The sequence below is a fragment of the Neoarius graeffei genome, chromosome 17 (assembly GCF_027579695.1).
Source record: "Neoarius graeffei isolate fNeoGra1 chromosome 17, fNeoGra1.pri, whole genome shotgun sequence".
In the NCBI taxonomy this organism is placed as follows: Eukaryota; Metazoa; Chordata; class Actinopteri; order Siluriformes; family Ariidae; genus Neoarius; species Neoarius graeffei.
In genome coordinates, this window is record NC_083585.1 from 10,851,367 (window position 1) to 10,923,455 (window position 72,089).

Below are 72,089 nucleotides of genomic sequence, written 5' to 3' on the forward strand. Positions count from 1 at the left end.
GCCGGCTTTACAACTAATTAATGATTTCTCTAAAGCTTCAGGTTTACATCTCAATATTAACAAATCTTGTGTCTTTGTGATACAGATCGTGCAAACATATGTAACATCCAAGTTAAAAAAACAGTGAAATACTTAGGCATAGATATCACTATTATGTCCTCTAGACAACAACTTAATTTCCTCCCCAGGCTTAAAAAAACCACAAAATATCATGAATATGTGGCTTCAACGTGACCTATCTATTTTTGGCAGAATTCTCTTATCTAAAGCGGAAGGTATCTCAAGACTGGTATATCCTGCTCTATCATTATTTGTTGAGGATTCAACGTCCAAAGAAATTAATAAAATACTTAGCAATTTTACCTGGAAAAATAAGAAACACCATCTGAAGAATGAAATTCTCTCAGCATCCAGGAAACAAGGAGGCTTTGAATTATTAAATTTCAATGATTTAAATAACACTTTCAAAATAAAATGGATTAAGGAATGTCTCAAATTCCCAAACTCAATTTGGATTTTTATTCCAAATAATATTTTTAAGAAATTAGGTGGTCTACATTTTTTACTCACCTGTAATTTCAATGTTACCAAATTACCTTTGAAATTATCAAAATTTTACCAACAGGCACTCTTAGCGTGGAAATTGTGCTATTCCCACAACTTTTCCCCTCACAAAGCCTTAATATGGAATAATGAAGATATTACTGTCAGGAAAAAATCCATATTTAAACGGAAGTGGATTGATAAGAACATTTATTTTCGTATGTGACCTTTTTGATTGTCATGATATAATGCTTAGTTATGAATGTTTTCTTCGTCTTAAATCCTTCCCCGTTACAAGTAAAGAATTTAATTATGTAACTAAAGCAATCCCTAATGGCCTTTCTCTCCTGATGAGAAGCCATTATCAGTATCAAGAAACACTAAGAGCGTGAGATCGACAGGTGGATTGGTGCGGCCTCCGCAGTGATGCGGTCGCTTTACTGGTCCGTCGTGGTGAAGAAGGAGCTGAGCTAAAAGGCGAAGCTCTCAATTTACCGGTTGATCTACGTTCTGACTCTCACCTATGGTCATGAGGTTTGGGTAATGACTGAAAGAACAAGATTGCGGATACAAGCGGCCGAAATGAGTTTCCTTCGCAGGGTGGCTGGGCGCTCCCTTAGAGAGCACAGTGAGAAGCACAGTCACTTGGGAGAAGCTCGGAGTAGAGCCGCTGCTCCTCCACATCGAGAGGAATCAGCTGAGGTGGCTCGGGCATCTCTTTCGGATGCCTCCTGGATGCCTCCCTGGGGAGGTGTTCCAGGCATGTCCCCCCAGGAGGAGGCCCTGGGGAAGACCCAGGACATGCTGGAGGGACTACGTCTCTTGGCTGGCCTGGGAATGCCTCGGTGTTCTTCCCGAGGAGCTGGCTGAGGTGTTTGGGGAAAGGGAAGTTTGGACTTCCATGCTCAGACTGCTGCCTCCACGACCCGGCCCCGGATAAGCGGAAGAAGACGAGACGAAACGAAGAAACACTAAGAATAAAACCCCTTCTAATGATAAATGGACTTGATGTAATGGATTCAAAGTGCAACAACAAACATATACGTAATACTTTTTATGAAAAGAGGAAAATAACTCCACGAGAGAAAGCATTTTGGGATAACATCTTTATGGACACTGACTGGAAGAAGGCCTGGACATTGCCTTATAAGTATTGTATTTCCAATAAAATAAAAGAGGTTCACATCAAAATTTTACATGCTATATATCCAACAAATTTATATTTCTCTAAATTTTTAAACATTGAAAACAAATGCAGTTTTTGCAATATGGAACCAGAAACCTTAACTCATTTATTCTACCACTGTGCCCACTCTATCAATTTCTGGTCTCAACTTGCACAATATATAGGGTGTAAAATCAAGATAAACATCTTAATTGACTGTAGAAGTGTGATAATGCATTCTGTCCATGGAGAAAATGACATCACCTTTATTACAAACCTATTCATTTTGTATGGCAAATTTCACATACACAAATGCAAATACTCCAAAACTCCACCCAACTTTAAACGTTTCTTGCATGAGTTTAAAGAGTACATGAAATCCCTTACACTAATTGACACTAAACAAAGCACCACATCCACAGATATATACAAGAGGTTTTTCAAAGAAGATTAATGTATTTACTTTGTTTCCTTTTGTTGTTGTTGTTTTTTTGTTTTTCCCCCTTTCTTATCATTTTATTTATTCATTTATTTATTATCCTCCCTACTAATAACATCCTTAGTGTACTGTGTTTTATTTATTATTATTATTTTTTTGATGATACATGAATATTGGAGCACCTGTCTGCTGTTCTATGTACATTTGTTTGTATGTACAACCTTTTTCAATAAAGCTCTTTAAAAAAAATAGCTTCATGAGGTAGTCACCTGGAATGCTTTTCAATTAACAGGTGTGCCTCGTCAAAAGGTAATTAGTGGAGCTTCTTGCCTAATTAATGCATATGAGATCAAACAGTAAATAATAAAAATACATTAAATACCTCTATTCGAGGGCGGCACGGTGGTGTAGTGGTTAGCGCTGTCGCCTCACAGCAAGAAGGTCCTGGGTTCGAGCCCCGGGGCTGGCGAGGGCCTTTCTGTGCGGAGTTTGCATGTTCTCCCTGTGTCCATGTGGGGGTGCTCCGGTTTCCCCCACAGTCCAAAGACATGCAGGTTAGGTTAACTGGTGACTCTAAATTGACCGTAGGTGTGAATGTGAGTGTGAATGGTTGTCTGTGTCAGCCCTGTGATGACCTGGCGACTTGTCCAGGGTGTACCCCGCCTTTCGCCCATATTCAGCTGGGATAGGCTCCAGCTTGCCTGCGACCCTGTAGAAGGATAAAGCGGCTAGAGGAGATGAGATGAGACCTCTATTCGACAACTGTAATAATCCATATTACATCAAGAACTGCTCAATTAAGTAAAGAGAAATGGTAGTCCATCATTACTTTAAGACATGAACTGTCTTTTTTAATTAATAAAAAATAAATAAATAAAAAACCCCACTGAATTAGAAGTTGTGGTACTATATATACACACACACACATACACACACTGAGCACTTGATTAGGAACACCTATACACCTTGTAATGTTCATATCAACCATCGGAATGGGTAAACGTAATTTCACTTATTCTGACTGTGGCATGATTGTTGGTGCCAGATGGGCTGGTTTGAGTATTTCTATAACTGCTGATTTCCTGGGATTTTCACACACAACAGTCTGTAGAGTTTGTTCAGAATGGTGCAAGAAAGAAAAAAACACCCATTTTTTTTCTGGATTTTTTCAGGAGGTTCTGCTAACTTGTTGATGAGCAAGTTCAATGGAGAATTACCAGACTGGTTCAAGCTGACAGAAAGGCAACAGTAACTCAAATAACCACTCTGACCAATTGTGGTGAGCAGAAAAGCATTTCAGAATGCATAACGTCAAACCTTGAGGCAAATAGGCTGCAATAGCAGAAGACCATGTTGGGTTTCACTTCTGTCAGCCAAGAACAGAAAGCTGAGGCGGCAGTGGGCACAAGCTCACCAAACAGTTGAAGACTGTATAACCATAGCCTGGTCAGATTAATCTCGAGTTCTACTGAGGCACACAGATTGTAGGGTCCAATTTGGCATTGACAACATGAATCCATTAATCCAACCTACCTTGTGTCAATAGTCCGGGTGAGTGAAGATGGTGTAATGGCTACCTCTAGCATGATAATGCACTATGTCATAAAGTTGTCTCAAACTGGTTTCATGAATGTGACAATGAGTTCAATATTTTTCACTGGCTTTCCCAGTGACCAGATTTGAATTCAATAGAACACCTTTAGGATGTGGTAAAACAGGAGATTAGCAGCATGACAGTGCACTTGCAAAATCTGTAGGAATTGTCAAGTCAAGTATATTTGTATAGTGCTTTTAACAATAAACACTGTCGCAAAGCAGCTTTACAGAATTTGAATGACATAAAATATGAGCTAATTTTATCCCTAATCTATCCCCAATGAGCACGCCTGTGGCGATGGTGGCAAGGAAAAACTCCCTCAGACGACATGAGGAAGAAACCTCGAGAGGAACCAGACTCAAAAGGGAACCCATCCCCATCCGGGCAACAACAGACAACATGACTATAACATTAATGGTCCTAACATAAAGTCAGCTTTGTTGAGGCTATAAACCCCCCACCGACGGAAACCCGAGCGCAAAACTGTTCACGACAACCGTAGTCCTAAAGTCAGCAAGTCAACTGCAGTCCCCAGCCACAAAAGCACCACTGCAAGAGTCCAGAGCATCCTCCAGGTGTGACCCCCAACTGTCCACATGGGGCCGCCCTCCACAGGAGTGATGCGATGGGACTCCAACCAGACACAGGGCACCAGGATGGATCAGACAGGTCCGAGGAGCAGAAGAGGTCAGCATCTCGATCCCAGGATCGACATGTAACTCAGAGGGACAGATTTGGGGGGAGGGAAGAGAGAGAAAACACAGGTTGTTAGGTATGCCCAATGTCACCTGAATAAGTAGGAACAGTATACATATTGCACTGAGTACAAGCAGGGACTCCGGCAACTAACTATGACAGCATAACTAAAAGGGGAGAGCCAGAAGGTAACAGAGGCATGAGGGAGCCCTGAGACATCTTGCTGAATTGTGTAATGCAATCATGTCAAAATGGACCAGAAATACAAAGGAATGTTTTCTACATCTTACTGAATCCATGCCACAAATAATTGAGGTTGTTTTGAGAACAAAGTGATGCCCAAGCTAGTATCAGTAGTCTTGCTAATAAAGTGCACATACATACATACTGTACATACATACATAAGTGTATATACACACACAAACAAAACAAAATATATAACACATAATGAACTGGCATATTGATATATACTGGTATAGGTATATTGGGTATACAGGATTGGGGTCATCAGGTTTTGCTGGCAAATGAAAGATGATACAATGGTGCTTGAAAGTTTGTGAACCCTTTAGAATTTCCTATATTTCTGCATAAATATGACCTAAAACATCATCAGATTTTCACACAAATCCTAACAGTAGATAAAGAGAACCCAGTTAAACAAATGAGACAAAAATATTATACTTGGTCATTTATTTATTGAGGAAAATGATCCAATATTACATATCTGTGAGTGTCAGCAACACCTTGCAGAAAAGTTGGGACAGGGGCATGTTTACTACTGTGTTGCATCACCTCTACTTTTAACAACACTCTGTAAATGTTTGGAAACTGAGGAAACCAATTGCTGTAGTTTTAAAAGAGAAATGTTGTCCCATTCTTGCCTGAGATACAATTTCAGTTGCTCAACAGTTCAGGGTCTCCTTTGTTGTATTTTGTGCTTCATAATGCACCAAATGTTTTAAATGGGAGATATGTCTGGACTGCAGGCAGGGCAGTTTAGCACCCAGACTCTTTTACTACAGAGCCATGCAGTTTTAATATGTGCAGAAAGTGGTTTGTCTTACTGAAAGAAGGAAGGCCTTCCCTGAAAAAGATTTTGTCTGGATGGCAGCATATCGCTCTGAAACATGTATATATCATTCATCATTTATGATGCCTTCCCAGATGTACAAGCTACTCATGTCATGTGCACTAATGCACCCTCATACCATCGCAAATGCTGGCTTTTGAACTGTGCACCGATAACAAGCTGGATAATCACTCTCCTCTTTAGCCTGGAGATCATGGTGTCCATGATTTCTAAAAAGAATTCCTAATTTTGATTCGTCAGACCTCGGGACAATTTTCCACTTCACCTCAGTCCATCATAAAAGAGCTCAGGCCCAGAGAAGGTGGCAGTGTTTCTGGATATTGTTTATATCTGGTTTTAACTTGCATTTGTGGATGCAATAATGAACTGTTTTCACAGACAATGGTTTTCTGAAGTGTTCCTGAGCCCATACAATAATTTCCTCTGCTTTTAATGCAGTCTCGCCTGAGGGTCTGAAGATCACAGGCATCCAATGTCAGTTTTCAGCCTTGTCTCTTGCATACAGAAATTTCCCCAGATTCTCTGAATCTTTTAATATTATGTACCACAGATGATGTGATCCCCAAAATATGATCCCCAAATTCTTTGCAATTTTACATTGAGGAATGTTATTCTTAAATTGTTACACTGTTTACCCATGCAGTCTTTCATGGAGCAGTGAACCCCTCCCCATCTTTACTTCTGAGAGACTCAGCCTCTCTGACATACTCTTTTTATACCCAATCATGTTACTGACCTGTTGCCAATGAAGCAAATTAGGGGTTTTGTTTGTTTGTTTGTTTGTTTGTTTGTTTTAGCATTACACAACTTTTTTTTGTATGTCTAAAATGTTTGTTTTTTTGTTTGGTATGTTTTCTTCTTCTGTGAGTCTAAAAGATGCACCAATCAGCCATAGAATTAAAAACATTGAAAAGTAAAGTGAATTACATTGAATATGTTGTTATAATGGCACCTGTCAAGGGATGGGATACATTAGGCAGCAAGAGAACAGTCAATTCTCAAAGTCAATGTGTTGGAAGCAGGAAAACTGGGCAAGCATAAGGATCTGAGCAACTTCAACAAGGGTCAAATTGTGATGACTAGATGACTAGGTCTGAGCATTTTCAAAATGGCACATCTTGTGGGGTGTTCCTGGTATGCAGTGGTTAGTACCTACCAAAAGTGGTCCAAGGAAGGACAACGGGTGAACTGGTGACAGGGTCATGGGTGGCCAAGACTCATTGATTCACATTGGTCGCAAGGCTATGTGGTCCAGTCCCCAAAGAAGAGCTACTGTAGCACAAACTGCTGAAAAAGTTAATGATGACCCCTTTCTGTTTTAGTGAGCATTAACTTTTTTTCTGCAGTTTGTGCTACAGTAGCTCTTCTGTGGGATTGGATCATATGGGCTAGCCTTCATGCCCCATGTAAATCAATGAGCCTTCGACACCTATGACTCTGTCACTGGCTCACCGGTTGTACTGCTTGGACCACTTTTGGTTAACATTTAGCAAGAGAACTAACTGTTCTCTTGCTCCCTTATACAGTGGTGCTTGAAAGTTTGTGAACCCTTTAGAATTTTCTATATTTCTGCATAAATATGACCTAAAACATCATCAGATTTTCACACAAGTCCTAAAAGTAGATAAAGAGAACCCAGTTAAACAAATGAGACAAAAATATTATACTTGGTCATTTATTTATTGGGGAAAATGATCCAATATTACATATCTGTGAGTGGCAAAAGTATGTGAACCTTTGCTTTCAGTATCTGGTGTGACCCCCTTCTGCAGCAATAACTGCAACTAAATGTTTCCAGTAACTGTTGATCAGTCCTGCACACTGGCTTGGAGGAATTTTAGCCCATTCCTCCATACGGAACAGCTTCAACTCTGGGATGTTGGTGGGTTTCCTCACATGAACTGCTCGCTTCAGGTCCTTCCACAACATTTCAATTGGATTAAGGTCAGGACATTGACTGGGTCATTCCAAAACATTAACTTTATTCTTCTTTAACCATTCTTTGGTAGAACGACTTGCATGCTTAGGGTCACTGTCTTGCTGCATGACCCATCTTCTCTTGAGATTCAGTTCATGGACAGACATCCTGACATTTTCCTTTAGAATTCGCTGGTATAATTCAGAATTCTAATGAAACGGCGATAGAAATTTGCGAAATCTAGCAAGCATTGGGGCTCCTTGACTGAAGTGGGCACCAACCAGGAAGTCACCACAGAGATCTTGGAGGGGTCCATACTGACCCCCTCTGCACTGAGGTACCCCAGAAAGGAGATCTGATGTGTGGGGAACTCACACTTCTCGGCTTTGACAAAGGTGGTTCTCTAACAGGCAGTTGAGCACTGATTGGACATGTTGGAGATGGCTCTCTTCCTCTGGGGAGTAGGTCAGGATATCACTGATATACACCACCACATATCTCCCTAACATGTTCTGAAGTACATCATTGATGAGACACTGGAACACGCTTGGTGCCGAAGAGAGGCCATATGGCATCACCCGGTACTCAAAATGGCTGGCATTGGTGCTGAAGGCCATCTTCCCCTCATCTCCTTTTCAGATACAGACCAGGTTGTAGGCACTGTGTAGGTCTAGCTTAGAAAACACCTTGGCGCTGTGGAGCTGTTCTAAAGCCAAGGGCACCAAAAGAAGAGGATATGGGTACTTCACTGAGATCTGATTGAGTCCTCGAAAGTCTATACATGGGCAGAGGCCGCCCCCTTTCTTCTCCATGAAGAAGAATCCCACTGATGCAGGTGATATAGACGGGTGTATGTACCTCTGCTTGGCATCTTGTATGTACTCCTCCATTGCTGCTTGTTCCATTTGGGACAGAGGGTAGATGTGACTGCGTGGTGGTGAAGTGCCCAGTAGGAGGTCAATGGCACAATCATAGGGGCGGTGTGGTGGTAGGCCGCACGCCTTACCCTTACTGAAGACCTCCCTTAGGTCCAGGTAACACTCTGGGACCCCTTCTAGGGAGTCAGGCTGGGGACTCTACAGACGTGGAAGAGAGACTTAGCTGAGGACAGGTCTGGAACCATTGGAGAATATCCTTATTCTGCCAGGAGATGAGCGGGTCCTGCAGCTGCAGCCAAGGATAACCCAAAATGATATCATGACATATGGTAGTGGTAACTAGGAGTGAAATTAGCTCTGAATGGAGGACTCCCACCTGAATGTGCACAGGAGCGGTCCAGATGGTGATGAGGCCATCCCCTATTGGGCCTTTGTCGATTGTCCTGATGCTGAGTGGGCTCTGCAGAGGGTTTGTGGGCATATTGAACTTCTGGATGACTGAACTGTCAATGAAGTTCCTCCGCCCCTGAGTCAACAAATGCAGAAAGCATGTGGGTCAAGGAAGGCAGTTTCAGCAATACCTTGAAAAACTGGGCTCTAAATTATCTCACTGGACTCACTGGGTCAGCCTCAGTCTCCAAAGAGTTGGTGCATGGTGGGCGGACTGGACACTGAATAATCAGATGGTTGGCACTCCCACAGTAGAAACACTCCTCCAATCTTGTTCAGAGCATTTCAGACAAGTTTGTGAGACCTCCATGGGTGTGGGAGCATCAGTGGTTGAAGTGGGCATGGCCTCCTCCTTGAGTGATGGGTGACTGGATAGTAGATGGTCCAGCTGAATTGCAATATCAATCAGGGCATCTAAGGTGAGATGTTCATCACGGCACACCAGCTCACTCCATACAGCAGGGTGGAGCCCCTGGTGGAAAACAGCTTCTAGAGCCAGCTCATTCCATCTGCTAGCTGCTGTGAGAATTCAGAAATCTAGGGCATAGTTGGCGATTCTCCTAGAGCCCTGTGCGATGGTCAATAGGCTCTCGCTGACCACAATTATCTCAGGTGCATGATCAAACACATGCTTGAATAGTGTGAGGAAATGATCATACTAGGTTGTGTGCTCCCCTCTACTCCTCCACACCATGCTGGCCCACTGCATCACCTTGCTGGTCAAGAATGAAAGAAACCTTGCGATCTTACGTTCGTCGGAGATGTGTTGGATCATAGAGAAGTAAATGGAGCACTGAAGCAAAAATCCCTTACAGCTGCGCGCATCCCTGGTGTATTTCTTCGGGCGCGGAAGCGAAAGCGCTGAACTTGGGAGGATTTTGGGGTACGTTAGGAGGGCCACTGCAGCTAGCTGAGCCATCTTGGTGTTGGGATCGACGAGCATCTGCTGATGTTCCCCCAAGAGGTGCCCCTGAACGCTCAGAGCAGTTTGCCTCGCCTCCCCTGCTGTATCCATTGCAGCAAAGTATCCTGTCAGGGTGCAGGCACTTGCGGATGTATGTGCAGCAGAGAGCAGGGAAAGCAAACTGGAAACAAAGCCAAAACACGAGACTAGAATCAAGGTCGTGGGACAGGCGAGGGTCAATTGATAGGGGGACGGGGCAATGTGGACAGGGCTAGAGAATAACTAGAAAGATAGGAGAGCAAGGGTCAAGAACACAATTTATTGCTTTAGCAGGCAGTAGAATAAAGGCTCGGTATGACAGGAATGAACACTGAACAATACTTCGCATCGAGTGAGAGTGGGAGAGGTGCTTATATACAGTAGTAGGGGCTGATGAACCAGGAAATGAGTGACAGGTGTATTTAATAAACAGGTGATAGAGGGTGCTGTGGTTCGTGGGTGTTGTAGTTCTGAGCGGCCATGTTTGTAGTAGGGTTTGGACTGTCACTCTCAACAGCATTACTGACATTCTCAAATTTTTTTTTGTAGCCACGAACCCCTGTAAAATACCCCTGGATCCACTCAGGACAGATTTATATAATGAACACAAATGAAATATTTTTTCTATGAATTAGAGCGATCAACATTTTTTATTCTAGAGCCTTTCACTTCCAAAGCACATCAGGTCTACATTGTCATTATTTATGTCTACCTGTTTTTGAGTTCAAGGTTTGCAAGAGGAACAATGCGGTTTTCGTCCTGGTCGCGGAACACTGGACCAGCTCTATACCCTTCATAGGGTGCTTGAGGGTTCATGGGAGTTTGCCCAACCAGTCCACATGTGCTTTGTGGATCTGGAGAAGGCATTCGACCGTGTCCCCCGTGGTATTCTGTGGGGGGTGCTTCGGGAGTATGGGGTTCGGGGCTCTTTGCTAAGGGCTGTCCGGTCCCTGTACGAACGGAGCAGGAGTCTGGTTCGCATTGCCGGCAGTAAGTTAGACCTGTTCCCAGTGCATGTTGGACTCCGGCAGGGCTGCCCTTTGTCACCGGTTCTGTTCATAATTTTTATGGACAGAATTTCTAGGCGCAGCCAGGGGCCAGAAGGAATCCTGTTTGGGAACCACAGGATTTCATCTCTGCTTTTTGCGGATGATGTTGTCCTGTTGGCTTCTTCAAACCAGGACCTTCAGCATGCACTGGGGCAGTTTGCAGTCGAGTGTGAAGCGGCTGGGATGAGAATCAGCACCTCCAAGTCCGAGGCCATGGTTCTCGACCGGAAAAAGGTGGCTTGCCCTCTCCAGGTTGGTGGAGAAGTCCTGCCTCAAGTGGAGGAGTTTAAGTATCTCAGGATCTTGTTCACGAGTGAGGGAAGGATGGAGCGTGAGATCGACAGGCGGATCGGTGCAGCCTCCGCAGTGATGCGGTCGCTTTACCGGTCCGTCATGGTGAAGAAGGAGCTGAGCCAAAAGGCGAAGCTCTCAATTTACCGGTCGATCTACGTTCCGACTCTCACCTATGGTCATGAGCTTTGGGTAATGACAGAAAGAACAAGATCGCGGATACAAGCGGCCGAAATGAGTTTCCTTCGCAGGGTGGCTGGGCGCTCCCTTAGAGATAGGGTGAGAAGTACAGTCACTCGGGAGGAGCTCGGAGTAGAGCCGCTGCTCCTCCACATCGAGAGGAATCAGCTGAGGTGGCTCGGGCATCTTTTTTGGATGCCTCCTGGACGCCTCCCTGGGGAGGTGTTCCAGGCATGTCCCCCCGGGAGGAGGCCCCGGGGAAGACCCAGGACATGCTGGAGGGACTATGTCTCTCGGCTGGCCTGGGAATGCCTCGGTGTTCTTCCCGAGGAGCTGGCTGAGGTATCTGGGGAAAGGGAAGTTTGGGCTTCCATGCTTAGACTGCTGCCTCCGCGACCCGGTCCCGGATAAGCGGAAGAAGACGAGATGAGACGAGACGAGAGGTTTGCATTAAACCCATTCAAATAAGGAGACCAGTTAAATAAGATAATTAATATAAAATTTTGATAACGGTGGGTTGTGATTTCCACAGTTGTAACTAACTAAAAAAATCACTGGCTATGCTTCATGAACCCCTGGGGGAAAGGAAGACAAATTAAAAAAAAAAGAAAAAAGTACATGCAGTAGCTTAAGAAGAGGATTCTTAGTTAGAATTGCACTGATTTTTCCTGCAGAATAAAATTTGTGCCATTATATGTTCTGAAAATTTAAGCTGTGTTATTTTGCTGATAGTCTGGCCTGTTTTCCTCTGCTAACATTTCATCATTTATTTCTGCCTCCCAAATTCCATTCCATTGCACAAGCCTGTTGCCCACAGTGTACATTACATAAATTCTTCAAGAGCAGATCCAAGTCACTGAGTCTGTCAAAGATGCTTATTTTCCACTTTATTATAGCTTTAGTTGTGGGAACTGGAAGAATGATTTGCATCAGACCCTGCAAATAAGTATTACTGCAAAGTTTAACATGCTTAACAGTAACTGTTCAGCTAAAATTCATCTTATATGCCATAGGATTAGTCAGATATTCTGGACCCTATAATCTGATACTAGCTTCTAGGAACAAAGTGTCACGATCTATTGAGAAGAGCTACTGTCAGGAAAGCCGTTTTCAAATTGGTCTTGGAGGGTTTTTAAAACACTTAGCAAACAAAGCATATTTCTATCAGTTTTCAACATTCTACACAACATTTAAACTATTGATATTGTATAATATAACAATCACATTATTTCATTTCTTGCTTTTTCTAAAGCAAATTTCAAATGAGGCATAATTCAGTTCAAGGTCGACTGAACAGTGGGTGGTTAAGCATCTGGCTTGAGAGCATTATGACACTGTAGCAGTTCGATAGGGGTGAGTGGAGCACAGAGGACAGCAGGACAGAGAGCAGGTGTGCCAAGGGCTTTATTGCCACACTTTCCAGTGAACAACTTTTCGAATGCACAGACACACATCAACACAACCAGCATCTAGTTCGGGTCCGGCCCGGGTCCGGCCCGCAGCCAACTCCCCCACCTTGACGGGAGAGGAAGTCCGCCACGACCATCTGCGCCCTCGGCCTGTGGACCACCTTAAAGTTGAAGGGTTGGAGTGCCAGATACCAACGGGTGATCCGCACATTGGCATCTTTCATGCGGTGGAGCCACTGGAGGGACGCGTGGTCTGAACAGAGGGTGAACGGGCGCCCCAGCAGGTAGTAACGGAGGGCGAGGACTGCCCACTTGATTGCCAGACACTCCTTTTCAATGGTGCTGTAGCGCCCCTCACGCACTGACAGCTTCCTACTGATGTAGAGGATGGGGCGGTCCTCCCCCTCCACCTCCTGGGACAAAACTGCCCCCAGCCCTCTGTCCGACGCATCGGTCTGCAACACAAAGGGGAGAGAAAAGTCAGGGGAGTGTAGAAGTGGCCCCCCACACAGTGCAGCCTTTACCTCTGAAAAAGCCCACTGGCATTGCTCCGTCCATTGGACCGGATCTGGGGCCCCCTTTTTAGTGAGATCAGTCAGCGGGCTGGTGACGTCCAAATAATTAGGTATAAACCTATGGTAATAGCCAGACAGCCCCAGGAACTGTCTCACCCCCTTTTTGGTCTTGGGCCTCGGGCAGGCCGCAATCGCTGCCGCCTTATTAATTTGGGGACGCACCTGCCCGTTGCCCAAGTGGAAGCCCAGATACCGTACTTCCACCCGCCCAATCGCACACTTCTTTGGGTTGGCTGTGAGCCCCGCTCATCTCAGCGACCTAAGGACGGCCCTCAGATGTTCAAGGTGCCTCGGCCAGTCATTACTATAGATGATGATATCATCTAGATACGCGGCCGCATACGTGGCGTGGGGGCGGAGGACTCTATCCATCAGCCGCTGAAACGTAGCGGGTGCCCCAAACAGCCCAAACGGAAGGGTGACGAATTGGTGTAAACCAAATGGTGTGGAAAAGGCCATTTTTTCTCGGGATAGTGGAGTCAAGGGGATCTGCCAATATCCCTTCGTCAAATCCAGTGTCGAATAAAAGTGAGCAGTGCCAAGTCGATCGAGCAACTCATCAATACAAGGCATTGGGTATGCATCGAATTTAGACACCGCGTTTTACTTTTCTGTAGTCCACACAGAACCGGACCGACCCGTCGGCCTTGGGTACCAAGACCACCGGGCTGCTCCAGTCACTGTGGGACTCCTCGACGATGCCCATTTCGAGCATGGTCTCAAGTTCTTCCCGAACCACCTTTTTTTTGTGTTCGGGTAGTCTGGAAAAGGGCGGCTATGCACTACTACCCCCGGGGGCATCTCTATGTGGTGCTCTATGAGGTTAGTGCGACCGGGCAGGGGCGAGAACACATCCGAAAACTCGGTCTGCAACTGGGCGACCTCTGTGAGTTGGGTCGGGGAGAGGTGGTCTCCACAGGGGACCGGAGAGGTACGTGATGTCAATGCCCCTTTTTGAACCTCCGGCCATAGCTCCACCTTCTCCGGAACCACCGACACCAACGCCACGGGGAGCTCCTCATTCCAGAGTTTAAGCAGATTGAGGTAGTAAATCTGTAGCGCCCCACCCCTGTCCGTTCGCCTTACCTCATAGTCGACGTCCCCGACTCGCCGTGTGACCTCAAAGGGTCCTTGCCACTTGGCGATCAATTTGGAGCTCGACGTGGGCAACAGTACGAGTACCTTATCTCCCGGTGTGAACTCTCTAAGGCATGTACCCTTGTTGTACAGGCGGGCTTGCCGTTCTTGGGCCTGCCGCAAATTATCCTGGGTTAGGTGGGTGAGCGTGTGGAGTTTTGTGCGCAGGTCCATAACGTATTGAATTTCGTTCTTACTTTGTGAAGGTCCCTCCTCCCAATTTTCCCGCAGCATGTCTAGAATGCCGCGCGGCTTACGCCCGTATAATAATTCGAACGGGGAGAACCCCGTGGAGGCTTGGGGAACCTCTCACACTGAAAACAACAAGGGCTCGAGCCACTTATCCCAATTACGTGCGTCCTCACTTATTAATTTTTTAATGATATTTTTGAGGGTGCTGTTGAACTGTTCCACTAAACTGTCCATTTGTGGGTGGTACATGCTGGTGCGGATCAGTTTAATCCCCAATAACCCATACAGTTCGTGCAGTGTCCATGACATAAATGTGGTGCCTTGATCAGTTAGAATCTCTTTTGGGATTCCAACTCGGGAGATAACGCGGAAGAGCGCCTCTGCAATACTGTGTGCTGAGATATTGCGCAGAGGCACTGCTTCCGGGTATCACGTTGCATAGTCCACCAGAACTAATATAAAGCGGTACCCTCATGCTGACCGATCTAATGGCCCGACGAGATCCATCCCAATTCTTTCAAACGGGGTCTCGATTAATGGTAGAGGGCGCAAAGGCACTTTTGGAATGGCCACTGGATTTACTAACTGGCATTCGCGGCACGCCGTACACCACCTACGAACATCGCCGCGAATCCCCGGCCAATAGAATCGGGCCATTATTCGGGCTAGTGTCTTATCCTGCCCTAAGTGTCCAGCCATGGGATTAAAGTGAGCCGCCTGGAATACCAATTCCCCACGGCTCTTTGGAATTAAAAGTTGCGTGACTCGCTCTTTAGTTTGAGTGTCCTGCGTCACTCGGTATAACCTATCCTTCATAATCGCGAAGTAGGGGAAGGACGGGGTGGCGTTCAGCTGGAGCGTTTGACCATCGATTACTCTCACTTGGTCAAACGCATGTCGCAGAGTCTCGTCTCGCGATTGTTCTAATGGGAAATCCGCGAGGGATTCCCCAATAGAGAGAGGAGGAGCCGGCGGCTCCTCACTCTGACGCGGAGATGCCGTGGACGGCTCTGTGACAGCTGCTCCCGCCAAAGCGACACCGGGACCTCCCCCTGTCAAATGGCAGGACCCACTCTTTACTAAGTGTGCCATTAAATCCCCAAATCCCGGCCAATCAGTCCCCAAAATTACAGAGTGGGTAAGGCGAGGATTAACCGCCGCCTTCACTATAAATTTTTCCCCTCGGAAAAAAATGTGGACCGACACCAAAGGGTAGCTGTGAATGTCCCTGTGCACACACAACACCTTCACCCCCTGTGCAACCCCCAATGCCTCGTCTTGCACCAGGCTTTGGTGAATTGAGGTCTGGTTACAACCAGAATCCACCAACGCCTGATATGTATCCCCTTGGATACTCACCGGTATGCGATATGCTCCGGCCCGATCGAGGGTGGCCTCTGGCGCGTCGGGGATCCGAACCACCGCGCCCGCCTCCATCGCCGTCCACTGCTGTTGAAGGTGGCCTGGCTCCCCGCAGCGCCAGCAAACCGGCCCGGGCTTTCCCTCTGCACCGGTGTTCTGGGGCTCACTCACCTGAGGTGGGGGAGAGACAGACACAGAAGGGAGAAACGGGAGGGCACCGCGGGTGCGGCGGGCCGGCTGGGGAGGTGCCAGCCCCCGCCTCCGCGGTGGGGGAATAGGGCGAGGATGGGACACAGGAGGAGGGGGAGAGAGAGAGAGAAGAGGAGAGAAGAGAAGATGCCATCTGCTGTCCTGCCACCGGGACAGCCGCCAAATGGTCCTCCGCCAGCTCGACTGCCTGATCCAGCGACGCCGGGCGGTGGCACTGGACCCACTCTGCGGTTCCTGCTGGCAAGCGAGCGATGAACTGTTCCAGCACCACCTGGTCGATGATTCCCTCGGCGTCGTGGTTGTCGGCCCTCAACCACCGTCAGCAGGTGTCCCGGAGCTGCTGGCCAAACGCGAACAGCCGGCCGACTTCCTCCAAGCGCAACGCATGGAAGCGCTGGCGCTGCTGTTCTGGGGTGCGCCCCACGCGCTGGAGGACAGCCCGGCGGAGGTCCGCGTAGGCCAGCTGGCGGTCGGCGGGGAGCTGTAGCGCGGCCAGCTGTGCCTCTCCCGTTAGCAGGGGGAGGAGGTGCGCTGCTCCATCGGCCACCCCGAGGCTTCGGCGACTTGCTCGAACAGCATGATGAACATCTCGGGGTCGTCCTGCGGGCCCATCTTGGTGATGGTGAGGGGAGACGGGCCCGCGGTAGGAGCGCTGGTGGACCCCGCCGACGCGAGGAGGTGCCGGAATGCCTCTCGATCTTCTTGTTGGGCCAGCACCAGGGCCTTGAAGCGTCGCTCTTGCTCCTTCCGGAGGGTGACGAGTGCCTGGTGCTGGCTTTGCTGGGCCGTGGCAGGGGCATGGACCAGGTCGGCGAACGGGGAGGACTCCATGGGGCTGCTCGGCTGGTGCTCCACTTTTTCCCGGGTTTCGGCACCACTGTAGCAGTTTGATGGGGTGAGTGGAGCACAGAGGATGGCAGGACAGAGAGCAGGTGTGCCAAGGGCTTTATTGCCACACTTTCCAGTGAACAACTTTTCGAATGCACAGACACACATCAACACAACCAGCATCTAGTTCGCGGATCAGCTCCTCTGCTCTCGCTCTCCCTCCTTAAATAGGGCGCGGTCACTGGGAAGACACAGACAAACACAGGTTAATTGCCATCAGGTGTAGTGATTCTGCCACTTACCTGCCCTGACTCCGCCCTCCTGTCACAGACCGGCGCTTGACCATGCCCCCGCTGCCACAGACACAATTCCTGTTTGCATGGTGAAACATAAATGTATTGGTTTTCCATTTCAACATCATGCAAGATATCAGGAATCCTATTACAAGTCAATTGGCTAAAACAATGTAGATTTCAGTTTTGTTCATCTTGGGGCACCAAGATGAACACCTACCAATTTTGACATGGAGAGGTGAAACTATATAATGTACAGAAGTCTCAATGACATGTGGAAGTGCTATGGAGTCCCTGGACTAACAACACAGATGTCTTGTACAAGAAGGGCCATGCGTGCACCCAGGTGATGAATCTGCTAAGAAAATGTTTGGGTACATAGAGAAGACCCTGTAGGAGATGTATGGAACAGGCTTGAGGCTATGACTTCCTGATTTCCTTGACCAGTTCCCAGGTGATGGATCGTACGAAACACTGTGGTGGGAGAATAGGATGAGAAATTGAGTCTTGGTGGGATGGATCGAAAGCCCTGGATAGAGTGTCTGCTTTTGTATTTTTGGAGCCTGGACAGAATTAAATTCTGAAGTCGAATTGGGTGAAGAATAATGCCCACCTAGCCAGGCGATTGGCGAACAACACAGCAAAGATAAGGCAAAGAGTGAAAGCGTGAGCAATAAAACGAAAGGGTCAGAAATACAAGATGCAGTCAGAAGAAACAAAGCTTGGTATGTACTGAGCAGGTTGGTGTTGTTCTTCTTCTTTTGATTATTGGCGGTTCACAATATATGATTGTATATCGCCACCTACTGTATAGGAGTGTGTGAGATGGTCAGGTCAAGTCTTGGCACGGCAAAAAAAAAAAAGGTAGAAAAATAAAATAAAATAAATTCTTCCCATTAATTCTGAATCTATTAGATACCTCATAAGGGCTTTAATCCTATTTCCCTGCATTCCCTCTTCCTTCAAAATGTTATGGATATCTCCTTCATCTCCTTCTTGTTCTAACCATTTTGTCCTATGATCATTGTACTTCCTGCAGTAGAAAAGAATGTGTTCTACATCTTCCTTAACCTGACACTCAGCACAAAGCCCATCAGTTTTCCCCAATACATGTAGTGTGGCATTGAGACCAGTGTGCCCTAATCTCAACTGTGTGTATGTAACTTCCTCCCTTCTTCCAAGCCCCACTGAAGTGATTCTTCTCCCACCAACCTGATGTGAGCAGGTTGGTGTGTTTGTTAGGGGAGCTTAAATAGAGGGACAGGTGATTAAGGAAATGAAAGACAGCTGAGATTCAGTAGGCTGGAGACGGAGGGTGCTGTGTGTCTTGGGAACTGTAGTTCAGAGTGTCCAGGCTTGTAGTTTGTTCCTTCTCAGCAAGTTTACTGACAATTCCTTATTCATAGTACTTAGGCTACTAGGGTATTAGAATCTTTATGAGACATAAACAAATTTGTATCATCTGCAAATAAAAGAGTAAATAGTTTTTGAGATATAAATGCTAAATAATTTACGTATATTAAAAATAAAAGAGGTCCAAAGATAGGTCCCTGTGGCACACCACATGAGATGGCCTTTCTAGGGGAACTGTAATCACCATTACTGACATATTGTTTTCTATTTGACAAGTAGTCTTTTAGCCAATTAAGAACGGTTCCTTGAAAACCATAAAAGTTAAGTTTATCAAGTTTCTGTGGTTTACAGTATCAAAAGCTTTAGATAGATCCAGAAATATACCTATGGGGTATTCATTATTCTCTAAAGCTGCAGTGATTTTATCGATTAAACATAAAAGGGCCATGTACGTTGAATACTTTTTCTGAAATCAATATTGATTGACATTAAGAATATTATTTGTTTCCAAGTGCTTAAAAATCCTTTTGTAGTCTTTTTCCAAGATTTTTGAAAATGTTGGTAGAATAGATATAGGTTGATAATTTGTAAATATTCAGAGGTCTCCAGCTTTATATAACTGCACTACTTTGGCTATTTTCAGCTCTGGAGTCATTACTCTCCAGATCCAAATGTCTTTCCTACATTACGTTGTTCGCCGATCGCCCGACCCTTGCTAGTTTACCAACACTGACTCCAGTCTCTCGATTTGGCTTTGTTGACTTTCTGCAATCTGTCTTCCTCCGTGCATTCTCTAAGTGCCTGCATTCTCACAGGATACTTCGCCAACATGGATGTAGCGGAGGATTCCAAACAGACTGCTTTAAATGCACAGGGGTGTTTGCTAGGAGAACATGGTCCACTCAGACTCAATGTCCCCCGCCTCCCTCGGAAGCTGGGAGAAGCTCTCCCGGAGGTGGGAGTTAAAGACCTCCCCGACAGAGTGCTCGGCCAGATGTTCCCAGCAGACCCTCACCATACGTTTGGGCCTGCCAGGTCTGTCCAGGTTCCTCCTCCACCAGTGGATCCAACTCACCACCAGGTGGTGATCAGTTGACAGCTCAGCCCCTCTCTTCACCTGAGTGTCCAAGACATAGGGCCAGAGATCAGATGAAACAACAACAAAGTCGATCATCGACCTCCAACCTAAGGTGTCCTGGTGCCACGTGCACTTATGGACACCCCTATGCTTGAACATGGTGTTCGTTATGGACAAACCGTGACTAGCACAAAAGTCCAATAACAAAACACCACTCGGGTTCAGATTGGGGAGGCCGTTCCTCCCAACCACGCCCCTCCAGGTGTCACTGTTGTCACCCACATGAGCATTGAAGTCCCCCAGTAGAACAATGGAGTCCCCAGTCTGAGCACCTCTCAGTACCCCTCCCAGGGACTCCAAGAAGGCTGGATACTCTATACTGCTATTCGGCCCGTAGGCACAAACAACAGCAAGAGCCCTGTCCCCAATCCGAAGGCGCAGAGAGGCGACCCTCTCGTTCACTGGGTAAACTCCAACACATGGCGGCTGAGCTGGGGAGCTATAAGCAAGCCCACACCAGCCCGCCGCCGCTCACCATGGGCAACTCCAGAAAAGTGGAGAGTCCAGCCCCTCTCGAGGAGCTGGGTTCCAGAGCCCAAGCTGTGCGTGGAGGTGAGCGTGACTATCTCTAGCCGGTACCTCTCAACCTCCCGCACAAGCTCAGGCTCTTTCCCCCCCAGCGAAGTGACATTCCATGCCCCAACAGCTAGCCGCTGTGTTCGGGGATCAGGTCATTGAGGCCCCTGCCTTTGACTGCCGCCCAATCCACACTGCACCGGCCCCCTACGGCTACCTCTGTGGGTGGTGAACCCACAGGAAGTCGGGCCCACGTCACTGCTTCGGGCTGAGCCCAGCCGGGCCCCGTGGGCAAAGGCCTGGCCACCAAGCGCTCGCATACGCGCCCCAACCCCGGGCCTGGCTCCAGGGTGGGGCCCCGGCTGCACCATACCGGGCGACATCACGGTCCTTGATTGATTATTCTCCATAAGGGTTTTGGTGAACTGCTCTTGGTCTGGCCTGTAACCAAGGACCTGTCTGCCTTGGGAGACCCTAACAGGGGCGTAATGCCCCCAACAACATAGCTCCTAGGATCATTCAAAAACACAAACCCCTCCACCACAATAAGGTGGCAGTTCTAGGAGGGGAATAATAATAATAATAATAATAATAATAATAGGAAAAGAGAAGAAAAGAGGGAACAAGCTGTGTAATAACCGTCAGCGGCTACAAGGCGTATATATGGGAGGTGCAAAGCCCTATTGTTTTTTTTTTGTACAGATTATTTATAATAATAATAATAAATAATCTGTACAAAAACAATAGGGCTTTGCACCTCCCATATATACGCCTTGTAGCCGCTGATGGTTATTACACAGCTCGTTTCCTCTTTTCTTCTCTTTTCCTTTTATCATAAAGTTGTATCCCTTTGTCATTGTGACGGTCACACATGTTGTGTATCAGCTCTCTCCATCCTTGTCAATCTTCCACAACAGTGTCCCATTGTCTTAGCACATGAACAGTCTTCAGGGTATTTTTACAAGTGTCTTTAAGCTTCAGTTTTGGATGGCCGACAGGTCAAGTTCCCTGGGTCAGTTCGCCATACAGAAGTGCTTTTACAGGTCTCTCATCATCTAATCTGCAAACGTGGCTGAACCATCGCAGTCGACTTCTAATCAGTCTCAGTTCAATGTCTTCAACACCTGCATGTACTAAGACTTCCTCATTACTAACTGTGGCAGTGGGGGCGTGGTCAAGCGCCGGTCTGTGACAGGAGGGCGGAGTTGGGGAAGGTAAGTGGCAGAATCGCTACACCTGAGTGTAATTAACCTGTGTTTTGTGTGTGTTCTCCCCAGTAAACCGCGCCCTATTTAAGGAGGGAGAGTGAGAGCGGAGGGGAGGGGAGCTTGCCGAGAGGAGATTACGGAGTGTGTGTGTGAATCTCCGAGTGTTACTTGTTGAGTGCCCGACTGAAAAGTGCGGCAATAAAAGACGATATTTATCCTGATCTCTGTCCTGCTGTCTTCTGTGCTCCACCCACACGTTAAACCCGCTACAGTAGTGCCGAAACCCGGGAAGGTGGAGCACCTGTCCTGCAGCCCCATGGAATCCTCCCCGTTTGCGGACTTGGTCCACGCCCTTGCCACGGCTCAGCAGAGCCAGCACCAGGCACTCGTCACGCTCCGGAAGGAGCAGGAGCGCCGCTTCGAAGCCCTGGTGCTGGCTCAACAGGAAGACCGAGAGGCGTTCTGGCGCCTCCTCGTGTCGGCGGGGTCCACCAGCGCCCCGGCGGCGGGCCCATCTCCCCTCACCTTGACCAAGATGGGCCCGCAGGATGACCCCGAGGCTTTCATCCCGTTGTTCGAGCAGGTCGCCGAAGCCTCGGGGTGGCCGATGGAGCAGTGCGCGGTGCGCCTCCTCCCCCTCCTGACGGGAGAGGCGCAGTTAGCCGCACTACAGCTCCCCGCCGACCGCCGGCTGGCCTACGCCGACCTTCGCCGGGCTGTCCTCCAGCACGTGGGGCACACGCCGGAGCAGCAGCGCCAGCGCTTCCACGCGCTGCGGATGGAGGAAGTCGGCAGCCCGTTTGCGTTTGCCCAGCAGCTCCGGGACACCTGCTGGCAGTGGCTGAGGGCCAAAGATCGCGACGCCGAGGGAATCATCGACCAGGTGGCGCTGGAACAGTTCATTGCCCGCCTACCCGCTGGAACCGCGGAGTGGGTCCAGTGCCACCGCCCGGCGTCGCTGGGTCAGGCCGTAGGACTGGCGGAGGATCATCTGGCGGCTGTCCCGGCGGCAGGACAACGGATGACATCGTCTTCTCTCTCCTCTTCTCTCTCTCTCTCTCTCTCTCTTCCCCCTCTTCCCGTGTCCCGTCCTCGCCCCATTCCCCCACCACGGAGGCAGGGGCCGGCTCCACCCCAGCCGGCCCGCCGCACCCGTGGTGCCCTCCTGTTTCTCCCTTCTGTGTCTGTCTCTCCCCCCCCTCAGGTGAGTGACCCTCAAAACACAGCTGCAGAGGGGAGGCCCAGGCCGGTTTGCTGGCGCTGCGGGGAACCGGGCCACCTGCAGCAACAGTGTGCAGCGATGGAGGTGGGGGCGGTGGTGCAGATCCCCGACGCGCCAGAGGCTGCCCTCGATCAGGCCGGAGCGTATCGCATACCGGTAAGTGTACAAGGGGCGACATATCAGGCGTTGGTGGATTCGGGTTGCAATCAGACCTCGATCCGCCAAAGCCTGGTGCAAGACGAGGCATTGGGGGGAGCACAAGGGGTGAAGGTGTTGTGTGTGCACGGGGATATTCACAGCTACCCGTTGGTGTCGGTCCACATACATTTCAGAGGGGAAAAATCGATAGTGAAGGCGGCGGTTAATCCTCGCCTTACCCACTCTTTGATTTTGGGGACTGATTGGCCAGGATTTCGGGGGTTGATGGCACGCCTAGTAAAGAGTGGGTCCTGCCGGTTATCAGGGGAGGGTCCCGGTGTCGCTTTGGCTGGAGCTGCGGTCACAGAGCCGTCTACGTCATCTCCGCGACAGAGTGAGGAGCCCCCGGCCCCTCCTCTTTCTATTGGGGAATCCCTTGCGGATTTCCCACCGGAACAATCGCGAGACGAGACTCTGCGACACGCGTTTGACCAAGTGAGAGTAATCGATGGTCAAACGCTCCAGCTGAACGCCACCCCGTCCTTCCCCTATTTTTCCATTTTGAAGGATAGGTTATACTGAGTGACGCAGGACACTCAGACGAAGGAGTGAGTCACCCAGTTGTTAATTCCAAAGAGCCACCGGGAATTGGTATTCCAGGCGGCTCACTTTAATCCCATGGCGGGACACCTCGGGCAGGATAAGACACTCGCCCGGATAATGGCCCGATTCTATTGGCCGGGGATTTGCGGCGACATCCGTAAGTGGTGTACGGCGTGCCGCGAATACCAATTAGTAAATCCAGCGGCCATTCCAAAAGTGCCCTTGCGCCCCCTACCATTAATCGAGACCCCGTTTGAAAGAATTGGGATGGATCTCATCGGGCCATTAGATCGGTCAACACGAGGGTACCGCTTTATATTGGTTCTGGTGGACTATGCAACGCGATACCCGGAAGCGGTGCCTCTGCACAATATCTCCGCACGTAGTATTGCAGAGGCCCTCTTCCACGTCATCTCCCGGGTTGGAATCCCGAAAGAGATTCTGACTGACCAAGGCACCTCGTTTATGTCACGAACACTGAGTGAACTGTATGGGCTACTGGGTATTAAGCCGATCCGCACCAGCGTGTATCACCCACAGACGGACGGTTTAGTTGAACAGTTCAATCGCACCCTCAAGAATATTATCAAAAAATTCGTAAGTGAGGATGCACGTAACTGGGATAAGTGGCTCGAACCCTTGTTGTTTGCAGTGCGAGAGGTCCCCCGAGCCTCCACGGGGTTCTCCCCGTTTGAATTATTGTATGGGCATAAGCCGCGCGGCATCTTAGATGTACTGCGGGAAAATTGGGAGGAGGGACCTTCACAGAGCAAAAACGAAATTCAGTACGTTATGGATCTGCGCGCAAAACTCCACACACTCACCCACCTAACTCAGGAGAATTTGCGTCAGGCCCAGGAACGGCAAACCCGCCTGTACAACAAGGGCACGCGCCTTAGAGAGTTCACTCCGGGAGATAAGGTACTCGTCCTGTTGCCCATGTCGAGCTCCAAATTAATCGCCAAGTGGCAAGGGCCCTTTGAGGTCACACGGCGAGTCGGGGACGTCGACTATGAGGTGAGGCGAACGGACAGGGAGGGGGCACTACAGATCTACCACCTCAATCTGCTGAAACTCTGGAATGAAGAGGTCCCCGTGGCGTTGGTGTCGGTAGTTCCGGAGAAGGCGGAGCTGGGGCCGAAGGTCCAAAAAGGGTCATTGGCATCTCGCACCTCTCCGGTCCCCTGTGGAGACCACCTCTCCCCGGCCCAACTCACGGAGGTCGCCCAGTTGCAGGCCGAGTTTTCGGATGTGTTCTCGCCCCTGCCCGGTCGCACCAACCTCATAGAACACCACATAGAGACGCCCCCGGGGGTGGTAGTGCGTAGCCGTCCTTATAGATTACCCGAACACAAAAAAAAGGTGGTTCAGGAAGAACTTCAGGCCATGCTCGAAATGGGCATCGTCGAGGAGTCCCACAGTGACTGGAGCAGCCCGGTGGTCTTGGTACCCAAGGCCGACGGCTCAGTCTGGTTCTATGTGGACTATAGAAAAGTCAACGCGGTGTCTAAATTCGATGTGTACCCAATGCCTCGTATTGATGAGCTGCTCGATCGACTAGGCACGGCTTGCTTTTACTCGACACTGGATTTGACGAAGGGATATTGGCAGATCCCCTTGACTCCATTATCCCGGGAAAAAACGGCCTTCTCCACACCGTTCGGCTTACACCAGTTCGTCACACTTCCGTTTGGGCTGTTTGGGGCGCCCGCTACGTTTCAGCGGCTGATGGACCGGGTCCTCTGGCCCCACGCCACCTATGCGGCCGCTTACTTAGATGACATCATCATTTATAGTAATGACTGGCAGCGGCACCTGCAACACCTGAGGGCCGTCCTTAGGTCGCTGAGGCGGGCGGGGCTCACTGCCAACCCGAAGAAGTGTGCGATTGGGCGGGTGGAAGTACGGTATCTGGGCTTCCACTTGGGTAACGGGCAGGTGCGTCCCCAAATTAATAAGACAGCAGCGATTGCAGCCTGCCCGAGGCCCAAGACCAAAAAGGGGGTGAGACAGTTCCTGGGGCTGGCTGGCTATTATCGTAGGTTTATACCTAATTATTCGGACGTCACCAGCCCGCTGACTGACCTCACTAAAAAGGGGGCGCCAGATCCGGTCCAGTGGATGGAGCAGTGCCAGCGGGCTTTCTCTGAGGTAAAGGCTGCACTGTGTGGGGGGCCACTTTTGCACTCCCCTGACTTCTCTCTCCCTTTTTTGTTACAGGCGGATGCGTTGGACAGAGGGCTGGGGGCCATTTTGTCCCAGCAGGTGGGGGGAGAGGACCGCCCAGTGTCAGTGTGTGTCAAAGCTGTCAGTGCATGAGGGGCGCTACAGCACAATCGAGAAGGAGTGCCTGGCGATCAAGTGGGCAGTCCTCGCCCTCCGTTACTACCTGCTGGGGCGCTCTTTCACCCTCTGTTCGGACCACGCGCCCCTCCAGTGGCTCCACCGCATGAAGGATGCCAACGCGTGGATCACCCGTTGGTATCTGGCGCTCCAACCTTTCAACTTCAAGGTGGTCCACAGGCCGGGGGCGCAGATGGTCATGGCGGACTTCCTCTCCCGTCAAGGGGGGGGGGGAGTCAGCTGCAGGCCGGACGGGTGCCCAGCCTGAGTCGGGCGGTGGGGGTATGTGGCAGCGGGGGCGTGGTCAAGCGCCGGTCTGTGACAGGAGGGCGGAGTTGGGGAAGGTAAGTGGCAGAATCGCTACACCTGAGTGTAATTAACCTGTGTTTTGTGTGTGTTCTCCCCAGTAAACCGCGCCCTATTTAAGGAGGGAGAGTGAGAGCGGAGGGGAGCTTGCCGAGAGGAGATTACGGAGTGTGTGTGTGTGTGAATCTCCGAGTGTTACTTGTTGAGTGCCCGACTGAAAAGTGCGGCAATAAAAGACGACATTTATCCTGATCTCTGTCCTGCCGTCTTCTGTGCTCCACCCACACATTAAACCCACACGTTAAACCCACACTAACAAATTGGTCCCATTTAATATTCATTATCAGGCGAAGGTGACGTTGCTGGATGGTACATAGTTGTCTGACCTCATGCTGGTATAGGGTCCATGTTTCACTACCATACAGTAACAGAGGCATCAAACACTGTTTGTAAACTTTGACCTTGGTGGATATGGTGAGGTCATGTGAGCCAAAAACTCTTTTTTGTGTAATCGTCCAAAAGCACAGGATGTTGCATGAATACGTGAAGCAAGTTCCACTTTCATCGAACAGTCACTTGTAACAAAGCTACCAAGATACTTAAAATAAGTGTCATTTCCTAATTTTGTATTATCAATGAATAAATCTGCTGTAGTGCCAATGCACATAGTCTCTGTTTTGGTGGTGTTGATATGCAGGCCCATTCTCTTTGCGAGATTGTTGTACACATTTAATAATAACTGTAGACCAACTGATGTGTCACTGAAGATTGCAATGTCATCAGCATATTGAGCTTCTCTGATGAATTCTTTAAGAACTCTGGTCTTTGCTTTAAGTCTGCGTAGATCCCCATCATAATGAAACCTAATCTGTATACTGCATGTATGTTTTAAATCTTTGAAAGCAAGCCAAAGTAAAACTGCTGCATAAATACCAGTGTTGGTGCTAGTTTGCAGCCTTGCTTGACACCACTATTGTACTGAAAAGACTGAGTAAGCTCTCCATCTACGATGAGTCTGGCATATACATCTGAGTATAACATCTTGATGATCCTTACAAACTTTGGTGGACAGCCAAGCTTGCTTAGAATGATGAAAAGTAGTTCACGATTCACAAGGTCAAAAGCCTTAATGAAGTCCACAAAAGCTATGTACAAATTTGTATGTTGCACCTCCCATGCTCTGGCCCTAATAAAGAGTCTGTACAAAAACATTAGGGCCTTGCACTTCTGGTGCTCAAGCCCTAATTCTGAGGAAAGCATCAATCAAGGTTTGGGTATAAAATATCCTGAACTTGATGTAATAGGTGTAAAAAAAAATTTAAAAATAAAATAAGATGACAGAACTATGATTATGCTTAGAAGACAACTATGACTGTGTATGATGCAGTCATGTCAACATGGACCAGAGTCTCAAAGGGAACTTTCCAACATCTTGTGGAATCCATACCACAAATAAGTGAGGCTGTTTTGGGGCAAAGTGACACCCTACTCAGTATTAGTATAGTGTTCCTAATAACGTGTTTGGTGAGTGTAGATTGATACAGATACAGAGAAATGGTAAACACAATTAATGTATGTGAGTGGCTTATATAAGTAAACGGGTTGAACAATAATACATATCTTTTCTCGGTTATAGCATAATGCATAAATACACATAAGTACTGTTTCATCAGTAGATTCAGAAAGCATTCAGACACCTTCAGATTTTTGCACACTTTGTGTTATAGATTTTTATTTCAAATAGATTAAATTGACTTTTTGTCATTAATCTATACATAATAGCCCTTAATGATGAAGTAAAAACAAGTTTTAGAAATCTCTTCAAGCTTTTTAGAACTCAAAAACTGCATTTTCTCATCTAGATAAGCCTTTGCTTTAAATACTTTTGCTGAAACATGTTCAGCAACAATTACAACTTCGAGTCTTCTTGGATAAGCCTCTACAATCTTTGTATACCTGGATTTAGGCAGTTTCTCCCACTCTTCCTGGCAGATCATCTTAAGCTCAGTCAGATTGGCTGGGGAATGTCTATGAACTGGAGGACTTCTTAAGCACCCTAATACCCCTTTTCGACCAACAGGGAACAGATACTTGAACTGGTTCCATTCAGGATTCTTTGAACCTTGGTGCCAGCTAGCGAACCAGCACACGTTTTCACAAGTTTTGAGCAAAACTGTTGTAATCAAGGATGTGTCATGAATGGAGGCCATTGCACAATGCACAACAGGAGTAAACAGTAGTAGTAAGATGGTGGAGTGCATTGATTTCCTGGAGCTGTTGTTCTGTTATTGCAAATATTTGTTTTTGGTTAATTTTTTTTCTGAAGATGTATCCTTTTCCATTGCATTCTCCATTGCAGTTTATTTTTTGAACGAAATGCTCTGAATGGTTCAAAATTTGCTGCGCGCATGGGCGTCGCCACCATTGAATGTGAAGGAGGCGTGTCCCCTTCACATTTCATAATTCTTTGTTTGGATCCCCCCATATCTCATCTCATCTCATTATCTCTAGCCGCTTTATTCTGTTCTACAGGGTCGCAGGCAAGCTGGAGCCTATCCCAGCTGACTACGGGCGAAAGGCGGGGTACACCCTGGACAAGTCACCAGGTCATCACAGGGCCCCCCCACATTTAACATAAAATATTAGTTCACCCAGCGCCATTTCTATTGCTTCGTGAAAGAATCCATTCCACTTGATTGATAAGAGAATACACATACCACTGAAAATCCACTCCGGGTTTTCCGGGCATTACCTACAACAACGCACTGCACGCAAGTGAAGTGAGTCTCAGTGCAAGCAGAGAAATTTTGGTGCAAGGTGCAGGCTGCTTGAAAGTGGAGGAGGTAATGTCAGCCCCATTGCCACCTCACAATGTCTAGCTTTTGCTAAAACCTTATTCTTTTGTTATATGCCCTCAAAATTAAACCTAGGCCACGTTAAATTAATGTTCAACCAAACAATGAAATAAGCTTAGCCCTAATGGGGTATTCTTGGTTGATGATGAATTGTTTGCAATATTTGCTCCCTCCCCAGACACAATGGACATAAGGAAATTCTTTACAAAGAAGCGGAAAGTCAGTCAAAATTTCCCCACAGGACAGGTTTTTTTTGTCCCAATGGAAATGTTAGTGCAGTTAGCTGGGTAGTCAATGTTAGGAGATGTATCAGCTAGCTTAATGTTAGCTATCATTTAATTCAAACCCAGTAGGCCTACCTTATTGTAATGCAAAGAATGAGGTCAAGTCTGCTCTGATAATATTTATTGATTCCCTGTTGTGATTTGAAGAACTTGTTTTGTCTGGTCTTTGCCAGTTTTCTGGAAAGTAACATGGGAAATCAGTGTATGGGGAAGGAATAGTAGAAAGGAAAGCAATGGGGAGAGATGGATGTTATTCCAGGTGGATTGTGAAGGAAAGGGGGATAAAAGTTATGAAGTGGTAGAAATTGTAGTGGCGCCAATGTAAGAAGGAGTTATGTCTATTTGTTATACTAATCTGTAAATGTTACTGTAGTACCACCATTGCATGTAGGTTGACAAAACTGCACTTGTTCATTGTGTGAAGTTATCTTTTATGTGTCGTTGCTTGACACAGTATCACTAAATTGGAATAAAGTAAAATGCACCCACTAAAGTCACTGTTGGTAGTTAACAAAATTGCACCTGTTCATTGTGTGAAGTTGTTTTTTGTGTGTCACCGTTGCTTGACACAGTGTGATTTTGTGTTATGAAGTTTGCATGATGCCATGTCATGCCTGTTCATTGTGTAAAATTATGAATATTCTTATTTTTAAACATACAGTTGAGTGTCACTATTGCTTGGCACAGTGGCATGTTGTGTTACACCTAAAACTAAATAAAAAGGGAAACACAACATAAAAAATAAAATGCACCCATAAAGTCATTGTTGGTAATAAATTGTGTCACATTCATCTCATTATCTTAGGCAGAGCACTGGGTTTAAAAACAGGCTGATGAATATATGGACTAGTTGAATGAGGACTTATTGTTGAGTCTCTAAAATAGTCATTGAATTAAGTGACTTTTGTAGGTAAAATTAGGTGTTTAACAACCAGTTAAAAATACACCAGAATGCAAGAAATGGCATCTAATTAATTAAAAATTTTCTGGGGGAGGACCCCCAGACCCCCTGCCAGTGTGTTCCCCCCCACATTAAAAATGCTTCTGACACCCCTGGCTGTGCAAACAAGAACAGAAAACGTTCCCTGTTGGTTGAAAAGGGGTATGAGAGTGCCCTTGGTAGTTCTAAACTTCTTTCATTTCACAGTGATGGAAAAAAAAAACCTGTGCTCATGTTCTTCTTAAAGTGGTTGGTTAGGGGTGTGTGAATGTGTATGCAGTGCTGCAATGTACTGTATCGCCACATAAAATGACTCTATAACTTACAAAATCTTTATCAAGTAGGCTACATCACCTTTAATAACGTGTTATTAAAGATGTTATAGCTCATGGTTCTAAAGCTCCCATTTATATCAAAGTATGGGTCTGGAGTATCTGTAGTCCAGAATATAACCTACTAGATCATAAAAACAACTTCTACAGTTGCACACTGCTTGCTACATCCTCAACATAACAATTTGAATCCTGTGCACAGACTATTTGCATAGGAGCAAATATACCTTCATCTTTTCAGTTGACCTTTCTGAGGTGCAACTGCATTTTTCACTGCATTGAAGTCCTAAATTTTAAAAGGGTGGTTCAGGGGATTGAAATGCACATTGACAGATTTGTTTGATGGTTCAGCCATTGTTCAAAGTTATAAAAACACTGATCAAAATCGGCTTATTCTAAGTACAGCCGAAAGAGGGTGTGGCAGTGTTTTTCGCGTTTCAACAAAAAAGAATCAAATTTATGTCACTCACTGCTTGAATATACACATATAGTGTCAAATATAGTTATGGAGACTGAAATCTACTCAAATTGTGGCAAACCAGCTTAAAAGATTGTTTTCCCAAAAAAATACGTGTACATTTATCTTGCAGCACCACTTGATGGGATAGAAAAACAATCATGAAAAGTAAAGTTAAAAAAAAAAGTGTGAAAGTGTGTGTGTGTGTGTGTGTGGGGGGGGGGGGGGGTATGGAGTTTGTACATATGTTTTAATGAAAGCACCCTACACTGACAAAGGGGTATAAATACTTGTCAGTAGATACTGATATATTTAAGTAGAACTTCATGACGCTTAAACCATAGTTTACTCTTGTTGCTGGTATGTGCCAGTGTTTCGTCCCCGGAGTAAGTTTAAAAAAAGAAAAAAGAAAAGAAAAAGAAAAAAAGTGTGTCGCGGGTCACTGTTGCACTGTTGCTTTGTGGCGTGTGAAGCTCAATCTCGTTGGGCCCGAGGAATCACCCCATCTCTTGTTACCGTGGAGACGGTGACAGGACCCGCCCCTAGCCACGTCATTGGAGTAAATCTCAAGTTTATGGACAATGGGGGGGGGGGGGGGTAACTTTCGGTCACAGTACTGTGTCTCAGTTCATTCTCCGAGTGTGAACTCCTTCAGCTCTGGGAAACCACATACGATGCACGTTAATTCCTTCTTAAACAACATAATTAAAATATGACGGTGATTTGCAAACGAACAGGCTTCTCGTGCGTCTCTGTACAACTCCCAATAATAGGTGACAATGTTTGTTTGTTTGTTTTAAATGATATATCTGCAGATAGGCATTAGATCGGGCAGTGGTATAGTAAATAATTTTACATGAGGCGCTTTTACCCAGATTTGCACAGATTTGCAGATCTGCACCGGCGAAAGAGTTCGCCTCACGACGGGAAGATGTTAATTAAATGTGAAACCCCTCCCATGATCAGCAGTCTATTAAAACCCGCTCACTGGAGCATCTGAAGACCGGCCGGTCTGGTGCTGTCTCAGAAGCCGTGGTGCTGAAAGTGCAGAGCTGTCATGTGGTCCGTTTTTTTCCTATTCCTGTCTTACTTAGACGGAGACTTTGCTAAAGGCGAACTTTCCGTTTTAGACGCGGAAAAAGAGAGCCAGGTTTCATACTTTGTGCTCAACAGGACTTCGTGTGCGGACACTTCAGCTTGCCATATCGCGCTGAACCCTCAGAAAGACGACAATGGGAGATCAAAGACTGTAAGACAAGAGACTGAAGACGGAAAATACGCTGCAAGCGACATACACACTTTGCGGAGATCCAAGCGGGGCTTCACTTATCCCGGGACTCTGTGGTGCGGGCCAGGAAACCTCGCCGATAACTACGATCAACTAGGTGAGAATCATGATGATCATTATGATTTGTTTAAGTATTCTGTAAACTTTGCCCACATTTACGTTAACTAATTTGGTAGACACCTTTGTCCAAATGCACTTACAGGCGAGACGAAATAATCTGATACAAAGATGATACAATGTGTATACAAACAACTTTTGACAAGTTATAGCTAATAAACTTGTCCATCTATTAAAATAATAATAATTCAGGGAATATTTTCTTGGTAGCACATACACACATAAAAATCTTTGGACCCCATTTGACTTTTATTTATTTATTTATTTATTTATTTATAAACCTTATTTAACTTGTTCATGTCTCTCCTCCAGGAGAGTTTGCTGTGAGACGGACAAATGCTGCCGTACACATGACCACTGTCCCCATGTGATTCATGCATTTTCTTCAAAATATGGCTTCACCAACTTTAAGTGGCATTCCATTTCACACTGTGACTGTGACAATATGTAAGTAGTCCACTGCTTACCGTATTTAGTCCTAGAAGCTGTTTTACAAAGTTTCTTGTTTTTCATCTTTCATGAATCATGAGTTATATAATTAGATAATTATCAATGTTTTTATGAGTCAAGTCAGATGTTTTGGAGCAGTGAAAACATCAAGCCATTTAGAAATAAATATGATTCATTGGACCAAAGGATAAACTATGAAATTGATATAATGTTCACATTTAAGAGTTTATAATCCTCAGCCTATACCATACTCAATCTGGAACAATTAAATTTAACCTTATTTGTTACTAAACCCAAGTTTAAGTCACATCTGTTCAGTACTTGTGAAAATATGACAAATCAAGAAAAAAATCTTGTCATTGTGCAGAATGAAGAACTGTCTGAGGGCGGTTAATGATACTTCATCGCGGGTGGTTGGCCAGGCTTTCTTTAATGTGATTGAAGTTCCCTGTTTTGAATTCTCCCTTGAGGAGCAATGTGTTGAGCGGCACTGGTATGGAGTGTAAGTAAAACCTCCTGTAGGTTTCACGTCAAACATTAATTGGATTTTCACAAATAAATATATTTTGTAATTCTTGATTTCTTTTATTATGAAGGTGTAAGAGATATGACAAAGTGCCTGTTGCAGTCATTAGAGAGTCAATGCCTTATGATTTTGGGGGCATTGAAGTTATTGATGTGTTGACCGTAGTACCTCCTAAGATAAAATTATCTGAGATAGAAGAAGGCAAGGGAGAACAAATGCAGAGGTTGGAAACCACAACACAGTCAAGTGCCTCAGGATCCAAAAACCCTGCACCAGAAGAGCCTTCACTTACCAATGTTGTCACAGCAGCTGAGGACTTCATCAAAGTACTTGCTACAGTTTCCACTTCACAAAGCTCATCTACTGATGGTAGAAACACACGTGAAACACAGGCCTCAGACAAGAAGAGGAAGAAGAATGCAGGCAAAAATAAAAAAGATTCTAAGAAGAGAAGAGGAAAGGGGAAGGGAAAAAAGAGAAAGCAGAGCACAGGCAGGGTTCCAAAAGCCAATGGGAGTGTCACTGGGGCTCCATCTGGCAATAGAGCAGAAGATGTCATCAACAAAAACAATTTTTTGGAAGACTCTGGGAATTTTGACAGGGTCAGCAAGAATCACAACTTCATGAACAGCCCGTTAAGTTCTGTGGGAGACAATAAGTACCCCAATAAGATGATGAGGGATGAGCATCAGAGGACACCTGACAAGAGTCAAGTCAGCACCACTACTGCACCAGATACAAAGCAAGGGGCCAATATGTTAGAACCACAAAAGCAAATCAAGGATTTGGAATTTGTACAACTCATCTCCACAGTGCCAATAACTATCACCAGCAAACCTACAACTGCTATACTGAGACAAAGAATGACAAAAAAGAAGCAGAGACATCCAATTCCAACTTACATCCCTGTAAAAGACGCCCTACACAGTATGATGGCTGATAACACTGCAGTGAGTAAAAGTGAAAGCACCAGCTTAGCAGGTCTGACAACACACACTCCCAGTCTACCAGGGGAGGAGGCACCACACAACATTGAGTCCCAGCGTGAAAGGGGATCTGCATTTAATGCCACCACACAGAATACACCCATTGTTGGAATCAAAAAGCTGAGGTTGAGGCAGAAAGGGGGGAGGAGGAAAAGTCAGAAGCTGAACAACCCTTCCTCCCCCACAGATGCCTTTACAACAGAAGAACCAACAGTTCTCCTGACTGACACAACTCAAGAGCTGACTGCTGGCCTACTTCCTGAATCACAGAGTGCATCACAGAGGCTGCAGTCTAATGGACCAAGGAACATGGCAGAAAAACTTACAACAGGTGTATCTGGTGAAATTCGCCGTAAAACATTAAAGAGCAGTGGAGTCAGAAAGAGAGCTCGACAACCCAAGTCCAATTCATCCATAATGGAGGATGTTATCAAGGCAAGGCAAAAAGCCATAGTGATCATGGTTAACAGTATCTCAACAAGTTCCCCTGATTTAGCTACTCAGACAAAGGATATTGAGGCAAGCACTGAGCTTTTCTCTTCTTGACTACAGGCTCTCACTCCATCTATGCCACCTCTCAAAAACAGAACATCCAAGAGATTCTTCTCTTCAAAAGAGAGGGATGACGAGTAGAAAAAAATGAAAAGGCACAAAAATCTGGGTGTAACTTCCTGAAACCAAATGAGTAGAATGGCTTTTTAGTAGTTGGCATGTGTCATGATGATCAGAGCTGTTAGTACAATAAGAAAGATATGATATAAAGTATAATGTTTTGTAAAACTCAGTGATGGTAGACAGTACCGTTGCCTATATTCAACACTGTCACTAAATAAAGTAAGTTGAAAAACACTTTGTCGGGTTATTTGTTGTCTATATAATAGAGTAACAATATCCACTGAGTTTGACGTTTGGTATTCTCAGACCTTTGCCAGGAGAGTAAAAGGATTAAATTGGAAAATTTTACATTCTTTGAAAATGAATGTTTGGACTCAGTGCATATCTGAATAACCAGCACAGCAAATCCAATCTCCCATCAGCTGACCCTCACATGTTCCACAAAAAATGTCTATTTATATGCAGAGTATAGGAACACACACACACACACACACACACACACACACACACACACACACACACACACACACACACACACAATATAAACTACCTTGGCTGTCTGAAAAAAAATTGGAACATTGTATGTAGAAATTTAGGGATTTTGTATTTGTAAGGCATCCAAAGATCAACCAAAATAGAAAAAAGAATGTTATGCATCCTTTTAAATCCATTTTAATGCACTTTTCTTTGCACAGATGGATAGGTAAGAAGTAGGGAATAGTCATGTGATTATTCAAATTATGGTGTGATGTGAAAACTACACCCATTCCCACTCAAGACTCCTCCCTCAAAGCCCTTTGGTGCTTTTCACTTTTAGAGTGGGAGCTATGAAACAATGTGCACCTTTATTCAGATGCTCCCCCAAAAAAAGAAAAGAAAAGAAAGCATAATGGCATATCACAATGGTTCATACTAAAAACCTGCATTCCATTATATAGAATATAATTGGCCCAGTTGAAAAAAGGTGGGACTAGTTGGAAAGCTAAAGACCTTGCTGTACCAGCTGTACATTAACCATGTTCTGGATCTTGTTATTTTTCATATTCTAATAGTAAGTTTCTTCAATGACAGAAACACAAAACCACAGACTAAACATGATATGTATAAGGGAACGACAACCTAATATAAAATTATCCAAATGAAAAAAAAAACATGCAATGAGAGAATGACAGACAAGAAGCAAAAATACTGTTTCACATGCTGGCAGATTAGGAATATACAAAGCAAGATCTTTATTAGATTTTGTAGCCTCTTTTGACCCTCATGGTTCTATCTGGCATGCAGCCAGGGTAAAACAATGAGTATTTCATTTTCCTCTCTCTTCTCTGACACATTAACAGTACATATTTTTCCACACATAGACAGCAGAAACAAATACTATTGATGTAAAATCAAATACTGGTACGTAATAAGAAGTAGGTGCATGCAGTGTTTCATGTGATTTAAAAATCAGTGATTCATGAACTATCCTGAGCTGTATGAGGTGGTATATTTTCATCCATTTGCATACTTTGTGGGATGAAGGAGGCAAACTATTTATTTTGTGCACCAAAATTTTGAGATTCATTTGTTAAGGATTGAGGTGTATGTGGAAATTACACTTATTTGGAAGAATTCTGAGAGCCTTATAAAAGCTAACACCTTTGTCATAAGAAAAAACATTGAATGTGAAGAGCAGAAGCCACTCAGAAAACTGGAAGGTACTGGTGAGTGCTATGCTCAGGCTGAACGTGCCACGCATGTGCACCGGGTGGAGCAGCAGTGAGCACTGCACCACAAACAGCAGCAAGCTCCACAAGGCCTGTACCTTGTGGAGAAGACTTGTCTTCTCATAAATTGTTATTGTACGGTACTTAGGAATTCTAACAGTACTTTTAAATGCCGCTATCCAGGAGCAAGATAACCACCTAGTTGTTTCCAGTGTTGGGCAAGTTACTTCAAAACTATTTTGCATTATTTATTACTTGTTACTGTCATTTTAAAGTAATTCGTTACATTACAATATTACTATTTTTAAAATGTAAGGCGTTACACTACTATTGCATTACTTTTAAGTTACTCTCACCAAAATAACTGGAAGTATGGATTTGGCAATCTAAATGTAGCTCAAGACACTCAATTAGCTCATCACACATCCAGTGGAAGGTGATGTGGTATCCGACTGAGCTAGGCTTATGGTTAAAAACAGTAGAATATAATAGCCACAGTGATGACTCATGGCACAATACAAGGAACAATCATCGCAAGAACAGACAAAAGGTCAAAGTCTGACAAATTGTGATAGAAATACTGTAACTTTAGGCCTATTCATCTCATCTCATCTCATTATCTCTAGCCGCTTTATCCTTCTACAGGGTCGCAGGCAAGCTGGAGCCTATCCCAGCTGACTATGGGCGAAAGGCGGGGTACACCCTGGACAAGTCGCCAGGTCATCACAGGGCTGACACATAGACACAGACAACCATTCACACTCACATTCACACCTACGGTCAATTTAGAGTCACCAGTTAACCTAACCTGCATGTCTTTGGACTGTGGGGGAAACCGGAGCACCCGGAGGAAACCCACGCGGACACGGGGAGAACATGCAAACTCCGCACAGAAAGGCCCTCGCCGGCCCCAGGGCTCGAACCCAGGACCTTCTTGCTGTGAGGCGACAGCGCTAACCACTACACCACCGTGCCGCCCAGGCCTATTCATATTAACATTAATTGAACTGTATTGTATTGTAATGTCTAAAGATATGACAGGATACAAAATTAGCATTTCTATGCTTTTATTGTTTTCAAGTTTACAGCATTAAGCATAGTTTATGCTTCATAAAAAAAAAGATTAGCCCTAAGGGATATGACTCCATTATTTCAGAAATTTAACAAAAATGAACGTTATGGCAAATCGTAGCCTACAATAAAACTGGCCTGAAAAACAAAACAAAACACAAGCCTTTTAAATCACGGCTAGACAATGACTATTAGCTATATGAGGCTACCCAGTCACATTTCGAAAAACGGAATTAGAAATAACAAAATCAAAGTGCTTTTAATGATATTGAAGTGCTTAGGCCTATTAGCCCTCGAAGGAAAGGCAGCTCAATCACTTTAGTCTGACTTCCGACCAGAAAAAAAACTCAGTTATACAGGACAAAAATGTAAACAAACTGTCAGCATATCTTCAACGACATACTCCGCCACAAGTCTCCTAACCTCTTGAGGCTGAAGTAGCATCTCAGAGCGGGAGAACGTTAATTTTGGCTGCTTTGTGATTTTATTGCCACTCTCATCCTCCACTTGCTTCCTTGCTAACTTCATCTTACTATGGCACCTCTGTAAATGTTTAGTTAAATTACTGGTGCTATTTCAGGAAGTGGACAGTTCTTTAGGTTTAGCACACAAAGTGCATTTGACTACGGTATTCTTCACATCCTTATTTTTCACAAACTTAAAGTAATGGGCGTATGCCCATCTGGAGAATGTGCTATCTGACGTTAGATCAGCTGCAGGTTCACTCATCTCTCTCTTCTGTCTGACTAGCCTAAAGGAAAAGGAAGTGAAACATTTTGCGCGGACGTTTCACCTCTGCTGATCTCGCGGTGATTTTGGCAAATTTGTATGAGGGAAAAAAAACCCCACCACTTCATTCCAGGTTAAAAATGCATTGTAACGTGCATTACTGACATTTGTACTGAGTAAAATATTACCAATTTTTTCTTCTGTAATGCCTTTCATTACCGCGTTACTGCAGAAAGCAATGCATTACAGTAATTCGTTACTTTTGTAACGCGTTACTCCCAACACTGGTTGTTTCATCGAGAAACCTTTCTCCACCAAAATGCGCTCTGTCCCCCTTCAAGAGACAATTCTTTGGTTCAAGAATTAATTATATTAGCAGCCATGTTGCTATCTTCAACTGTTTTAGATTGCTTCAATGTGGAGACATTCCACCAAACCCAGGACCCAGGACATTCACTGGCCTGTCATTTCTGCAGTAAGACTATTTGTGAAAATCAGCACTTTTACCAATGTAAAGCCTGCTGTAAAAACTTCCACATATTATGTATCAATGGTAAAGCTGCCTACAATAAGAAACGATGCCATGACACCTCCCTTCCGATGGTTTTGATGCTGGATGAATGTCAAGTTTTTCTATTTAACTATTTGCCATTCTCCAACCGTGATAATTCTTCTGTATTCAGTTCTTCCTGGTCTTCTGGGTTGACTACAAGCAGTTCCTATAACTTGATTAACTGGTACAAAGACATTATTTTATCCTATTACAAATATAATCTTAAGATCGCTCATCTTAATGTGAGCAGTCTTGTAGGTAAATTGGATGCGGTAAAAAACTTATTGAATTTCAAGCTACAGTGGTGCTTGACAGGTTGTGAACCCTTTAGAATTTTCTACATTTCTGGATAAATATGACCTAAAACATCATCAAATTTTCACACAAGTCCTAAAAGTAGATAAAGAGAACCCAGTTAAACAAATGAGAAAAATATTATACTTGGTCATTTATTTATTGAGGAAAATGATCCAATATTACATATCTGGGCAGCACGGTGGTGTAGTGGTTAGCGCTGTCGCCTCACAGCAAGAAGGTCCTGGGTTTGAGCCCCGGGGCCGGCGAGGGCCTTTCTGTGCGGAGTTTGCATGTTCTCCCCGTGTCCGTGTGGGTTTCCTCCGGGTGCTCCGGTTTCCCCCACAGTCCAAAGACATGCAGGTTAGGTTAACTGGTGACTCTAAATTGACCGTAGGTGTGAATGTGAGTGTGAATGGTTGTCTGTGTCTATGTGTCAGCCCTGTGATGACCTGGCGACTTGTCCAGGGTGTACCCCGCCTTTCGCCCATAGTCAGCTGGGATAGGCTCCAGCTTGCCTGCGACCCTTTAGAAGGATAAAGCGGCTAGAGATAATGAGATGAGATGAGATTACATATCTGTGAGTGGCAAAAGTATATGAACCTTTGCTTTCAGTATCTGGTGTGGCCCCCTTGTGCAGCAATAACTGCAACTAAACGTTTCTGGTAACTGTTGATCAGTCCTGCACACTGGCTTGGAGGAATTTTAGCCCATTCCTCCGTACAGAACAGCTTCAACTCTGGGATGTTGGTGGGTTTCCTCACATGAACTGCTCGCTTCAGGTCTTTCCACAACATTTCGATTGGATTAAGGTCAGGACTTTGACTTGGCCATTCCAAAACATTAACTTTATTCTTCTTTAACCATTCTTTGGTAGAATGACTTGTGTGCTTAGGGTCGTTGTCTTGCTGCATGACCCACATTCTCTTGAGATTCGGTTCATTAACAGATGTCCTGACATTTTCATTTAGAATTCGCTGGTGTAATTAAAAATTCATTGTTCCATCAATGATGGCAAGCTGTCCTGGCCCAGATGCAGCAAAACAGGCCCAAACTATGATACTACCACCACCATGTTTCACAGATGGGATAAGGTTCTTATGCTGGAATGTAGTGTTTTCCTTTCTCCAAACATAACACTTCTCATTTAAACCAAAAAGTTCTACTTTGGTCTCATCCGTCCACAAAACATTTTTCCAGTAGCCTTCTGGCTTGTCCACATGATCTTTAGCAAACTGCAGACAAGCAGCAATGTTATTTTTGGAGAGCAGTGGCTTTCTCCTTGCAACCCTGCCATGCACACCATTGTTGTTCAGTGTTCTCCTGATGGTGGACTCATGAACATTAACATTAGCCAATGTGAGAGAGGCCTTCAGTTGCTTAGAAGTTACCGTGGGGTCCTTTATAACCTCGCCGACTATTACATGCCTTGCTCTTGGAGTGATCTTTGTTGGTCGACCACTCCTGGGGAGGGTAACAATGGTCTTGAATTTCCTCCATTTGTACACAATCTGTCTGACTGTGGATTGGTGGAGTCCAAACTCTTTAGAGATGGTTTTGTAACCTTTTCCAGCCTGATGAGCATCAATAACGCTTTTTCTGAGGTCCTCAGAAATTTCCTTTGTTCGTGCCATGATACAGTGCCACAAACATGTGTTGTGAAGCTCAGACTTTGATACATCCCTGTTCTTTAAATAAAACAGGGTGCCGACTCACACCTGATTGTCATCCCATTGATTGAAAACACCTGACTCTAATTGCACCTTCAAATTAACTGCTAATCCTAGAGGTTCACATACTTTTGCCACTCACAAATATGTAATATTGGATCATTGTCCTCAATAAATAAATGACCAAGTATAATATTTTTGTCTCATTTGTTTAACTGGATTCTCTTTATCTACTTTTAGGACTTGTGTGAAAATCTGATGATGTTTTAGGTCATATTTATGCAGAAATATAGAAAATTCTAAAGGGTTCACAAACTTTCAAGTACCACCGTATTTGACATATTTTTCCTCGCAGAGACAAAGTTATAATAAGCAATTTTCTACTGCAGTAAATAATTTATAATTTAGTTTAGTAAATAAAACAAATAATTTTCTACTGCACCATCCTAATTACAAGATTTACCAAAGGGATAGGAAAAAAGGAGCTGGTGGTCTATTGGTGTATGTTAGAGATACCAGCAATTTTATGGTTATCAGTAAAAAGAAATTTGAACCAGAGAACACTGAAACAATCTGCCTGGAAATTAAAGAAAGTAATAACACTTGGTTGAATATTTCTGCAATATATCATTCACCCAATAAAACAAGACCAGTAGAAACCTTTCACATTATATTGAATCAATTAACAGATTGAGACATGAAATGTTGCTATTGGGGGAACTTTAATTTTGATCAGCTATAGCCCCATTCTGGATTTTCTGACTTATGTGCACAGTTTTGCCTTACTAATATCATAACTCAACCTACTAGGGTGACCACTACATCATCTACTTTGTTGGATTTAATACTCCCAAATCAAGAGAATAGATTTGCATATAGTGGTAGTTTACATTTGGGAATAAGTGATAAGGGATAAGCTCTTGGGCAGCACAGTGGTGCAGTGGTTAGCACTGTCACCTCACAGCAAGAAAGTTCTGGGTTCAAACCCAGCGGCTGACAGGGGCCTTTCTGTGTGGAGTTGCATGTTTTCCCCATGTCTGTGTGGGTTTCCTCAGGGTGCTCCGGTTTCCCCCACAGTTCAAAGGCATGTGGTTAGGTTAACATGGAGGTGGCTTTAGGTTAAGGTGTCCTTGAGTGAGGCACCTAACCCCCAACTGCTCTCTGGGCACTGTTAACATGGCTGCACACTGCTCTGGGTATGTGTGTGTGCTCACTGCTCACATGTGTGTGTTCACTGCTTCATATGGGTTAAATGCAGAGAGGAATTTCACAAGTGTACGTGTGATAAATAAAGTTGTTGTTGTTCTTTTTATATTTACTATCAGAAAGCGCAAACTTCCAAAACCCAGTCCTCGTTTCATTACCTATAGGAACATGAAAATTTTCAATCAACAGTTGCTAATGGCCCATTCCACACAAATTGGTCCTGAGTTGCAAAAAATGAAGTGATTTGTTTGGGGCAAAAAAATCAAATCAAGTTTATTTGTATAGAGCTTTTAACAAGAAACATTGTCGCAAAGCAGCTTTACAGAATTTGAACGACTTAAAACATGAGCTAATTTTATCCCTAATCTATCCCCAATGAGCAAGCCTGTGGCGACGGTGGCAAGGAAAAACTCCCTCAGACGACATGAGGAAGAAACCTCGAGAGGAACCAGACTCAAAAGGGAACCCATCCTCATTTGGACAACAACAGACAGCCTGACTATAATATTAACAGTTTTAACAGGTATAGCCCTCAACTGTCCTCATGGGGCCGTCCTTCACAGGAGCGGTGCGATAAAACTCTGACCAGACACAGGGCACCAGGATGGATCAAGCAGGTCTGAGGGGCAGAAGAGGCCAGCAACTCAATCCCAGGATCAACATGTAACTCAGAGGGACAGATTGGGGGGGGAGAAAGAAAACACAGGTTGTTAGGTATGCCCTAAAAATGACAAGTATTAAATCTGTGTGGTAGGCTCGCAGAGACGAGAGTCTTTACATCAGGCATAACACACAACAATGGCATGTTAATATGGTAAAAAATATATCATGACCTGCTCTGGCTGGATGCTTGATTGGGTGATGGGAGCACACTCCTCAGCAATGATGAGATGCAGATGGGACCCTTAGGGCTGGCCAAGACAATTCAGTTACATTTCACCGGGTCTGGGACATGCGACAGAATGTCTGACGGCCGATTCCCAAAAAAATACTTTTTATGTTATTTCTGATATTCTGAGATTCAGAAAAAAAACCACATTTGCATTGCCTGTGGTGCTGCTGTGCTGTGTCACCAGCTGCTGAAATTGACTATTCCAACCATGAAAAAATTATCTAAAAACCAACAACACATGCATTTCAATAAAAAAAATCAGTTTATTTTACAAAACTTCAGTTATTTCCTATTATTCTGATAAATACAATGTAAACATAAAGAATAATAATCTTCTACAGTCTTGATGACTCTCATGTACCAAAAAATAAAGAAATTAAAAAAGCATTGAGTCCATGTGACACACGTAACACAAATCACTTAATAATTTTCATAGAAGGGCACTGAAATCAGCCAGATTATTCATATTCAATATTTAAAGATAGAAAACAGTTATAAACAAAGTTTAAATACAACTGATGCCAAAAGCTTCCAACTTTCAGTGTATTACATAACTCAAATCCTGTGACGCACGTAACGTTACGTATGTCACAAGCAGAGGTGGGTAGTAACGCGCTACATTTACTCCGTTACATTTACTTGAGTAACTTTTTGGATGAATACTTGTAAGAGTAGTTTTAATGCAGCATACCTTTTACTTGAGTATATTTGTGAAGAAGAAGAAGCGGTACTTTTACTCCGTTACATTGGGCTATATTCTGTTCGTTACTCGCTACTTTATTTTTATTGATCCGTGCGATGTGTGGTCTGTTTATGTTTTGTCGAGACTTCCAGCAGAGGCTCTGTCACATGACCGCATCTCACCGATCAAATTGTGGGGGAGACTGTGATTGACTCGCTCCTCCGCCAATCAGAGGGCACAACTCGTCTGGAGGGAGAATGAGGAGGCGGGCCAGAATGTAACAATGCAGAGTTGGTTGAACATGGCGGCGAGCATCGGTAGCCGGTAAACTGTGAAGCAGTAAAAGTTTTATTGTGCTGATAAGCAAGTGACTTTTGCAAAGTGCGAATTCTGGAGCATTGGAACATTGGCTTCTTCGTCTCAAACAAGGTTTAAAGTTGGTTTCCTCATTCTCTCTCCCCCTCCACCGTGAGTATTTCCCTGCCACCTGACTTCACCCAAACAGCACTGGTTTAAGGAACCCTTGACAATTCAAGAAGTTGCCTAACAAGCGAACTTTGGCTCGACTGGATTTATTAAGTTGACACGGAACTACAGAACGTTTATTTCTATCAGAGGAACTGTTTACGAATACTCGGAGTCTCGAACACTGTGACACTAAAGACTGAAATTGTATGTGTGTATGATAATCTTGTACGGTAGTTTTGGAGGTTTTCTTTCATTTATATGCTGAGGTTTATTTGTCTTTGAGAGACACACCGAATAAGTTCATATTGCTTATTTTGTAATTGCCAATAAGGTTCACTGATATTGGTTAAGTTTATTTAGTCAGTGTAGTAGCTTACTATTAGGACGGTCCCGGGACATAAGCTAGGCTTTTGAATACGAGTATACAACTTTTGAGTTGGGGATTTGGTGAAATAAGGTACTACGGAGTTAATAAGGTTAAGAAATGTTTAAATGTTGAACTGCCATTGAAGGCTTATCTGTGACAACTTAATTATTGCTTTTTATTTTATTGCAATCTTATTCTACATTTCATTATTTCATTTCATAGTTTCATTCAATAATTGTGGAGCACAGGGCTCTAAAACTCATTTGGTTTATTGATTTAAACTGGCCTACTACTCTGAATTGTGGGGTGGGAAAATAGACACAATACACACGCACATATCCCATGTAACTGCCACTCTGATAAGGTCATACATATCCCAGTTGCTACACATAGTTATTAGTAAACCCAGTAATTTAAGTAGGCTCTGTCCCCTACAAAATGTAGCAGCCAGAGCCATAGTGGTAGCAGCTATGGTTTAACTCCGTTTCGCCAATCAAACAGAGCCAAGCCGCCACGCGCGCCCGCACACAAAATTCCTGCGGCAAGAGCAGTCCAGGTGGAAAAGCGCACGGAAGCAGAAGAAAAATGGCAGAGACAGTGGCCAGTGTTTCTCATCAAGCTGAAGAGGCACACCCCTGGCCACACATACAAACCATGTTCACTCTCCAAACAACAAAAAATAATAATGTTATGCGGTGTCACAATGTGTCTCCCCAAACCAGTGGACGTTTCAGCTTATAAAAACTCAACGTCGAATTTGAGGAAACACATTGTGGTAAGTATGCTATGTGCTTTTGGCTGTCTTCGTAGGCAGACATTAGCCCTGTTGTAACATCATAAATAACTGTAAAATACATTGTTTTGTGGAAATGTATTGACGCACTGCGGCCTCAGACGGCAAGATAAAAAACACACACACATACCAGAGAACCAAGAAATAAAACTACAAAAAATCTTCCTAACAATCACTTTTTATTGATGTGAAACCAAAAAATGCTCATGAAAATAAGATTGCTCACCTAATGTCAGCTCCTCAATAGCGTTACGGTTGTACACGGCTCTGGTCAAAAACTGGGAATGGAAGACTGGTGAAAACTTACTAAATAACAAAATGCGTAACATATCGTTTGTGAAATCTCCATTTTTTCAAGCTACTGTATTTGTTGTGGATTAGAGGGATTTGTGAAGACTTTAGGTGTTTTTTTTCTGTGAGATTTGTTTTATGTCAACAAGTGCTTGTTCACAAAAGGAAGGGCATTAGCTTGTTAGCTTGACCGCTTGCTAGCTTGACTGCCTTTTTCTTTTTAACCTCTACCCATTGTTTTATGTTACTTTGTAAAGATTTAATTAATTAATATTTAATTTATTATTGTTTTCACCTGTTCACGGCTAAAAGGTCACAGCTTCACAGTGCAAAATTGAGAGCCAGCTGCTGTTAAAGCTGAATAGTCACTTCATGGAGTGAACATGCGTGCGCACACACACACAGTGTTATGGTTTATGTGCAGACTGCCTTGAGCTTCTTGTTGTTATTGTTAATACACAGAACTACACACACACAGTTTATATGTGTGAAATATATATGAAATCTCTGCCTGTTATGACATCCTGATCAATAAACAAAGAAGTTACTCAGCAGTTACTCAGTACTTGAGTAGTTTTTTCACTTAGTACTTTTTACTCTTACTCAAGTAATTAATTGGACGACTACTTTTTACTTTTACTTGAGTAATATTATTCTAAAGTAACAATACTCTTACTTGAGTACAATTTTTGGTTACTCTACCCACCTCTGGTCATAAGGTATTGTTACGTGTGTCACAGCAATTTTTTTTTAGGGTAAATCAGCTTTAACTGCTGCATTTTGACATATTTTATTCTAAATGCATCCAAGGTTAAATCAGCACAATTCTACTATGGTTTCATTCTAGCCTTTTGGTTGAACATCTTTAATTTATCGAATCTTCATGTCAAATTCATAGAGGACATTTTCTCCTTCTCCAACACCAAGAAGATCTACAGGCACAGGTGGATTTATCTTATCAACAATGGATTCTGGTTTGTAATCAATTGCATCCTCATGAGCAGGCCAATACCATTTGCCTTTTCTGGCACTATTCATGACAGGCACTCTCACATCTTCACCTACTACTTGAATTACCTCCCCAGGGAATTTCAAATCATCATACACCACAAACACCCAGTTACCAACATTCAGATTTACCTTCTTGGGGGCAGACTCATACATGTCATAGATCACTCTACCCAATGGCTCTGAATCTATTTGTGTGTGCAGAAGCTGACAGGTACCACGAGAACACCTCACCACATGCACTTTGCTTATACCGGGTGCATCTTTGACCCCACTCCAAGGTTTATCCCTTTCTATAACCTCAGAAATTTCAGCTTGTGTCACATGCAGAACATAAACACTCTTTTGCTACACTAGCAAAATCAGATGAACTCTGGACTATTTTTGCTGTAGCACCTTTTCTCATTACCTGTCTTCTAACATTTTGATTTTGCAGCTCCACCGATTCCATCAACAACACCTTTACCATGTGAGGTGGCAAAATATTTCCACTGTAGTTGACAGTGGTACCTTGCAGCCAGATCAGAGACAAGTTTCACCATGCACTTGTTTTTGAATTCAGATGAAGGCCCATCAGTAAAGATGATAAACTCATCACCCTCCTCAATTTTGATAAGTCTGACCAGCTGCAGTAGAAATGAGTATACAGCATCTTTTCCTTTGTCCTGGCTGTCAGTGACTATAAGAAAAGATTCGCATGGTTTGAGTTTACTGTAGAGAGCTGCTGTGAATAAATTTACAGATGGTCGCCCAAAGGGCCGACTGAACCTCATTTTGGTGTTCACAACTGTATGCCATTGCAAAATCACATTGGAGAACATGTGCATTTGGGCTGGACTTGGCCCATTCAAAAGACTAAAACTAAATTCTTTTTACTCGGACATGCTCCTGAAAGTCAGGCCATGACTTTCAGCTTCTTCCCACACAGTCATCTCCTCTTTGAGACCTGGAGCTGTATAAACAATGTCTGTTCTAAAGTAAAAGTCTCTGATCAGCTTTTCATAATCCTCAGAAATTCCTCATTTTGTTCTCCCCTCCAAGGATTCCTTCATCTTTTCGAACAACTGAAGACCAACTCTCTTTGCAAAACCAACTGCAGCCCTTTGCTTCCTTGGCGAAGATGGATGTTCATGTTGGAGTCTTCTAACTGCCTTACCCAGTGATTGTGATGTCTTAGGCAGCTGGGCCATAGAAGGTTCACGCTGCATGCTGCACGCTACACGCGTGTAAAGAAAAGTGGACAAACGTAGCATGACTTGCTCTGGGCCATAGAACGGCGTTCACGCTGCACACTTCACGCGTGAAGCGAGAAATGAACATGCACACTTTTTTTCTAGGCGTGAAGATGGAAATTCCAGTCAATGCATGCACGACCCCAAGGTCACCGCCGCGCCAGCCAATCAGAACGGGTCTAGGGAGATAAAATGGATGACTACCGAGAAAAGTTGATCGAGTTTGTTCGAGAAAGGCCCCTGCTATGGGATCCGTGTGTGGTGGATTATAAAGACAGGGACCAGAAGGCACAAGTTTGGGAGGACTTGAATGAGCGTGTGAAATCACCGACAGGTATGTGTTATAGTCTTCGGGCGTGTGCCGTCAAAAAGCACTGGGCTATCGTTTTGATTTTTATATCATTGTTTTAGTCTTGAAGCGATCTTTCCAGCAGTATAAAGCATGGCATAATTTGGTGATAAACGTAATTTCGGCTGACCTCCCTAGCATTGGGTGTGGTGGTGGTGTGTGTGTGATGGGTGAACATCCAAGCATGAAGTTTAATGGCCCAGGGTCCGGTTCTTCACGTGAACGTGCAGCGTGAACCTTCTATGGCCCAGCTGCCTTATACAGCGTTCCTGTTTTCAACGTCTCTTGCACAACTTCGCCCTGCTTCTCAAGTTTCTTTTTCAATCGCCAAAGTCGTACTTTTTCAGCATGTTTTTTTCATTTCTCACTTTTTTTCATCATCTGTCAGAGATGCTAGCTGTGCCTTCTTCAATTCTGCTATGTGTTTGTTTTATTTCGCTTGGAACTCGGGGTCACTTTCTGCTTTTCTTTTTCTGTATGCCCGGACCCTTTCAGCAGAGGTCATTGGTTTGGTTTTGGCAGGTAATGTAGTCTCCATGCTGAAAAATACAAGGAATATGCATTAAGAATTAAGAAAAAAAATGCAATGATCGATGACACTTGAACATAACTGGAAAATTGAGAATAAGAAAATTCAAAGAATTGTCTTTAAAACTCGCCTTCAAACAACTTCAGTTATAGCAGTCTCCGATGAGAACTTTACTCGATCCAGAATTGTAGAAGAAACTGGGCCAACTAATAATCTACAGAAATCAGTACTCATTTAAAAGGACACAATTTAAGAGGCTTCTTTGTTGCCTTTATTCAATGGCTTCAATTGCACATGGCTTTGCACCAAAAATTCTAACACAGGATGGCTCCACTGTCTTCAGAGTCATACATGGCTTCCCCCAGAGCCATTAAAGCCATGTGATGATAATTCTGCCCGAATCACTTCACAGCCTGTAGAAATAAGTTACATAACCATATCTATCATGTCAATGCACATACAACATAAATAACAATGTAAAAATTGCAAAATAATGAAGTGTACATTGCCTGTTTCAGATTTGTGACGCACGTAATGCTACATTTCACCACTGGAAATTGTAAAAATGTAAGAGTTTCTGAATAATCTTTTTTTCTCCAATAATTAGACTCCATATAAACTAAAATGAACCAAAAAGATAAAATATATAATGACACACTTCACAGAATTTTCACATTTTCTATTATTCTGCCATTTTCATGTTTCGTCTGAATTTGACACACGTAATGCTACTTAACACCGCCCTGTAAATAAATGATAACCCTTATGAAATTTTTTCAGTGACCAGATTGATTAGTACTGAGGTAGCTACATTTCAATAAAAAAAAAATGAGTGAGAAACCTCTCCAGAGCAAAACTACTGAGAAATAAATTTCAAAAACTGAGTCCCAACTGTGACACATGTAGAGCTGTGCAATATATTGTATTTTTATCACGATATCGATATTGGTGTCAAACGATATCAAAATTCATAATATCGATATGAAACGATTTTTTGTCATTTGTAAGGTAAAACAACCCTTCTGTCCCCTAAGGCACACCGTAGCCTTGTATACGTCATCCACTCTACTCCCGCGATATCTCCGCAACAGTAAAAAATCAGTTCTTCTGTTTTCATACGTGTTGGGTGATTTTGATATATTGATTTCTTATGTTGTTTGATTTGCTTGCTAATAGTTATAATAATACAATTAACATATATTTGTCATATTTTTGGATGTGGGACTGGGTAATGTAAAAATGGCATCTACGGAAGAAAACAAGCACAACAATATTAGCACATATCCAGCTTGCTAGCTGTGTTAGATGTGTTAAACCGTGTGGATTTAAGTGGAATAATTGTGAGTCGTCCTGTGGTCAAGGCAGCGTTTTAAGGTAAGGCAATTTGGTTATTAATGTTGCCCGCCGCGGCATGTTTACTTGGGTTCATTTGATTTTGACTTGTGCATCTGCAGCTAGCACCATGCTTTGAAGTAGGTTCTGCTAAGGACGGGTTTATTGCGCGATGTAGACGGACTCAGATGTAATTACATTGTTTTTAAACTTCCGTGCGCTTAAAACGGTGTCCCCCTGCTAATCATGTAGCCCTAATCATGTGTTGCTTTTACTTTTCCTAATGGCGAGTGAAATATCTCTGCAAATGGTATTTCAATGCTGACATGCCAAAAAGATAGCGGAGTCCACATTTGGAAGATGAAGGAAGAGAAGCCTGATGCTTGAAAATAGATCGCTTAATCCACAACGCATATCTGTATTTGAGACATAACCTGCAACTAGTGGGGATGTTTTGGAATGACTGTGCATAGGGTGTTTTTGGCCACAGAACACTAACCCACAGTAGTAGGAGGACTACTGGGTTCGTGGATTTTGTCTGTTGACTGAGCGAAGCATGGTGTTTGCCTTGTGCCATTTCACGTAGCATCTAGCCGCAGTGCCACCTACACTTTCAGGGAATGTTTACATGCCGCTGAGCTATTTTCATGTATGTTAATTCTTAAGGACTTGTCTCTATATTGTGCGTGTTCACACACGGACTGGCCATCGGGAGTAGCGGGAGTTTTCCCGGTGGTTCAGTGTGGGCCGGCAGAGAAAAAAACAAAACAGTTGCGCGCTGGCCTTTAATATGATAAGCAATGTTAACAGTTTCTTAAAGAAACAGTTAACATTGCTTATTACAGTTGCGCGCTGGCCTTTAATATGATAAGCAATGTTAACAGTTTCTTTAAGAAACTGTTAACATTGCTTATCATATTAAAGGCCAGTGCGCAACTGTTTTTTTTTTTTTTTTCTCCGCCGGCCCACACTGAATCACCGGCCCACCGGGAAAACTCCCGCTACTCCCAATGGCCAGTCCGTGTGTGTTTAATGTTGGTGTCTTAACAACACACAAGCTTACGTTGTAGTGTGTGTGTGAGAGAGAGAGATTTTATCCTTGGCTGGCTACGAGCCAGTGTGGACGTTACGCAGTAATCACTGGTAATACCAGCGCTGGCTCCATCCTCTGTGATCGGAAATGTTGAGTGAGGAGAACGTGAGCTTTGTGCAGGCTATAGGACCTATGCAAAGTACGCGCTTGCACAGTAAATAGTTTAAGTAAAAGGCGTTTCAGGGTACAACGGGAAGGGTTGACAGGTAGCCTATGAGGCCTGTACTATAAAAATGTGGCCCGGTGCCTCGGGTGTTGATGATCGGGGCTTTAAAAAAAAGGTGTATAAATATCGTTTTAAAAATCGCGATATCGATATTTACTGAAAAAATCGTGATATTGATTTTTTCCAATATCGAGCAGCCCTAGACACATGTAACGTGGAATGGGCCTAATGTTTCCAATGATTATTTCATTGAGCTTGCTTCTGAGCCATAAGTATGACACTTTCGCTACTCACCCTAGTGTGATAGCAATAAAATCTAAGAACACTGATGGGGATTTCAACTTTACTCATGCTACTGTTGATTCAATCTATAAATTACTGGCAACCTTTGAATCTAGAAAGTCTTGTGGTCCTGATGGTATTTCACCGAGGATACTTAAGATTTCATCTTCTGCAATTGCCAAATTTCTCACTGGTATTATTAACAAGATCATTTAATGATGGCTGCTGGCCTTCTGAATGGAAGCGATCAATAATGTTCCTGTTTTTAAGAAGGACGACAGAACGGATAGGGCAAACCGTCGCCCAGTGTCTTTATTGCCTACAATTTTGAAGCTCGCCGAACGGGTTATTTATGCCTAGCTGTATGAGTGGATAGAAAACAAGCTTTGTGACTCGCTTTCTGGCTTTCTTAAGGGTCATTCCTGTTGTACAGCACTTATCAAAATGACTGAGGACTAGGGCTGCTCGATATTGGAAAAAATCAATATCACGATTTTTTCAGTAAATATCGATATCGCGATTTTTAAAACGATATTTATACACCTTTTTTTAAAGCCCTGATCATCAACACCTGAGGCACCGGGCCACATTTTTATAGTACAGGCCTCATAGGCTACCTGTCAACCCTTCCCGTTGTACCCTGAAACGCCTTTTACTTAAACTATTTACTGTGCAAGCGCGTACTTTGCATAGGTCCTATAGCCTGCACAAGGCTCACGTTCTCCTCACTCAACATTTCCGATCACAGAGGATGGAGCCAGCGCTGGTATTACCAGTGATTACTGCGTAACGTCCACACTGGCTCGTAGCCAGCCAAGGATAAAATCTCTCTCTCACACACACACACACACACACACACACACTACAACGTAAGCTTGTGTGTTGTTAAGACACCAACATTAAACACGCACAATATAGAGACAAGTCCTTAAGAATTAACATACATGAAAATAGGCTTCTCTTCCTTCATCTTCCAAATGTGGACTCCACTATCTTTTTGGCATGTCAGCATTGAAATACCATTTGCAGAGATATTTCACTCGCCATTAAGAAAAGTAAAAGCAACACATGATTAGGGCTACATGATTAGCAGGGGGACACCGTTTTAAGTGCACGGAATTTTAAAAACAATGTAATTACATCGGAGTCTGTCTACATCGCGCAATAAACCCGTCCTTAGCAGAACCTACTTCAAAGCATGATGCTAGCTGCAGATGCACAAGTCAAAATCAAATGAACCCAAGTAAACATGCCGCGGCGGGCAACATTAATAACCAAATTGCCTTACCTTAAAACGCTGCCTTGACCACAGGACGACTCGCAATTATTCCACTTAAATCCACACGGTTTAACACATCTAACACAGCTAGCAAGCTGGATATGTGCTAATATTGTTGTGCTTGTTTTCTTCCGTAGATGCCATTTTTACATTACCCAGTCCCACATCCAAAAATATGACGTAAATATATGTTAATTGTATTATTATAACTATTAGCAAGCAAATCAAACAACATATTAAGAAATCAATATATCAAATCACCCGACACGTATGAAAACAGAAGAACTGATTTTTTTACTGTTGCGGAGATATCGCGGGAGTAGAATGGATGACGTATGCAAGGCTACGGTGTGCCTTAGGGGACAGAAGGGTTCGTTTTACCTTACTGTCACGTCAATGTTATTGTTTTATTGCCATTGTAGAAATATTGTGCACGTCCCTTTCGACAAATGACAAAAAATCGTTTCATATCGATATTATGAATTTTGATATCGTTTGACACCAATATCGATATCATGATAAAAATACGATATATTGCACAGCTCTACTGAGGACTAAGGTATTAGGCAGAGACCTGTCCACCCGTAAATTTGACGGGCGATTGCCGATTTCAACGGGCAAGTATACACACAGACGGATACTGAAACGGACGATAATGCCGAAAATTTTCGCACATGAATATTCCCACATGTCATCCGATAAATCCAGTTATGTTCCGCCATCATTTACAAATCGTAAGAAACACAGTTTAATATGAAAAATACTGAAAACTTGAAATGAAAAATAAGAATATTTCATCGCTTCCCTCTTCGCTCGCCGCTACTGAGGGAATCCTGGTTAGTTTCTTTTCCTCCGCTTAGTAATATGCTTAAATTCAGCGGGTCGTCTCGTCTGATCTGAGGTCGCGTTCGGATGGGGTTTTCGAAAAAGGGAGAGGGGGCCCTCTCCCCTTCAGGCGGCCCCTCGCCTCTCGTCGTTCCGACCCCTCGCCTCTCGTCGTTCCGACCCCCGGCCTCAGCCTGAGCCTCTCGCGCCCGTGGCCGCGACCCCGTCTCGTCCCGGTCCGGGGCGCGCGCGGGCAGCCAGAGTGGAAGGATCCACCGGCAGCCGCGCGCCGGGCCGAGGTGTTCGCACGGCGTGACGCGGGAGGCGCGTGTCGGGGGAGAGAGCCTTGAGAGGCGCAAGGCGCATCTGGGTTTAGGAGGACGGAGGCGCCTAGCGGTGCCTAATACCCTACTGAGGACTGGCGCTCGTCTCTTGATCAGAAGCAATGTGTTGCATTCATCAATATCAATCTTAACAAAGCCTTTGATTCTATTAGTTATGGATTACTTGCTGCCAAACTATGGGTCTGGGTGATAACTCTCTGCTAAACTTATTGAATCATATCTCCATTATCGTCTTCAAAGAATCAAGTTAAATGTCAGTTTTTCAGACTGGAGAACTTTTAAAAGTGGGGTGCCTCAGGGTAGCCTGTTGGGTCCTCTTTTTAAATATCTTTATTAATGATATTAACTTTTTTGCGATAATTCATCCCTCAGACTTTATGCTGATGATACTACTCTCTCTAATCCAGTAATTCATCTCTTGATCTGTTGGAAATCAAGGTCAATCAAGATTTGATTTCAATTACTGTCTGTCTGTCTGTCTGTCTGTCTGTCTGTCTGTCTATCTATCTATCTATCTATCTATTATTCAAAGACAAAGGCTATCACCATTGGTAATAGCGATACCATCCCTAATTTCATTCTCAAGAGCAAGGTTATGGAGCAGAAAGACAGTTTGAAACTACTTGGCGTTACTATTGACAGTACCTTGTCTACGAGTCTTCATATTAAGAACACACTTAACAAATGCATGTATAAATGAGAGTTAACATCAGCTTTATATTGCCCAAATAAAGCCATTTGGTGAAACTTTGAAGAAGAGAGTGTAGTGATTTAAACATTTTACCTAATTAGCATAATTAATCCTAATTAAATACTAATTTGCATAATTTGTTTTTACTAATCTTTTTTTAAACTTTGGATTCCGTATACAACCATCTATGTGCTTGCCTATTTCCAGGTAAATATGTTGAAAAATAAAGTTATTAAGAAAAAAACATTTGAAATCATTGGTTAATGAGGCCTATTTTGGACCATATGATCTTCATACAGAATTTTACGGCAGTTTTCAAAAAAATTAAGCTGTTTTTTTTTAAATCTTTGATTTGCAATATCTCAAGAACAGATAAACATTTTAATTTTGTAAAAAGTATGTTCTGCATTCAATTCTAAATTCACTGAGACCAGTTTCAAGCAATTTTGATTGAATTTTCACCTGATATGCCTATCAATAGAGTTAAATTGCATTTAGTTATGGGCTGCATGGTGGTGTAGTGGTTAGCGCTGTCGCCTCACAGCAAGAAGGTCCTGGGTTCGAGCCCAGCGGTTGACAAGGGCCTTTCTGTGTGGAGTTTGCATGTTCTCCCCGTCTGTGTAGGGTATTAGGCAGAAAAAGAAAATTACCAGTCAAAAATAATATTTTATATAATCCTGATGAGCACCGCAGGCGCGAAGACGAGCGCCGCAGGCACGAAGTCCCTCTAGGGGGGTCTGGGGGCATGTCCCCCCAGAAAATTTTTGAAATTTAGACTTCATTTCCTGCATTCTAGGACATTTTCAGGGTGAAATGGCGTGTAATTTTTGATCAGAAATATTGCATATTTTTACTTTGTATTTTTTTTTTCAGTTTCACTCCTGAATGTTTCAGATGTATGTATGGTGTTTGATTTGGTAACAAAAGTGAAAAGAAAATAAACAACAATGAATTGTATATAATCTTTTGATCTAGTTACAGTATTGAATGAATTAAAAAAAAAACCAACAGTATTCTATTTTACGTGGCACAAATTAAATCGCAGAATGTCTGTCACTGACTGTCATCCATAATATTTTGACCAAACTACTCAAAAATTAAAATTAACTTTGAAAGAACGGGAACTGAGTTTCTTTGGTTTACACAAAGATTACAGACGTCTAGGGGCCTGCAAGAATCGGTCTGCTGCTGCATCAAAGTCAAATTCCTGACTATCTAACTTTTCGTAGCTTTGTCTGATAAGCTGCTCCAGCCTAACTATACTTAATTTTGTTCTCAACTTGGTTTTGATCCTGTTCTGAACAGAAAAGACTTGCTCAGCCTCTGCATTGCCAACAAGCACACATATTGCCATTGACATGAGGTGAAACATGCTTGGATAGAGCCACTGATTTGGCATGTTTGGACCTCCAAATATCTTCATCATGAGCTGAGTTGGTCTTGCAAAATGACCCTCTTCCTGCCATTCATCATCACCATCTGTTGAGAACCTGTTCTGGTATACTAGTCGCTTGAAGACAAGAAATTCTCCTCTTGCCTGTCTGAGGGTCACTATCCCAATCGATTGGACGGCGACCCCCCCCCCCACGTGGGGGGGGGGCGCCTCCGCGGCTGGAGGCTCGCAGGCGCCCGCTAGGCGCCTCCGTCCTCCTAAACCCAGATGCGCCTCACGCCTCTCAAGGCTCTCTCCCCCGACACGCGCCTCCCGCGTCACGCCGTGCGAACGCCTCGGCCCACCCCCCGCGGACACGCGCGGCTGCCGGTGGATCCTTCCACTCTGGCTGCCCACGCGCGCCCCGGGATGAGACGGGGTCGCGGCCACGGGCGCGAGAGGCTCAGGCTGAGGCCGGGGGTCGGAACGATGAGAGGCGAGGGGCCGCCTGAAGGGGAGAGGGCCCCCTCTCCCTTTTTCGAAAACCCCATCCGAACACGACCTCAGATCAGACGAGACGACCCGCTGAATTTAAGCATATTACTAAGCGGAGGAAAAGAAACTAACCAGGATTCCCTCAGTAGCGGCGAGCGAAGAGGGAAGCGATGAAATATTCTGATTTTTCATTTCAAGTTTTCAGTATTTTTCATATTAAACTGTGTTTCTTACGATTTGTAAATGATGGCGGAACATAACTGGATTTATCGGATGACGTGGGAGTATTCATGTGCGAAAATTTTCGGCATTATCGTCCGTTTCAGTATCCGTCTGTGTGTATACTTGCCCGTTGAAATCGGCAATCGCCCGTCAAATTTACGGGTGGACGGGTCTCTGCCTAATACCTTACGTCTGTGTGGGTTTCCTCCGGGTGCTCCGGTTTCCCCCACAGTCCAAAGACATGCAGGTTAGGCTAATTGGTGGCTCTAAATTAGGGCTGTGCCGATTGGACGATGGCATCGTCTTCGACGATAGTGGTCATCCATCACGATGGAGAGCCACCATCGTGATACCATGCCCCCTCCTGTCATAATCATGCATATACGGTATCATCTGGGCCTATTTAACCTAAAAAGTTAGTTTTTTGTTAGTTAGTTTTGTTTAATATATAAATATATTATATAACATAATTATAAATACATAATTATATAAATCATTATAAAGTATCCTATTACTGCTTGTTCACATAGGCTATGGTGCAGGGACGTGCTAGTGAACATAACATGTGGTTACACAAATACAGTATGCTACTAATAATAAATTTTGACTTCATTTTTTAGCCTACACTATACTTTTAATGTAAAATTTGTCATGTTCAAACAAATAGCCACTATTAACGACTTCAGTCGGGAAATATTGCACCCCAAACGGCAGTGAAGCGCAGACTTTGGCAGAAGTCAAAATAGTCCACTCAAAGCCATAATGTCAAACCAAATGGAAGAATGAAGGTGATTCTGACAAATTTAAAGACAGTAAAAAAAAAATTAAATGATTTTAAAAGCTGGTGCAATAATTCAAACACTAATAAATTGGAAAAATTAGCGCGTTCAAGTGCGCACTAAAGGCCGAAACGCATCTTCAATTGATATGGTGTAAATAAACAATGAGTAATAGCTTAAGTGTAGTTTCTTCTCATAATTTGAATACTAGTCTTTCATTGTTGGAGCTGATTTAATATCTTGCCATGATCAGTGAGTGCTCGGGGAGGTTCATTTCCACCTGCGCTTTGCGCAGCTCATTTCTCCGAAGCCAGCTGTGCGCAAACGCAGTGTTGACTGCTCGGCAAACTCCAAATGCTCGGTCTGTACTGGCCCTCTGTTGCGCAAGCGAGTTGGTTATGGCCAGGTTCAAATTGTGCCCAAAACAACTTAACCACAGCCATTTCAATTGCCTGATGGCTGTGACAATATTCGCCCCGTTGTTATACAGGCGATCTTTTTCTCCTCTATTTTCCATTTGGCAAGTGTCTCGCGCAATGCGTCTTCTAAATTGTCCGCTGAATGTGTCTCTGGCATGAAACTCGTCTGCAGGCATTTGGACTGCATTGCCCACTCTCGGTCCACATAATGTACGGTAGCTGACATGTAGGGCATCATATTGCAGCTGGACCACATATCCGTTATCAAGGCCAAATATTCCACATCACCTAGCGCTTTTTTTTCTTTACGTGCCAAAGCCTCGGATGAGTATCTAATACTTTTAATAATAATATATTTAATAATGTGGTATTAAAATCCCCCCCTGCCCACGATATGATCGTCCATCACGATGTTTGCACTGTAAACATCGTCGATGCCAATTAAGGGGACATCGCACAGCCCTACTCTAAATTGACCGTAGGTGTGAATGTGAGTGTGAATGGTTGTTTGTCTCTGTGTCAGCCCTGCGATAACCTGGTGACTTGATACATCAACTTCTGTGTGGACACCATTGTCCCAGCTAGGACTGTCAGCTGTTACCCCAACAACAAGCCATGGATAACGAAGGACATCAAAGACATCATCATTCTTCTTAAATGAGAAGAAGAGGGCTTTCAGAGCCGGCAACAAGGAGGAGGTGTGAGGAGTACTGCATGAACTGAGAGCAACGATCAGGGAGACAAAGGAAAAGTACAGGAGGAAGTTAGAGTGGAAACTCCAACAGAACAACATGAGCGAGGTGTGGAGTGGAATGAAGACCATCACTGGTTACAAGCCAACCAGCAGTGAAGGAGTAGATGGCAATGTGGAAAGGGCAAATGAGCTGAATCTTTACTTCAACAGATTCAATGGCGTGACCCCAACCCACCACCACCACTCTTCTGCAGGATGGCTACAACCACACACTTCACATTCTCTCCCCTCCCCCGCCTCTTCTTTGCTCCTCCTACTCAAGCGAGTAGGACGCTTCTTTGCTTTGCTCCTGCTTGATCTTTATTTTACTTTACTTTCTCATTTAATTTCCACTACTTTTTTTCATTTTATTTTTCATCTTTATAAGCTTTTAATTTTAATTTAATTTCCACTATTTTTTCATTTTATTTGTCATCTTTATAAGATAAGTTAGCTTTTAAAACAAAATGCCAGGGGGCAAAAAATCCAGGAGATCCTGCAGAAAATGCACAGAACTAGAACAGAGGATTTCTATCCTGGAATCAAAGATTGATGCTCTGCCAAAGACTGATGAATTAAGAGCAATATCTCAGGAAAGGAGTACAGAAACAGTGGCTGAGAATGCAGAGAATGTACCCCGACAAGCCGATGACATTGCAGATCGAGTGGATGAGTTCATCGATCTAACAGGGCAAAATGTGAGTACAGATGAAAATAAAAACAGAAGAGTTATTACCTCAACACCAGCTTGTTCTGATACTATGCAACCCATGCTCCACAGCCATGCTATCAGAAATAGAGCTAGGCCTACAAATTACAATAGGATTTACAATCCTATGGAAAATCCACAGCCCATAAAGCTTCAGAACAAATTTGAATGCCTCAGGGATGTGGAAGCGGAATTTTCAGGCGGACAAACACATCGTAAAAAGAAATTGCATCACAACCGAAGAGCTGTGGGAAGAGGCAAAAAGCAGCTCATAACACCACCTGATCCCACAACCCTTGTTCTTGGTGATTCCACTGTAAGACATTTAAAAGGACATGGAATGATTATTTGCTGCCTTCCAAATGCATCCATCTCTGACACCAAAGACAGCATTTTGAAACTCATGTCTGAGCATAAAACTATCAAACGTGTTGTGCATGTGGGAGCAAATGATGTTTTCAGAGAACAGCTGTTTGTCCAAGAGGACTTCAAAAAACTCTTTTCTCATCTCTATAAGACCGGAATACAATCTTTTATCAGTGGCCCACTTCCTGCAAGGGGAAGCTTTGCATTTAGTCGACTTTTCAGTCTTAACACCTGGCTTGGAAAAACTTGTTTTTCATCTGGTATGAACTTTTTATAGACAATTTTAACCTTTTCTGGAATCGCAGAGAATTCTTCAAGCCAAACAGCACTGAACTCAGCTGGATTGGGACCAAAGTTTTAGCAGATCATTATAGACTTGCAATTTTCTCTCAGTCAACATTGAAGAGAACAGTTGATAAGATGTTGCAGACTGACCTAGTTACAAATATAAACAATACCTCTGCAATGCCAAAACAATCATCTATGCAAGTCTTCACCAAGGACACACAGCCATCTGGAGCAGACTGCCAAGAACCATCTGGGGCAGACTGCCAAGGACAACAACAATCACACGGAGAATGTGAGCATGCGATTTTATCATGCGATTCCATCCAGATTAAGGACCTGACTAAAGATAACCATGTCAAGGTTGCTTCGTCCACTTCTTGACCCCATGCAACTATCACAGAGACAATCAGTGAGACAGTCACCACAGAGACAGTCATGGAGACACTTGCAAAGGCCTCACCAAAGTCTCGCTCTTCTGATTTTATCGTACCATCTCTGTCTCCCCCTTGCATGGATTTCCCTAATAGTATGCAAAGACTGCTGCCAATGGCTACACTCTCTTTTTCCAGCCCAAATCTGTCGCGACAAGCTGTGTACCCAGTTCATCAAAAATCAACCAACAGACTGAACTGTGTTCGCCCAGGACTTTCAGCTGGCTACCAATCTTTTTCACCATCTAAAAGATACATGACATCTCCAATCCTCTCAATCTCAAACAAAATGGAACATAAAGAAAGTCTAGTATAATGTGCTGGGGGTCCCTGCATTGGGTGTAGTTTTGAAAACAAGCTGGGACCCAGTATGCCTATGCCATTCTCTATTCCTGTGTTGATAAGAAATAGAAAGCATAGAACATATTTAATCCAGGGGGTAAACCAGTCTAGTCTCCTTCCTGTTTCAAAACAACATCAGAGTGCCCAAGCGGATACTACTTCTAGACTTTCTGTAAAGCTAGCTCTTCTGAACGTTAGATCACTTTCAAACAAGTAATTTTTAATTAATGATCTTATCTGCAAAATCTTATCTTGACTTTTTTGCTTCTAACTGAAACTTGGCTGGATCAAGCAAATAGTGCTACCACCCTTATTGAAGCAACTCCCCCAAATTTTAATTTTATGAATGTTACCCGACAAGGGAAAGGTAGAGGGATCGCAAATGTATTCAAATTCTCTTTTCAATGTAAACAATCCTCACTTGGTGATTTTACATCCTTTGAACACTTATGTGCACTTGTTACATGCTCTCCTAACATTTATTATTATTATTATTATTATTATTATTATTATTAACTATTTACAGGCCTCCGAGACATTCAGCCAAAGTTTTTCTGGAAGAGTTTGGTGAACTGTTGTCAGTCATTTGCTTAGAGTTTGACTGTCTTATTATATCTGGGGATTTTAACTTGCATGTAGATAATCCTGAAAACACTTATGCCAATGAACTACTTGCACTTATTGACAACTTCAACCTAGTACAACATGTACAGGGGCCGACCCACTCTCGTGGTCATACCCTTGACCTCGTCATCACAAAGGGTCTTACTGTTTCTACTACTGTTGTTGACCTGGCCTTATCTGATCATTTTTGTGTTTTCTCTGATGTTTCTATGTCTCTTCACATTCAGAACAGCTCAATGACTCTGGGTAGGAGAGTCATAAACGACAACACGTGTTCTCTTTGAGCAAGCTCTCTCTCTGATCTCAACCAAAATGTCAGACTCTGTAGATGATTTACTGGAAATTTTTAATTTAAATATGACCCAAATTATGGATGATGTTGCTCCATTCAAAATCAAAAGAGTCAATGATGAGCAGAAAGCACCATGGAAGCAATACTCAGCTGTTAAACTGTTAGAGAGAATGTAGAAAGACTGAAAGAAAATGGCGCAAAACTAAACTTCACATCCATTATCAAATCCATAAAGAGATGCTTTGTTTATGAAATTCGTAAAGCAAGACCGTCTTCTCCAACATCAACAGGACTATGAACAATGCCCGTGTGCTATTTTCAACAGTAGAGAAGCTAACAAATCCCCCACCACAATTAGCACCTGAACTTCTCTCAGTTAATAAATGCAATGAGTTTGCATCCTTCTTTAAAGGTAAAATTGATAAAATACGACATAATATTGCTCATAATATATCTCAGTTGCAAATAATTGAAAAACTGCAATCAACAGTGACACGGACAGGTAACTTCAACACAATGTCAGAATTTTGTTTAATTGATTATGAGACTCTTGAAAAAACTGTACAAAATCTCAGTTCCTCAACATCTGAATTGGACATTCTGCCCACCAACTTTTTTAAGTCTGTTCTACATCTTATAATTACAGATGTGCTTCAAATCATAAATGCATCCCTAGAGACTGGCATTGTTCCTGTGTCCTTGAAAAAAGCCATTGTAAAGCCTCTACTTAAAAAGAATAATCTGGATGCTTCAGTATTAAATAACTACAGGCCAATATCAAATCTACCATTCATCGGGAAAATCCTTGAAAAAATTGTCTTCAATCAATTAACTGCCTTCTTGATATCAAACAGCTGTTTTGATAACTTTCAATCAGGATTTCGTGCCAATCATAGCACTGAAACAGCGCTGATTAAAGTTATAAATGACATACGTCTTAATACTGATGCAGGCAAAACATCGGTCCTGGTATTACTGGACCTCAGTGCAGCTTTTGATACTGTTGATCACAACATACTGCTATATCGACTTGAACATTGGGTTGGGTTGACTGGTAAAGTTACCAATTGGTTAAAATCATACTTAAAACATAGAAGCTTCTTTGTTACCATGGGAAATTGTACCTCAACGTCAATGTCCTTGACCTGTGGTGTCCCCCAGGGGTCGATTCTTGGACCATTACTATTCAACCTTTTATATGCTCCCACTTGGGCAAATTATCAAGAACAGTTCAATTTTATATCACTGCTATGCAGATGACACCCAAATTTATCTTGCTCTATCACCTAATGATTATGCCCCCCTTGAATGTCTCTACCAGTGTATCGATCAAATCAACAACTGGATGTCACAAAATTTTCTTCAGCTGAACACAGAGAAAACAGAAGTAATTCTATTTGGAAAAAAAGAAGAAAGACTCAGGATTACCACTATTCTTGACACAAAGGGGATTAAAACAAAAGAAATGGTTAAAAATCTTGGTGTTTTCATTGACACCGAGCTAAACTTTGACAGGCACATGAAAGCAATCACTAAAACGGCATTTTATCACCTAAAAAACATTTCCAAACTAAGAGGACTTATGTCAAAAAATGATCTGGAAAAACTTATACATGCCTTCATCTCTAGTAGGGTTGATTACTGCAATGGCCTTTTCACAGGCCTGCCAAAAAAAAACCCGTCAAACGACTTCAGCTGGTTCAAAATGCAGCAGATAGGGTTCTCACACAAACAAAAAGAACAGGGCACATTACTCCAATTCTAAGGTCCCTTCACTGGCTTCCAGTAAGCTACAGAATTGACTTTAAAGCATTGCTGCTGGTGTACAAATCTCTAAAATGGTACAGGGCCCAAGTACCTCTCTGATATGTTGCAGCGGCCTAACCCAATCAGATCTACCAGATCGCAGCAGAAAAATTTACTGTTAAAACCTGTTGTTAAAACAAAGTGTGGTGAAGCAGCTTTTAGCTACTATGCAGTACAGCTATGGAACCAACTGCCAGAGGACATCAAAAATGCTCCTGCTGTTGGCAGCTTCAAATCTAGGTTAAAGACCAAGCTGTTTTCAGATGCTTTCTGCTAAATTATTAATATTGCCATCTCTACATGTTTTAAACTCTTTACTTTTACAGTCTCTCCATGTTTTAAATTTTACTTAACTTCTATTTTATTCTGCTGGGTTTTTTTTAAATTGAACTTTTATCTCATTTTATTATTTTATTTCTACTATTGTTTAATTCTTATTAATTTTCTTCCCCATTTATTTTATGTAATTTTATTTTCTATTGTTTACTGTTTTGCTTTTACTTCTGTAAAGCACATTGAACTGCCACTGTGTATGAAATGTGCTATATAAATAAACTTGCCTTGCCTTCTTGCCCAACCTCATCCCCATTTCAGGACCTCGCTCGCACCTCCTCAACAAATCCCCTGGCTGAGCACCCCCCCCCAAGAAACACCTTCATCCCCACCCGTCACCTCCACACCGATCGTCAGCAAGGAGCAAGTGAGAAGACAGCTGAAGAGACTCCATGCAGGAAAATCAGCAGGCTCGGATGGTGTTAGTCCCAGGGCCCTGAAGACCTGTGCCCTCCAGCTAAGTAGAGTACTTCAGCATATCTTCAACATGAGCCTGGGTCTTCAGAGGGTCCCCGTGCTGTGGAAGATGTCATGCCTTGTCCCTCGTCCCAGTGACCTCAAAGACTACAGGCCCATGGCATTGACGTCACACATCATGAAGACCCTAGAGCGACTCATCCTGGAGCAGATCCGGCCTATGGTCCAACCACTTCTTGGCCCCCTTCAGTTCTACTCCAAGACAGGGCTGGTAGGCGAGGACGCAATCATCTACCTGCTCAACAAAGTCTATGGCCACCTGGACAAGCCACCCAGCACTGTGAGGATCATGTTTTTTGATTTCTCCAGTGCTTTTGACACCATCCGGCTGGCTCTGCTGGGTGAGAAGTTGACAGCGATGCAAGTGGATGCCCCACTGGTGTCCTGGATTGTGGATTATTTGACTGGCAGACCACAGTACGTGCGCTTGCAGGGCTGTGTGTCGGACAGAGTGATCAGCAACACCAGGGCTCCGCAAGGGACTGTCCTTTCTCCTTTCCTTTTCACTCTCTACACCATTGATTTCAGCTACTGCACGGAGACCTGCCACCTCCAGAAATTTTCTGATGACTCTGCAGTGGTTGGACGTATTACTGGTGGTGATGAGAGTGAGTACAGGACGGTGGTGGACAACTTTGTCACATGGAGCAGGATGAACCACCTACAGCTCAACATGACGAAGACAAAAGAACTGGTGATTTATCTGAAGAGAATCAGGGCTCCGGTGAGCCCTGTTAACATCCAAGGGGTCAGTGTGGATGTGGTGGAGGAATATAAGTACCTGGGGGTGTACTTGGATAATAAACTGTACTGGCCCAAAAACGTGGACATGGCATACAAAAATGTCCAGAACCATCTCTATTTTCTGAGACGGCTGAGGTCCTTCAACATCTGCTGAACGATGCTGCGGATGTTCTATGAGTCTGTGGTGGTCAGTGCCATCCTGTACGCTGTCGTCTGCTGGGGCAGCGGCTTGAGGGTGAAGGACACTAACAGACTCAATAAGATCATCAGGAAGGCCAGCCATGTTGTAGGTGAGGAACTGGACTCTCTGACAGTGGTGTTGGAGAAGAGGACACTGTCCAAAATAAAGACAATCTTAGACTGTCCTTCCCGCCCTCTACATGAGGAGCTGATCAGCCACAGGAGCACGTTCAGTAAACGGCGGATTCTTCCATGCTGCACAATTGAGAGACACAGGAAATCATTCCTACCTGCTGCAGTCAAGCTGTACAATGTCATTGTATAACTGTGGTACACTGTCTTACCATGTATACTGTATACGTAACTCAGGTGCAATATATGTATATAGGAATCATGTATATAGAATCTTCATTTTGCTTTTATTTGAAGTTATTGAACTTAGTTAAATTTTTTATTTTTATTCTTTCAGACGATTTTATCTTCTATTTTTAGACATGTTTACTTTTTCTCTGATTCAGGAGCTTTGTAGCAAATTTGAATTTCCCTCCGGGGATTAATAAAGTAATTCTGTAATGTCCTGCGATGACCTGGCGACTTGTCCAGGGTGTACCCCGCCTTTCGCCCATAGTCAGCTGGAATAGGCTGCAGCTTGCCTGCGACCCTGTAGGACAGGATAAGCGGCTACAGATAATGGATGGATGGATGCATTTAGTTATATTCTTGATTTAATGATAGTTAATTTTTTATTTTTAATTTTAATATCATCTTGTATAAGACTTTCTGGATATAATATATTTGATATTCACCAATTATAATAGTTCACTGTTTTTTATATTTTTAATTCAGATCTTTTATTAGTTCGAATGTATTTGTCATGAGTCTTTGACTCATTGTACATACTGAAGATAAATAACAGATTGAATGAATGAATGAATGAATGAATATACACTGCCCTTCCAAAAAAGTCACACAGTCTAATATTTGGTTGGACCACCTTTAGCTTTGATTACAACATGCATTTGCAGTGGCATTGTTTCGCTAAACTTGTGTAATGTCACAACATTTACTTCAGTCCACAGTTGTATTAATTTTTCACCGAGCTCTTGTGTTGAGGATGGGAGAGTCAAACCACTGCGTAAAGTCTTCAGCACATCTCAAAGATTCTCAATGGGGTTAAGATCAGGACTCTATAATGTGTGAAAATGATTCCTCATGCTCCCTGAACCACTCTTTTTCATAGTCTGAGCCCTAATTTTATGCCCATACCATCAGGGAAGAAAAAAATATCCATTGATGTGCGAACCTAGTCATTTAGTACATTCAGGTCATCAGCTGACTTCATTTTATTGCCCCATAATGTTGGTGAAACTTGACCTGACCAACTGAAGCAATCAAAGATCATCACATTGCCTCCAGAGGCTTGTACAGTGGACACTATGCATGATGGGTGCATCGCTTCATGCACTTCCCTTCTTACCCGGACACACCCATCACTCTGGAATAGGGTTAATCTGGACTTATCAACCCACATGACCTTTTTCCATTGCTCCAGAGTCCAATCTTCATGCAAATTGAAACCGTGTCTCCTCATTAGTTTAATTAATAAGTGGTTTTCTTATGGCCACACAGCTGTTTAGTCCCAATCCTTTGAGTTCTCCTCACATTGTGAGCGGAAGTGCTCTTAATTTCACTATTAAACATAGCCATGAGTTCTATTGTCGACTTTTTTTTTATGATTTGAATTCACCAAGCATTTAAGTGATCTCTGATCATGGTCAGTCAGGATCTTTTTCCAACCACATTTTTTTCCATGAAGGTGGCACAGTGGTGTAGTGGTTAGCACTGTCGCCTCACAGCAAGAAGGTTCTAGGTTTGAGCCCAGTGGCTGACGGGTGTTTCTGTGTGGAGTTTGCATGTTCTCCCCGTGTCTATGTGGATTTCCTCCGGGTGCTCGGGTTTCCCCCACAGTCCAAAGATATGCCAGTTAGGCTAACTGGTGGCTCTAAATTGACCGTAGGTGTGAATGTGAGTGTGAATGGTTGTTTCTATGTGTCAGCCCTGTGATGATCTGGCGACTTGTCCAGGGTGTACCATGCCTCTTGTCCATAGTCAGCTGGGATAGGCTCCAGCTTGCCGGTGGCCCTGCACAGGATAAGTGTCTATGGATAATGGATGGATTTTTTTTCTATGAAGTTGATCATTCACCACTGTCCTTTCAGGTTTTAATAATGTGTTGGACAGTTCTTAACCCAATTCCAGTCATTTCAGGTCAAATCTCCTTAGTTATTTTCTTTGCTTGATGCAGGCTAATAATTTGACCTTCTGAAACACAGTAACATCTTTTCCAGGATGCATCTTCCGACATGTTTGCTTAAGAAATGAGAAGCTACTCACTGCATCAGTTAGGATTAAAAGAATTGTTGCCACCTTTAACTTATTCATCACTGCAGTAATTATCCAATCAAAGGCTCTTATGTGTTTCATTATACGCTGTAAATCCAAATGGCATTTTTTTTTGGCCAGGCAGTACATCCTCTTGGAATATGGGAACATCAAAATGATTCAAAGTTTTTGCAAAGTGGTGCATGCAGTGAAAACACCGAATGTAAATACTTTCACCTTAACCCTTATAGACAACCAGTACATTTAACATTCGACAACAGACATTGCTGATTAAAGGTAATCCATTTGCTTTCCCCAAGCAAAAACATGTCAGTACATGGATGAAAGGCTGTAAATATCTTTTCTTTGTCCAGGGAGATGGTGTTTTTCAAAAACGGTATGAGTCTTGACATGAGTCAAGGGCATATAGCCCTTGAACACTAGTTTCTCATTAACAGAATCTCAACTTAAGGCCCACAGGACAGGAGTCTTTGAGACTGGGTGCACTCATTATAGTGCACTCATTATAGTCAGGGCTGCCAACTTTTCAAAATTCCTTGGAGTGAGATTTTTTTTGGGGGGGTCAACGGCAAAATTTTTCCGCACACCACGCAGTAAGTGGGAATTTTGTATTCAGTTTGATATTCACTTGTCCCCCTGCAATCTGGTGTTTTGTTTGTGGGTCGTCCAGCTGGAGATGAACAATGAAAGGGGGGGGTGAGAGTTTGGATTTAGTAGATGTTCCTGCATTCTGGTGGATTTTTGGAGTGGCCTGCTGTGCCATACCTACATTCTTACACACCCTGACTTGCCAGGCCTTCAGCTTGTGGCCAACAAAAGCACCAAGTTTTGGCTTAAAAGCCCCCACACTAGAAAAATACAGATGACTGCCAATGTTCCTGTAGCCCTATAGACCTGTGTTTCAGATTTAAAGGCAAGTTCATGTTTGAAATATTACATCAGCTAAGCCTAAACACCTTCTGAATTGAAACTAAATGTTAAGTTTTTAATAACTGTTGCAAAAATAAGATTGTCCCTCACTGACTATTCATTATGCATTTAAGGGCTTTCCCCACCACTGGGTTCAGCAGAAGATTGGCATGGGGAAAAATATCAACAGCAAAAGAACAAATAAAATGCTTAAACAATAAGCAAAATGTGCATGTGCTACAAGAAACATTAACATGATTAAGTTTGAACAGTATTGAAACACAAAAAGCTGAACCTTGGCCATAGGTGGGAATGTGCACACAAAGTTGGGCTTAAAAATTTTGGTCATACTTAAATAAGCTATATTAATATATTTCTTAATTTATTTCTTATCTATGTTTCTTATTAGTAATAGAGCATTCATCAGGGCCTGTTATCTGACAAATATTCTCTACCTGTCTTGCCCTCTTTGAAACCCTGTCTCCTCAGTATATTGTTCTGTCTTTTTTTTTAATTATTCACAAGTTCAAGTTCTTTGATATTACAGGTGACCATGCTTTATTTACTTTAATTGAGCAATTACATACATCATAAATAATTAAAAATAAATACCCTGTAAATAAACAATAGGTATGGTGGCTAATGGCTCTTCTTGCATTTGTAATATTATCTCTTACTTGCTTTATTTTACAACATTTCCAGTATGGCTTCAAATAAAGTCATAAAGTATGATAACATACAGTAAACAAACTAAAAATGCACCTTAATAAACGTGTGCTAAGGAGGTGCTCTCCCGTGCTGCTTGTTGGGGAAGATAGAGGCTGCAGCATGGCAGTAGGCCTATAATGATTTAGCATGCCTAGTACACAGCTCTTGAAATGGCATTAAATATTCTCACAACACTTATAGGCTAAAACAATTAAGAAACTTTATATAAGTTCATAATTACGCCAGTAACGCCACACATCGGCGTACATATGTACAAACCTGTCTGAGACACCCGTCTTCAACTCGGATACCTTCTTCTCTCCCCTCTTCCTCTAAATTAACGGTAGGCAATTATCCAACTTCCGGCGAGTGCAGCATCATTAGATGCGCCACCTACCATAGGGGAGTGTGTACAGAAGGGAACACCTCTCTGTCTGTTTAGCCCTGTGTAAGGCGTAATTGATCGATCACAAGTGGTTGGCGCGACGCAATGGGTAGCCTAGATCAGATAGATAAACTAGATTTTTTTCTAGCGTGAGAAATCAGAGGTATGGCGTGTGAGCGTGTGAAGACAGTCAAATGCGTGTGTCTCACGCTCATTGCGTGAGAGTTGGCAGCCCAGTTATGGCCCTTTTCCACTACCCTTTTTCAGCTCACTTCAGCTCGCTTCAGCTCACTTCAGCCCGACACGGCTCGCGTTTCGACTACCAAAAAACAGCACGACTCGGCTCGCTTCAGCCCTGCTTAGCCCCTAAAACTCGCACCGTTTTGGAGTGGGGCTGAAGCGAGCCAAACCGAGCCAAGTGAGGCTGGGGGCGTGAGCAGACACTCCCCTGTGCACTGATTGGTGAGGAGGAGTGTCCTCACATGCCCACACACGCCCCGCGAGCGCACTGGGATCTGTAAACACCGTAAACCCGGAAGAAGAATAATTACGAGAATTTCTGAAGCCTTATGCGCCTCGCCTCATCTATACGCTCTTGCCAGTATCTGTTGGCGTTGTCAGTGACAACAAGCCACAGCACCAAGACCAGCAACACTAACGACTCCATGTCCTCCATGTTTATTGTTTACTATTCGGGTTGTGAGACTACCGCTTAAAAGCTCACTGATGTCACTGTTTGCGCTGCTTAACGACATCACGTGACGTCCACCCACTTTCGCTAACTCCACCCAATGTGTCCACCCACTTCCAGCCAGCACGGTTCAGCGCGGTTGTAGTCGAAATGCAACTCCAACAGCCCCGCTCAGCTCGACTCAGCCCGACTCAGCACGGCACGGCTCGGCTCAGCCGCGTTTGTAGTGAAAAAGCGGCATTATAGTACTGATCACATTTTAGGTACTTTTTGAGGCTGTTGTTTTGTGATGTTTTTACATATTTATGTTCCATGTTCAGCTAGACCTGTCTGCAAGTTTTAAGCTGTGTCAATTGTTTCTATTTGCTGAGACACTTGGCTAATTACTATGCTTAAAAAAATAATTAAAAAAAAGCAGAATGAAAATGTGATTAAATTCAATTCTTTTATAATACAGTTTCTGTAGTAATCCACAACCTTTGGCAGTAAACATGAATATAAATGCCAATTCTTTCAAAGCAAGAATTTCAATCCCTTTTGGGCTCTCCATGCAGATATTAAAATTTTGGATATTTTTTATTTTGAATCTATTGTGTTTATTTATATGTAATCCAACTAATGTGCAGCTTACTCTACAGACTTCACTAAAATATCTCTAATCTGTACAAAGAGAAAGGGGGAGTGAAAACATTCCAGAAAAATGTCTTCTGGTATATCCCATGATACGTTTTCATCATAAATATTTAATTAGCTGCTGACTGAAATACACCATCATAATACAATATTAAATGTATAATATTTTATGCATATTGACTAATTCTACAAATACGTTGTCCAGTGACTCCATGTTTCCTATTCCTTCTGAGATTTGCTCATGGTAACACAAAAAAATTAACACACCTGAAATTGATAGGCCACATTTTCACTTTGTTCTGTACTATTCATTTTTCTAATATTTTCTGATTATACAATTCTTATTTTTTGCTTGTTACCATATTTGTCAATATGAAGAACTGAAATGCATATATGACTGCACTTCTAAGACTGAAAAGTCAACAGCAAGTTATTAAAACAGTATGTCGTTAAACTAGTCATGCTCAAAGTTTAAAGAATGAATAATGACATCCACAGAGTTTCCTTCTTGTATACTTTTATAAGCAGAAGCAGCATTTCCTGGGAAATCTGCATCGTAGGAAAACAAATGCTGTTTTAATCAACCTTGGTGATGAAAGTGTAACCCACAGAGCTTGCTTTTGTGAGGTACTGCAATCCTCTGCACCGCCAGCGGGTGGCGTGTGCGCTGGAAAGAAAATCTTCAGCCCGTATTCACTCTCTTTGGATCGAGAGCACACAGTCATCTTACTGAGAACTACTGGTATGGAAATATCCTCTGAGGGATAGAAAATCATAAAATCTCGCACCAAATATTGAAGTGTGTGTCCATTAGGTTGAAAGCTGTGTAAGAGAGAGTTAAGCTGCATGAATCTGCGAGCTCCTCAAGATACTTCCAGTAAGGATGCTAATGCGAGTGTTATGCTAACTGTCTAGCTCCATTTTGTCATGAAACACTGTTCTTTTAAAACCAGTCGGAGTTGTGACCCTGA

At 43.6% G+C, this 72,089-nt stretch overlaps 1 protein-coding gene and 1 long non-coding RNA gene across 2 annotated transcripts; one reads left to right on the top strand and one right to left on the bottom strand.

The window, feature by feature from the left end:
• The first annotated feature begins 31,954 nt into the window (after window positions 1-31,954).
• proca1 (protein interacting with cyclin A1) lies at window positions 31,955-35,156 on the top strand. Its single transcript, XM_060898021.1, has 4 exons — window positions 31,955-32,325; window positions 32,658-32,792; window positions 33,163-33,297; window positions 33,392-35,156. Exons 3-4 carry the CDS (start codon window positions 33,164-33,166, stop codon window positions 34,851-34,853), a joined length of 1,596 nt encoding a protein of 531 aa, XP_060754004.1. The 5' UTR covers window positions 31,955-32,325; window positions 32,658-32,792; window position 33,163; the 3' UTR covers window positions 34,854-35,156.
• Window positions 35,157-42,397: 7,241 nt separating this feature from the next.
• Window positions 42,398-43,918, bottom strand: LOC132864605 (uncharacterized). Its single transcript, XR_009650237.1, has 2 exons — window positions 43,738-43,918; window positions 42,398-43,120 (listed from the first exon to the last, which is right to left on the bottom strand). It is a non-coding gene; the product is annotated as an uncharacterized LOC132864605 (long non-coding RNA).
• Window positions 43,919-72,089: the final 28,171 nt, after the last annotated feature.

What these genes read in the sequence shown, in the direction of transcription:
- proca1 (XM_060898021.1), top strand. Translation starts at nt 33,164, where the DNA reads ATGAAGAACTGTCTGAGGGCGGTTAATGATACTTCATCGCGGGTGGTT. An exon ending in GAGCGGCACTGGTATGGAGT is followed by an intron (nt 33,298 to 33,391) that starts GTAAGTAAAACC and finishes TTTATTATGAAG; the next exon opens with GTGTAAGAGATATGACAAAG.